Below are 67334 nucleotides of genomic sequence, written 5' to 3' on the forward strand. Positions count from 1 at the left end.
CACTCTGCACCGCCCTGCACGCACCCCGGGCCGTGGGACTCCCCCGCTCTGCACCTGCACCGCCCTGCATGCACCCCGGGCCGTGGGACCCCCCCACTCTGCACCTGCACCGCCCTGCATGCACCCCGGGCCGTGGCACCCCCCCACTCTGCACCGCCCTGCACGCACCCCGGGCCGTGGCACCCCCCACTCTGCACCTGCACCGCCCTGCATGCACCCCGGGCCGTGGGACCCCCCCACTCTGCACCCGCACCGCCCTGCATGCACCCCGGGCCGTGGGACCCCCCCACTCTGCACCGCCCTGCATGCACCCCGGGCCGTGGGACCCCCCGACTCTGCACCTGCACCGCCCTGCATGCACCCCGGGCCGTGGGACCCCCCCACTCTGCACCTGCACCGCCCTGCATGCACCCCGGGCCGTTGGACCCCCCCCACTCTGCACCTGCACCGCCCTGCATGCACCCCGGGCCGTGGGACTCCCCCGCTCTGCACCTGCACCGCCCTGCATGCACCCCGGGCCGTGGCACCCCCCCACTCTGCACCGCCCTGCATGCACCCCGGGGCCGTGGGACTCCCCCGCTCTGCACCTGCACCGCCCTGCATGCACCCCGGGCCGTGGTACCCCCCCACTCTGCACCTGCACCGCCCTGCACGCACCCCGGGCCGTGGCACCCCCCCACTCTGCACCGCCCTGCATGCACCCCGGGCCGTGGGACCCCCCCACTCTGCACCTGCACGCACCCAAGGGCTACAGGAGCAACATGGAGGGCACAAAGCCTCCCCTACAGGGTGCACGTGTACCCCTGCATCACCATTTACAAAGTCCCTCAATTTTTATTTACTCTTTTTTTTTTTTTCTGCCTGGAGCTGAAGCTGTAACACAACAGACCAAAGAGTTACAACTCCTCTTAGTTGAGATCCAGGCTTCAGTGCCCAAAAGAAAGGGCCTAATTAAGAATTAATCATCACCCAGACTTCTGGGGCTGTTTGGTCACAACGCTGCGTGGGTGCTTCCCTGCGAGTTTGTCCCAGGTCCCCTTGTCTCCTAAGGGAAAAACAAAATCCACCCACAAATGTTATTAACCTTGCTAGATCTGCTGCACATCCCCCAGTGCTGGGGAATTACGGATGAGAGGTTTATCACCAGCAATGAGCTAATTAGTGCTGCCATCCTGGCAGGGCTTTTACTGGAGTCTCCCTGGCTGGGAAATGGCCCCACAGTACAGGGGATATTCGGGGGGGGGGGTTATAACCAAATAACCCTAAGCTTCCCAAATAAAAGGAAAAACGACCCTTCGAGAACCAGAGCACAAGAAGAAAATCTCCAGGCGCTGCCAATTTGAGAAGCAGGAACCAAAATCTGGCCTGAAACAGAAAACTTGTTTAGAGTGAATTCAATTTTTATAAGCCAGGAAGACTTGCTGGTCTTGTAGCGTGGCTCAAGGTGACGTGGAAGCAGCAGAAAGCCTGTGGTTAAAAATCCCTGCTGTGGGCTGAAAATCATCTGAAAAGGCTGAAAAAGACCCTCTATATCATTTTTAATTTTGCCTGCAGTGCCTGGCCCTGTTTTGGTGCCTCCTGAAATTTTATCAAATCTGAGAGATGTTTTCCCTCACTCAGTTATCATTCATGCCATTGATCCATTAATAAATCCATCTCTCAGGACCAGAAGAAGACAGGAAGGCTCACAGTATCCCTAAGAGTCAGCAAACATCAGCCCTGGGGAGCACCCAGGAGAGGATCAGATGTTAAGAGCATCTTTCTGCTGGCCCTTTTAAATAAGCCCTGGTTTATTTGCGCAACCAAAGATGGAGCAAAAACCACTCTGTCCAACTTTAATGGTGTCAGAAGTCCATCTGTGTCTTATCCTGCAAAGACTGTCCATCCCTGGGGATTTTGGAGCTAGCCGTTGCCCTCAGACCATGTTCACTGCTGTCCTGAGCGCTCATGAAAGAGCAAAGAGAGAGGAATATTTTCAAAATTAATTTTCAAGATGAAGTCATGAATGGAAACAAAGTCTTGCAGGAGGTGACTGATATTTAACCTGATATAAAGTATCTGAGAAACGCATTACGTACTGCAGCTGGAACAGCAGCCACAAGCCTGTGGCCTCTGGTTCTGCCACGTTCACTCCTTACCTATATGGTAGTTCCACCAGGCAAAGCAGAGAGCACAAACTCATCTAAATGAAAGGCTTGAAAAACATGTAGGAATGAAACATGGCCCATACCTCATCACAGACAACCTCTGCCCTCCAGCACCACATCCTGCTGACTCTTCCCAGATGATTTTTGGATTAAAACCCTGCCCCATCGAGCCAAAAACCCATAAAGGCAACGGCTCGGTAGAGGCTGAGCTGAACAGTTGAGATCATGAACCTGGAGGGACTCAAGGAGTCCTCCACTGAGCACCATCTCCTTGGTCCTCTGGAAGCTCATCCTCGCTGCAAGTGTTGCAGGAGGCTTCAGCTCATCTTTCTGCCACCAGCTCCATCCTTGCCAGCTTTTCAGAGGATGGATTGCTCGGCTCCACAGCAGCACCTCCCAGTATTTCTGATGTTGCCTCAGCTCTTTGGGTTTAATTAGATCAAAAACAAGCCAAGATGGCAACACTAGGCGTGCTGTCTCAGAGGAACCAGACAGCATTTGGGGGGAATGGTTCCCCTCTTCCAGCATCACCTCCCTGGTCCACAGCAGGACCATTTGGCAGCCGCAACCCCACTTCCCGCCGTGCAGAGAGCACTGAGCACGAGCCCACCATCTCCATGCCTTGCCTCTTGGTACCTTCTATATATTTCCACACAAAGCTACTGCCATAGTGGTTTTGCTCCTTTGGGGCAAATACAAGAAAAAACTTGACAGCACCCAGAGGAACTGCAGGACACTGGGGAATTAAGGGATACGGAGGGTAAGGGATGTCTGCTGGAGATGTAGGAAAGCACGCATGAAATCCCCACAAAGGCCAGTGCATGAAATCACAAGCTACGGAGGTCTGCAAACATCACCCCGATCCCCTTGTGCATGTCATTGTACATATTTTAATGATGGGAAACAGAAATAAAACTGGGGCAGGAATCCTCTCCTCCCAGAGGAGCATAAATCAACACATGTGAAGATCTCTGATGTTGCTGTAATTAGCACCATGGCAAAGCCCGTGCAGTAATTAACTTTCTACCAAGTTAAGATTTAATAACATGCAGTACAATAAGACCTGGGGCAATGAAACAAGCAGGGAAAACCCCATCAATTTAGACACTTGTGACTCGATAAGGAATTAACTATACCCTCACCTAATGATAATAATAATACATTGCTTGTATTGTTCTTGTACTCCAAGTGAGGGAGGGTCAGATGGGTAAAGGTGCTTGAAATGTCCCATACTGACTCCAAGGACCAGGTTTCTGCCAACCAGAGGCTCAGCCACACTAGGATGGAGCTGAGTTACTGCATCTGGCAGAGCTGGGAGAAGAAAATCTAGAACACAAAAAATCCTGGGCTGCCAGGAAGCTGTCTCAACCTCCCATCCCTCTGCGATCCTTGCAGGGAACAGCTCTTCCCATGGGGAAGGCCAGCAGCCTCGAGCATCTCTCAAGGCAACTCCCAGGGTGTGCCAGGGGAGTGGGGATGAGGAGAGGGAGACTGGAGGCTGGAGGAGAGGCTGTGCCCTGCCAAAGGGGTATAAACTTCAGTCATGGCAAGATCCAGTGATGGTGCTGATCCCCAAGGGTCTCAGGGATGCAGAGGTCCTCCCTCCCCTGGGCAGAGTCGCTGCAGCACCTAACCTGAAGCAGTAGGTTCAGAGAGAGATGGAGAGGCATGAGTCAAGGGGACCTGGGAGAACGCGATGCTGAAGCCACCTCCTCTGCTGAATTCTGGTGGGGCACCCAAACCCCTCCCAGCTGCAGATGAGGGCCAGGAGGAGAAGAACACTCTGGGGACTTGCTGTAAGATGACCAAATCAATGTTAGAAAGAGAACAAGGAAGTTTAGAGGAATTAGAGGTTATTTTGAGAGCGTATGCATGAACTGATCCAAGCCTGATGCACAGACTTAGCCCCAAATTGTTTCAGGGATCAGCCAGCAGAGCTGAAGGCAGCAGTGTCTTCCTCTGCAGTGGGTAAGGAGATGGGGCAATGTCTGGGAAGGTCACTTGGAGCTGAGTGGCTGCCTGGAATGTGCAAGCTCCCGGGAAGCGAGTGCTGCACCCAAGACCATGCCATGGGGAAGAGAGGACACAGCTTTTCCACCAGCACCTCAGAAGTCAGGAGACCCCAACCGCAAATGCAGGTGGAGGTGGTGCTTCTTGGTGGAGCCTAACCACAAGTACACCTCCACCCTTGGTGGGCCCAGACCCTGGAGTCACAATTCCCCTTCCACAGGTGGTCCTCAACCCTCACACATCACCAGCGGAGGAGGTGGATAAGGCCAGTGTGCATATACAGTGCCCTGAGCAGCATGGAGGGTCACCACCTTGTCATCTCAGGGAGGTGAACAAGTCATGGGAAGATCCAACCAGATCTGACGTGGCATAGCAGGATCCGACCTGGACATCTCCTTCTCCATCAGTGCATTCCCACCTCGGCTCCTCACAGAGGAGCAAGCAAGCTCCTGGAGGAGCCCTGTGCAGCTGGGCAGAGGGAGGACATCTCCTCAGCAGCTCTGACCTTTGCCTCTCCCCAGTTCTTGGTGGAAAAAGAGGCTGGAGATGTCCTACGAGCCCCACATGCCACCGAGTCTCCCTGGTAAAGCCAAAGGGATGCTTGCCACACAGACAGGACAGGGGGCTTGTCCCAGAGGTACGTTTGAGATCAAGATTGATTTATTTGATTTCTTCCACTGCTCTGGCACAGAGGCATTCAGTGTCCCTGCACATTCCTGTCTCACCCTGGCAACTCATTTGTTCAAATCCAAGGGGAACACATGAGGACTGTGAAACACCCACTTTCTGAAGAGCACTCGAAGCCTGCATGGTAATTTTGAGGATGCTCTTCCCAGAGAAGAGAGCTCCAGGTCACCTCGTGTGCCAAACTTAGGGGTTCAGACCAGCTGGGACAGAGACCAACAGACCCTTCTGCGCAGGGTTTCGACTGCTCTTCCCAGGCCACAGAGCTTCCTAAATACGTGCATTTTAACAAGGGGCAAAACTCAGTCCTGAAATCATTACCTGCCACAGGTAGTCACAGTGAGGTACACCAGAGCTGGACAGGTAGGACATATTTTATAGTATTATCACATCTGCCCCAAGCATTTTTGCTTTTTGCCCCAAGCCCTATTGGAATTGACTCAGCCTGATAATATCTGCCTCTTGCTACAGCTTGGCATAAATCAATGAAATAAATTACTCAATTACTAGAAAATCCAGTAAGACTGAATGCAGAATTATACTCATTAAAGCACAGAGCAAGTACTGGTGCCATCAGCATTTTTGCTTCTTGGTCTCTTTCCTTGCCCTGCCTTTGGCAGCATGCAGGCACTGCTTGTCTTCACGCAGGGACTCTGCTCAGGGGATCCCATATGGTCACTTGTGTCACTTGGTCAGGCCGTGGAAGTTGGGCTCCGTACACAGGGGCAGCGCTGCCTGCTGGCTCAGCAGCTTCTCCAGGATGTTTATTTCAGCATCTCGCCTCTCAATGTCCTCAAACGGGGTCCAGGACATGTCATACTGGAGCTTATAGGCACCAAGAAATTCATGGGGACTGGTCCCCCATTCCTGGAGGAGAAAGGAGAAATTCACATCACTGCTCAGTTCTGCTTGGAGCTGGGCTGTCCCTTAGCCCAACCTCTGCCCGTGCCAGATGGCCCCAACACCTTTGATGTAGTCACAGCTACGTGACCATCCCATTTTCTAACCCCAAAATAGGCTCAACTACCCTGAATCTAAGACCAGGTCGAGCTACAGTGCTGCTGACGCAGGGAGGCTCGGGGATATAAGATCTCCCTGACCTACACAGAGCTCCTCCACATGCTCGGTGCTTTGCTCTGAAGCCTTCACCCTGCACTTAAGAAAACAGGTGGCCTGGAAGGAGGATACCTCCAAGACCACCCATACCAAGCTGCAGACAAACTCACTCCCTGGGTTGAAGGTCCTGAGAAAACCATACTGCCAGACAGCTACACTGGACAGGGAAGGCCCAGGGCATGTTTGCAGCTCTTTAATTCCAGAGAAAGAACTGCAGGGATCAAAGAGCAGAATTAAGGTCCACGCCCCAAAGGTCTTCTTGCCCACCATCCACCAAAATCCAAGAGAACTCCATAATATGGCTCTTACACCAGCAGAGTAACTCAGACTAAGGACAAACACCAACTGAGCAAGGGCCGATAAATGCCCCCAGCAAGTTGGTGCTTTTGCCTGAGCTCCAGAAGTGTCCAAGCACCAGAAATGGGGTGTTTTCCCCTACCTGCTTCCTCAGGGGCTGTAACCACCCACCTTAGGAGACAGGATGGAGAAGTATCGCTGGCCACTTTCCCGTCTGTACATGTAATAAACATTTCCTGGCTTTTTCACAAGGTTGCAGGCCACGTGGTGCAGATCAGCGTCTCTGTTAGCTTCATCCAAGACCTAAAAAAAAAAATTTAAAATTTCCACACTTGAAATAAAACAACAACACACTATTGCCTCTCAGCCAGAGCCTGAGATACATCACTCGACACACCACTCACAAGGCCTTGTCCTCCCCAGCGCGCATCTGGCTTCACACAGCACATTTTTACTTGTCCCAGGAAGGAGATGCTTTCCGAAGAGATAAAGTTTTCCCCTGTCAGCTGGACCTCAGAGCTCCCCTTCATGAAGGTGGAAGTACCTCCAAGCATCAAGGACCTCTTTACCACAGCCTCTGTGCCTGACCCCACCATGTGCCGGACTCGTTCCTTGTCTCTGTACACTGCTGCCGGGCCCTGTAGGCTTCCCTGCTGCAGTCCCTGAGGGAAGGGACAGCAAACAAAGGGGAATTCATCTCCCCAGCTCCACCAGCTGACTGCTCCACAGCTCCAGCTCCACCAGTTAACGATTACATGACATAGTGGCCTTGATGGCAGCAGGCCAGTCGCAGTGACTAGCAGATCCTTTCCCACTCAGGCTCCAAAATTTCACCCCCAAGGGTGAAGTCTGAATTGATGAGGACAGCCGAGCCCTGCTGGGCTTGCTGCCGCCGCCACCTGCTCCAGCAAATGAGCTGGGACAAACTGAAAAAGCCAAAACCATCGTCAGGTAACAGCTCATCTCTCCCAGGGGCTCAGATCCAGCCAGAGCCACACTGCACGCCGCTGTGCCAAGTCCTCCTGGGAACACAGCACACACACTACGGTGACAGGAGTCATCTGTCCCAAAACCAGTGATCTCTCTGTCCTTCCTGACACCCAAGCTGCTTGTGACTAGCTGCCCTTGCTCCTTCACCTCAAAAGAAGTCATCCTTGATGTGCAGAGGACTTGGGGAAAGCACCAAAACCAACTCTCCCCAGCTGATACCAGACAATAAACCCTCCTCATTTTCCTACTGAATCTTCTCTACTTGGCTCCTGACCATGATTCACATGCAGGCCACAGCTCTGCCCAAAAGTCTGGCAGTTAGGACATATCCTAACCTCCCTCCCCGTGCAATCACAAGGCAACAAGCCTTCTGACCAGCTTGCAGGCACATCCTTACCTTCCGAGCCTGCTCCTGCAAGCACCGGATCTGCTCAGCGATGACAGTCAATTTATTGCAGGCATTTGCTCGGATGAAGTCATCTGCCTGTGAGGAAGAAGGAGGCTCGGTCAGGACGGGGAAGAGCTGCGGCCCTTCGGACCTTGCCACGCTGGGTGTGCGCTGGAGGAGCGGCGGTCACAGCCTCGCTCGAGGCTTTAACGGGGCCGTGGGGGATGCGGGAGCTGCCCCGTGTGCGGCCGTGGAGACCCCGGGCAGTGAGGTGACAGCTGTGGAGGAAGGCCAGGCACTGGGAGCTGCCCGGACATGCTGGGCAGGAGTGGAAGGGAGCAGTAGGGCATACTGGGAGGCGATGGGATGGACTGACAGAAGTGGGATGCACTGGGAGGAGACAGTAGACTTACAGGGAAGCATTTAAGTGGATTGAGTGGGCTGAGAAGCTCTGGGGGACATACACAACTAGGATGTATTACTGGAAGGCACTAGGATGTACTAGGAGGCACTGGGAGGACAGTAAAACATACTGGGAGTCACTGGGATGTACTGGGAGGGGCAGTAGGGCATATCAGGAGGAACTGGGGTGGACTAGCAGGCATTGGGATGGACTGGGAGTCACTGAAGGGGGAACAGAATGAATCAGGAGGCACTGGGATGGACCGGGAGCGTGGGTGGCAGCACACACCTGGGCGTACTGGGGCAGACTAAAGGCAGCGGGTCATACTGGGAAGCACTAGAGCATACCGGGGTGGACTGGGAGCTCGGTGGGATGTTCCGGGAGTCACCAGGGGCACGGCGGGAGGCACTGGGGTGCAACGGGAGGTATCGGAGCCCTAAACACCATGGCCCACGGGGAAACACGGGGAGGTACTGGGGCACACTGGGAGGGGACAGCGGGAGGCACCGCGAGCGACGGGACACACTGGGAGGCCGCCCGGCACCCCGGAGAGCAGCGGGACGGCGGGGAGCCCCCGGGGGACGGGCGGGAGGGAGCGGGACGGCGGGGAGCCCCCGGGGGACGGGCGGGAGGGAGGGGGACGTGCTGGGAGCCCCCGGGGGACGGGCGGGAGGGAGGGAGCGGCCGCGGGCCCGGCCCTCACCTGCTGCACCTCCCGGGCCAGGGCCACCAGGTCCCCGCGGTCCCCGGCGCGGCCGGCGCTGCCCTCCACCAAAGCGACCGACTCCGGCCCCGCGCCGCCCGCCGCCATCACCGGCCTACCCCTTCCGCCCGGGCGGGCGGAGCTTCCGCCGCGGGGCGTGGCTAGCGACGTCAGCGGGGCGGGGCTCCCGTGCCCGGTGCGGCGGCGGGCGCGGGCGCGGGGCTCGGCCATGGCGCTGCCGGTGCTGCTGGCGCTGCTGGCCACGGCGCCGGTACCGGGGCTGGGGTCGGGACCGGCTGACCTCCCGCTGCCGGCCCAGCCCCCGGACGCTCTGTTCGCCGCCGGCGCCGAGGCGTACGCTCGGGGAGACTGGCCCGCCGTGGTGCTGCAGATGGAGCGGGCGCTGCGGGCCCGGGCGGCCGTGCGCTCCCGTTTGGTGCGGTGCCGCCTGCGCTGCGCCAACGCCACGGCCGGCCCGGCAGAAGGGGCCGAGCCCCAGCCCGAACCGGTGCTCCGCGACCTGCTTTTCTTCCGGGGGCTGCTGCGCCGCGCCGCCTGCCTGCGGGGCTGCGGGCCCGCCGAGCCCTCCCGGTACCGACTGGGCGACGAGCTGGACCGCGAGTTCAGCAAGCGCAGCCCCTACAACTACCTCCAGGTCGCCTATTTCAAAGTACGAGACCGGCAGCGGGGACCGGGGAAGGGCGAGAGCGGGCGAGTCCCGGGGCGGCGGGACCGGCAGCGACCCCCGGAAGGGAAGAGAGGGGGTCCCGGTGCGAGGGGATCCAGGATGGGTGGGATGCCCGGAGGGATCCTGGAACCGGGAGGTGGTGGGATGGGACCGAGAGAACCGGGCGGGAGGGATCCTGCGCGGGGGGGGGATGGGGGGGGGGCGGTGTCCCGGGACCCGGGAGGGGTCCGGCTGTGCACCCCGGCGGGGCAGGGGGTATCGGACGGTGGTCCCGGGCCCTGCCCGCCCCTCCCCTGCCCTTCCCGCCCCCCCCCCCCCCCCCCCCCCCCCCGCAGTGCCACGTCGGAGCTCGCTGGAGCCGCCCCCTGTCACCGCCCTCAGCCCCGGCTGCGGGACCCCCCCCGGGCCGCCGTGCTGCCCCGGGGATGGGGGTCCTCTCCGCACCCACGGTGGGGGGTCCGCACCGTGGGGGCAGCCGCTGTCTCACCCCATCCCATCCCACCCAGATGAACCGGCCGGCGCAGGCGGCGGCGGCGGCACACACCTTCTTTGTGGCCAACCCTGGACACCAAGAGATGAGGCAGAACCTGGAGTACTACCAAGCCATGGCCGGTGTCCGCGAGGATGACTTCACTGATCTGGAGGCCAAACCCCACCTGGTGAGGCCCCCCCACACCTTGGACAACCCCTCCCAAAACACCCATCTGCTGCTGGACCTGGGGAGATTGCTTGAGACTGTTTTCTCAGCAAGCTCAAGAGATGCCACCTTGGTGCAGTGAGGTCTGGGACAAGATGCCCCAGGTGCTCTGTCACAGTGAACGAGGTGTTGAGCTCCCTCCATCATTTCTCATCTCCCCTCAGAGCGAGTTTCGGCTGGGTGTCCGGTTTTACACAGAGGAGCAGCCGGCCGCCGCCATCCTGCACCTGGAGAAGGCACTGGAAGAGTATTTTGTGGCGGACACCGAGTGCCGTGTGCTCTGCGAGGGACCCTACGACTATGAGGGCTACAACTACCTGGAGTACAACGCAGACCTTTTCCAGGCCATCACAGGTAGGAGCTGTGCGTGCTGCGTCTCATCTCAAGAGCTGGGGACAGTCCTTGGGGTGGGGGGAGAGGGTGGGGTGGTCCCCAAAGACCAAAGCGGGGGTGGGGGGATCATCCCAAAGAAGGAAAATCCCATCCTAGATTTCATGAGGAGGGGTGTGGCCACTACGTGGGAGGAGGTGTTTGCCTGCACTCAGATCTGGGGGTGATACCCAGGAATCCCCCAAATTCCAGAGGGATACAGAAAAACAAGAGAGGGGCCAGCAGAAGGTCACCAGGACACAAGGGTGGGAAGCTGAGGATGGCCACTCTGTCTCTAGAGAGCGGTACAGCCCCACCATCGATCACGCAGAGGTGGGCAACCACCATCCTTGAGGGTTTCCACTACCAAAAAGCTGGCAACAGCCCTACTGTGAGCAGGAGGTTGGAGTGGAGACCCCTTAAGGTCCTGTCTACCAGCCCTTGGCTGACCACAAACACGTTTTTTTTTTTCTACCAGATCACTACATGCAGGTGCTAAGCTGCAAGCAGGGCTGTGTTACGGAGTTGGCCTCCCAGCCCGGCCGGGAGAAACCCTTGGAGGATTTCCTGCCCTCACACTTCAACTACCTGCAGTTTGCCTACTATAACAGTAAGCAGCTTGTTGCCCCATCCTCTGTTGGCCATCAGCACTGGCCATGGTGTGGGTTGGGAAGGGACCTTCAGAGGTCATGTAGTCCAACCCAAAATGCAGGGACCTCTTGCACAAATCAGGTTGCTCAAAGCTCTGTCCAACTTGACCCTGAACACTTCCAATGATGGGGCATCCACAGCTTCTCTGGGCAACTGTTCCAGTGTTTCACCACCCTCATCACAAAAAATTTCCTCCTTGTGGCCAACCTAAGCCTATGCTCTTTCAGTTTAAAACCATTTCCCCTTGTCCTGTCACTACAAGCCTTGGTAAAATATTGGTCTCCATCTTTCTTGTAAGACCCCCTTTATATATGGAAAGGTTGCAAGATGGTCTCCCTGGAGCCTTCTGACTCCAGGCTCAATAATCCCAACTCTCTCAGCCTTTCTTCATAGAGATGTTCCACCCCTCTGACCATTTTTGTGGCTTCCTCTGGACCTGCTCTAGTAGGTCCATGTCCTTCTTGTGCTGGGGACCTCAGAGCTGGATGCAGCACTCCAGGTGGGGTCTCACAAGAGCAGAGCAGAGCAGAGCAGGAGCATCACCTCCTTGGTCCTGCTGGCCACGCTTCATCTGATGCAGCCCAGTATATGGTTGGCTTTCTGGGCTGCAAATACACATGGCAGGCTCATGTCCACTTTTTCGTCCACCAGTATCTCCAAGTCCTTCTCCACAGGGCTGCTCTAAACCCATGCATTCCCCAGTCTTTACTGATACTGGTGAAGGACGTTCCACTTGACCTTGTTGAACTTCACACGGTTTACACTAGCATGCTTTCCAATCTGAAATGTTCCTCAGTAGATCTGGATCTCGTTGTGCCCGGCTGCAGTAACCCTCCACATCATTGTAGATGCTCAATTCCTGGGCAGCTTTGCTTTCCAAGTGAAATAACAGCCTAGAGAGGTTTTGTTTTGGGTTTGTTTTTTTTTTTTTTGGGGGGGGGGTGTGTGTGTTGGGTTTTTTTTGTTTTGTTTTTTTTTTTCCCCCTGCCTCTTTTTTTATCAACCTCTTGCTCCAAACCACAGAGGCATCTTCCCCCTCTAGAGCAGTTAGTTATAAACCAGGCAAATATACCCAATTTTATTTTTTTTTATTTACATCCTTAAAAAAATCTAAACTGTTTCTGTACTATGTTTTCTAAAAGGAGGGGGGAAAAAAAGAAGTCATCCAAGAAGATTGAAAGGCTGCAATCCTGTAGATGAAAGGATTAAAGTGTGTTAGGGTGCTTAAGTGGCTGAAAATTGCAGGTTAGCCTGGAAATGGTTGGGTCTTGCTGCCTGAAAATAGGCTTCAGGATGTTTTCCAAGCAAGAAAACTACCCAAGTAATGGCCCTGATTTCTGGAGGCAAGAAAGTGCCTCAGACTCTTAATTTTGGCTTTGTGGCAGGAGTAATCTTTGCTACAGGGTATCTACCCTCTTTGGGAATCCCTTTGGGAAACAAGGACTTTCTCTCTCCTTTCTTCTCCATATCAGTGTTTGCTCTGTCTCTGATGCTCTTGGATGTGCTGTTAACAGCCCCATTTCTCTTTGCAGATGGGAATTATGAAAAAGCCATTGAATGCACCAAAACCTATTTGCTCTTCTTCCCAAACGATGAGGTGATGAACCAGAACTTGGCCTATTACACGGCCGTCCTGGGAGAAAACCTGGCAGGACCCATCCAGCCCCGAGAGGTGAGCAACCGGCTGGGATGAGGGACATCATCTCCCCACCTTGGGGACCTTAGCAGAGGTTTGAGGGTCTCCTCTGGTCCAGCCACCCTTCAGTGGCAAGGTGGAGAGGAATGGGTGGATGCAAGATCTGACAAACTAGAAAATAGCTGAGAGACTGAAAAACATCACTGGCAAAATCTCTTTGGCCAAGTGAAGGCTTGATGGCTTGCACAAACAGACCAGCTCTTGTGGGAGAGGTCTGTGAGAGGCAGATGGACAGACTTTTTAGGAGGATCTGAGCCCACCTCTGCTACACACTTCCACAGCTGAAGTTAAATTGCTTAAAAAGGAGAGGGTTTGGCTTCAAAATAGCTGAATTCAGATGCTCGGCTGCTGTCTGGAAGGTGGTAGGCAGGGATGAAGGTCTCTGCCCCACATCAGCTGGAGCAGGGAAGGGAATCTGCTTCTAAAGAGCTTCCTGCAGGAGGGACACGTGTGTCTGTCTGCCCCCCATCCTCTCCCCAGGGCTTGTCCACACAGGACAGGGAAGTTCATGCGGGATGGGGGAAGCCACTTGCTTCCCGGCTGCCGGAGAGACTGGGAAACCAGGGCTGCGGGTCTGGAGCAAGGACCACGGGAATGATATAAACCCTGCACGCTCCTGCCCTCGCTTGGGATCTTTCCAGAGCCCTCATGCTGTGCCCTCACCCCTTCTTTCTGCCCCTCACCGCAGGAGATCCAGGCGTACCGCCAGCGAAGCCTGATGGAGAAGGAGCTGCTCTTCTTCAGTTACGACGTCTTTGGCATCCCCTTTGTGGACCCAGTGAGTGCTGCTGGACCAGGCTGGACACAGTGGCCAGATGGAAAGGGGATGAGAGGTCTGTGTTCCAGCCAGATGCTTGTCCAACTCCTGATGTTGTTGTTCTTCTGGCTGCAGGACACATGGACACCTGAAGAGGTGATACCAAAAAGGCTGCGAGAGAAACAAAAGTGAGTGCTCTCCCAAGCTGCTGGCCAAGCCTACCCAAGAGGGGGACCGATGGGATGTACCCCTCTTCCTCCACGGGGTTTGGGCCAAAGGCCATGGCTGTGGAGCTGCTGTCAGGGAGGTTTTTTCATGTTGGGGCTGGGAGATGTTGCTGGAGAGCAGAACTTTGCTCTCCATCAGCCCTTGGGGTGATGGCAATGTTTAGGTCATCCCAAGCAGCTCGGGGTGAGGGATGCATTGAGATGACCCTCTCCAGCCTTGGGCTTTGCCACCATCCCCTGGAGATAACTTGTCCTGCCCTTGTCCTGGTGCCCCTCATTCCCAACGTGGGGACAGTGGGGCAGTGAAGCTGATGGCTGATGCATGCCCAGGGTGGAGCGGGAGACGGCAGCACGCATCTCAGAGGAGATCGGCAACCTTATGAAGGAGATCGAGACGTTGGTGGAGGAGAAGGCCAAGGAGTCTGCTGATATGACCAAGTTCATCCGAGAAGGTGTGGAGGGCCAGGAGGGGAGGTGGGATGGGGACTTCCACGTCCCCCGCTGCTAGCTCGCTGTCCCTCCACATGGCTGGTGGCAGGACCACAGCTTCCCCCAGGGTTGGTGGCACCCACCTCTGTGTCCTCCTGCTCCTGTTTGTGCCACAGGTGGCCCCTTGGTGTACGAAGGAGCCAGTGTCACCATGAACTCCAAGGCCCTGAACGGCTCCCAGCGCGTCGTGGTGGACGGAGTCCTTTCTGCCGAGGAGTGCCGGGAGCTGCAGAGACTCACCAATGTGAGCGTGGGGACGAGAGGAGAGGGCAGGGATGGGGCAGGGGATGCTGAAGGGTCCCAGCCTGCGGCTCAGAAGTCAGACCGGTAACGCTGATTGTGTTTTGCAGGCAGCTGCCTCGGCCGGGGATGGCTACCGTGGGAAGACATCTCCACACACTCCCAGTGAGACCTTCTATGGCGTGACTGTTCTCAAGGCCCTCAAGGTTATGCTGGCTGCGGGGAGGGGGGGAGAAACAGGCTGTGGAGACCAGGGAGGGAGGGTTTGAAGGCAGGCAGCTGCCCACGCTGCCTGGGGCTGAGCCCATGTCCTCTCCATCCCCTGCAGCTGGGCCAGGAGGGCAAGGTGCCCCTGCAGAGCGCCTACCTCTACTACAATGTGACGGAGAAGGTGCGACACATGATGGAGTCCTACTTCCGCCTGGAGGTCCCGCTCCACTTCTCCTACTCCCACCTGGTGTGCCGCACGGCCATTGATGGTGAGCGTGGCCTCGGAGGAGCACAATCCAGGGAGAAGCAAGTCTCCTTCAGCCTCTTGTCCTGTCTGGGTCCCCTCCAACAGCTAGGGTGGGCTGGTCTTGGACCCTTCCTTGAAGACCTCTTTGCTGTTCCCTAACCTGCTCGTTTTCCCAAAAGGAAGGTGTGAGGGAGCTTGTCCCTAAGCCTGGTTTGGGAAGATGCCCAGCTCTGTCGGTTGCCTCCGACAGGGCAGGTGGCTTCATGCCACGCAGGATTTCAGCACTCGGAGGCATTTGGGATCGGGCGCTGGGAGAGGCTGTGTCTGGAGGGCCATGGAGGTGTCGTGGGACAAGTCAATGGTGGCTTGAGCCACCCGAATGGCCTTTCATGGTCCACACTCCAGCAAGTGGAAGGGCTTTAGGCTACAGGTGACTTTCTTGTCACCTCCAAGCCTGTGACATATGGGGACAGACCTTGGTCCTGCAAGGTTAAAGGGGTCCTGACATGCCAGGTCTCATTCCACCCTAGAGAAGCAAGAAGGCCGGAGGGACAACAGTCACGAGGTGCATGTAGACAACTGCATCCTCAATGCGGAGGCCCTGGTGTGTGTGAAGGAACCTCCAGCCTACACCTTTCGGGACTACAGGTACTGGTGGTGTCTGTCAGCCAGAGCTTCCCCACCTGAGGGCACCATGGCTTGGTGGCACCTGGGTTGGGAGGAACAGGGTGGGAGGACAACCCAATCTGGGCTCTGCTGCCTCTGGATCTTGCCATGGTGTTGGGAGAGCTTCAAACTCCCCTTTTTGCTGGAGCTGTGGTGATGGTTGTCACCTCTGTTTGTCCCCTGCTTCCTTTAGTGCCATCCTCTACCTCAACGGAGACTTTGAAGGAGGAGCTTTCTACTTCACCGAGCTGGATGCCAAGACCGAGACCGTAAGTAGCTCAGCACCGTGAGCACCATGTGCAGCACCAAACCCAGCTCCTGCCTGTCGACCCCAACCCCTGTGCCACGGCATGGGATGAGGTTGGGATGGGGGGGACAAGCTCATCCCCTCACTCACCGGGTGCATCCTGACCGGGGTCTCCCATCCGTTGCAGGCAGAGGTTCAGCCACAGTGCGGCCGTGCCGTGGGCTTCTCCTCCGGTTCGGAGAACCCCCACGGGGTGAAAGCGGTTACCAAGGGCCAGCGCTGCGCCATCGCCCTCTGGTTCACCCTGGACCCTCGTCACAGCGAGCGGGTAAGCTCCCGCCCCAGCATCGAGTGGGTTTTTTGAGGGGGGACAGTGGCCACGCTTATCCCCGTGGGTCTGCCCCGCAGGAGCGCGTGCAGGCCGACGACCTGGTGAAGATGCTTTTCGGCGCGGAAGAGAGGGATTTGCTGCAGGAGACAGAGGTGGAGCAGGAACCACCAGCTGCTGTCGTGGTGGGGAAGGATGAGCTGTGACGTCCCCCGGTGACCAGGACATCCCTGCCAGGACCAGTCACACCAGCATTGCGGCTTCAGGCTGCTCAGCCGAGGGGCTGCCAGACAGGACCCCCCCTTTCTGCCCCAACTGCCATGGGCTGGGGAACTGGAGGGTGCCCTGCACCACCCCTGTGGCATCCAGCATCCCCCTCTGCCGAGCTGACCTGGGGGTACCACAGAGACTCTGGGGGGTAGCAGAGGGGGCAAGGGAGGGATGCTTTTATAGGGGTGAGGACCCGGTGCCACAGTAGCAGACGTGTGCCTTTCTGCTCAGCTGAACCTGCAGCTATTTAAGTGCCTTCTGCAGAAAATGGGTGAATAAAGGCAATTTTTTTTTTTTTTTTTTTTTTTTTCTCCAAAGATGTTGCTTGCTGAGCGGAGGGCTGGAGGCTGCCACCTCCCCCCCCAACCTTGACTGTCATCCTGTGTTGGGACGCATCCTTCTCTCCTTGCGAACATTTACCCTGAGGGTTTTGCAGCCCTGTAAGCCTAGGAAGGTGTTCTTTGGGGACAAGGGGGACTTTTGGGGGGGCAAGCATGTCCTTTGGGCCCTGCAACCTCTGCATAAGCCCCATAGCCTCCCCTGGACTCCGCTCCTGCAGCGTGGGAAGGGACCCACAATTTCAGGGAGGAGGGAACCGTCCTTGAACAAGAAGGACATTGAACACCGTGACACCCCCCGAACAGGGCATCGAATTGTTCCCGCGTGTGTCTGGCCCCAGCTATTACCATAACCATCTGGGGAATGTGAGTAAATAAATCCTGCCCCACGCCGCCGGAGCTGGGCACCCCCATAATATTTGGAGAGGGCGTAGGGCAGGTCCCCGTTCAGCGTCGGGGCGGGAGAAGGGGGGTCCCGGGGGCTGGTTTCTCCAGGATGGATGGATGGATGGTCCTGCTGGTGGTTGCCCACCATCCCGGTGTCCGGCCCCGGCCGGCCAAGCGCGTGAGCAGACTGCTGATGAGGCCAGGGCGGTTAACGATTGCCAGGTCCTGGGGCTGCTACTTGCTTGGTGTCACCAGGGCGGTGGCACATGTCCCCTCCCCACCCTGTGTCCCCTTCCTGGGGGGGGGGGGACGGGACACACGCCACCGACAATGGTGCCTCTTGTTGATGCCGCGGGGGTGTGCCTGGATTCCCCCCGGGGAGAGGCAAGGGTCAGGCCCAGCAGTGGGGGGGGCACGACCCCCTTCCCTGCTCCTGTGCCAAATTCCTGGAGCCACCCCCCCCCAAGGCCTCTGTGGCTGGAGGGGGTGTCCTGGCCCCTAGCAGGGTTGCAAGGGGTCATGGATGGGGTGGGGGCTCACCTGCCCCAGCTCCCTCTTTTCCCCCCATTTTCCCCAGTTCCCTGCACTGTCAGCCAAGGGGTCCCCATCTCCCCCAAGACCAAAATCTCCCCATTAGCACCCAAACACTTCAAATCTTTCCCCCCCCCGCCCCCAATACCCACTTCTTCCTGCCAAATCTTCCCCCCCCAGCCCCAAATCTACCCCATCCAGGACACATATCTTCCCCCATCCATCCCAAATCTTCCCTCCTTAGACCCAAATCTTGCCTGGATCCCAAATATTTCCCCCCTCCTCCCAAGTAGCCAAATTACACACACACATACACACCCCCCAGGACACAAATACTCACCCCAACCCGAATCTCGCCCCAAATGTCCCCCCACTCGGACCCTAATCTCCCCCCTCCCCGATCCAAACCCCCCCCCCCCCCATCCCCGACTTCTCCACAGCTCCTTTCCCTCCCCTCCCCCCCCAAGCCGTCGCGTGCCGTGCCCCCCAGGGGCGTGGCCGGGGGGGGGCGTGGCGTGGCGTGGCGTGGCCGTGGCGGGGCAGCGCGGCGCGGCCGGGCGTGAGGCGGCGGGGATGGGCGGCGGGGCGCGGGAGCTGGCCGGGTACCTGGCGGCGCTGGGCGGGTGGGTGGCGGCGCTGGCGGCGGCCGCGCTGCCGCAGTGGAGGCAGAGCTCGTACGCGGGGGACGCCATCATCACGGCCGTGGGGCTTCACGAGGGGCTGTGGATGAGCTGCGCCGCGCAGAGCACCGGGCAGGTCCAGTGCCGCCTCCACGACTCGCTCCTCTCCCTCGACGGTGAGTACGAGGGGGGGGGGGGGGGCCCTGCTTCCTCCCGTGGGACGGAACCCCCCCCACCTCCCCTCCGTGGCTCTGAGCTCCCCTGTGTAGCTGAGCCCCTCCGTGGATTTGAACCCCCCTGCGCTCTGGGTGCGAGCCCCTCTCAGTGGGTTTGACCCCCCCCCATATGGGTCTGAGCCCCTCTGCGGGTCGGGGTCAGCCTCCCGTGGGGCTGAGCCCCTCGATGGGTTTGAAGCAGACCCCCAACAGTCCGCACCCTCTGTGCCCAAATCCCCCTGTGGCTCTGAGCCCCCCCGGCCCCTCCGGTGGTCTCACACCTCCTCAGCCGTGGCTCTGAGCCCCTCTAATGTGCCTGAGCCCCCCTCAAAAGGGTCTGAGACTCCTTTTCCCCTCCACTGATCTTAACCGCAATGTGGGTCCGAGCCTCCCCCCTCCACCCCATGGCTCTGAGCCTCTCTTGGCCTCCCCCTTTCCCTCCCTGAGCCCCTCTTGTTCCCATGAGTTTGTGTCCCTTTGTGTGGCTGAGACACACACACCCCCCCAGCCCCTGTGGGTTTGAGCTTTAGGGTGGGCATCATGTTTGGGGACTGACAGTGCCTCATGGGGACGTCACAGCCCCCAGGGCTGTGCATCACCCTTGTGGCATTTGGGGACTGTGGCGTTGCTGGGGACAAGGTGTTTCCCAGCCTGGGAAATCGCAGCGAGGATGAATGTGGCAGGGAGGAAGGTCAAGAAAGGCCCCGGGAGCGGTGCCCTGAGTGGAGCTGAGGTCTCCCCATCAGCCGTGCAGGGAAGGGGTGACACGGGAGCCACACAGCAAAGACAGGGTTAAGGACAGGTTCATCCTCAGCGTGGGATGAGGTGACCTTGCTTTGCTTTTGGAGATCTGCTGGGGCTGAAAGCACACGCTGGCAAGCAGCTTTTCTTCCCCACCCCGCCCTGTTGCAGTTCACATCCAGACTTCCCGGGCTCTCATGGTGATTTCTCTCCTCCTGGGCTTCTTTGGCATCATTGTGAGCGTGGTGGGCATGAAATGCACCAAAGTTGGTGAAGAGGATCCCGTTACCAAGAGCCGCATCGCTGTTGCTGGAGGTGTCCTCTTTGTCCTCTCCGGTAAGGCAGCTCCAGCCTTTGCCCCTCTCTGGTGCAGAAGACCTCAAACACCTTTTAAAAGCTGTTTGATGGAGGAAGGGGAGAGATATGGTGATGGGCTGGGTGTTCGTCGTTTGATGTCTAGTTGAAATTGTCCCTGTCCCTGCTCGTTGCGGTGGGGTTGGACTACATGACCTTTAAAGGTCCCTTCCAACCCAAACTGTTCTATGATTCCATGTCCAGGTCTGTGCACGTTGGCTGCCGTGTCCTTGTACGCAACACAGGTGACTTACGAGTTCTTCAGAGAGAGCACCGTTCCCATCAACGCCAGGTAAGAGCCCGGTGTTGGGGATGCTCTTTATCTGAGCTCCATCTTGTCCCTGCACTTCCCATTAGGACCTTTCCTTGCTGGTTTTGGCAGCGCAGGGGGGGTTGTAGGCTGATGTGCCACACAGGGTGGGAGCTAAGCCACCCCACAGCTGCCACATTGCAGAAGATCTCATTGCTAAAGTTTTAGTACCACCACGCCAGCTTTGTGCTGAGACAGAATAAGAGCACCCGTGGAGTTTCAGCCCAAGGGAGGATTAAAGCTTGGGGAAACCGAGTAGCTGGATCCAGCCAACAGGGAAGATGGGGAGGGCCAAAGAGAAGAAAAACCAACATCTGCCTCGATGTCACCCATAGCGTCGTCAGGGCTTCGAGCGTCCTTGTGCCCATCTCTGCCTTTTCTGCCACCCCTCCCTGATGCTCCCCTCTGTTTATTGCCGCAGGTACGAATTCGGCTCGGCTCTCTTCATCGGCTGGGGGGCCGCCAGCCTCACTGTGCTGGGGGGCTCCCTCCTGTGCTGCTCCTGCCCCGCCAAGGAGCAGCGAGGACAGCAGTACTACCGGCAGTCGCAGCCTTCGACAGCTCGGGAGTACGTCTGACCCCTAACCCTGCCCTCCTGCCCAGCGCCTCCCTCCCCACCCAAAACCAGGCAAGACCCTGGCACTCCCACCCCACCTGGTCCCTGGATGCCCCATCAGACCTTTCTTCTCATCATCTCCCAGGTTTCAGCGCCATTTGCAGCGCCATCCTCTAAAATAGGAGGGGGGGGGGTTGGGGTCATAGCTCCCGTATCCATCAGTGCCAGGCTCCCCCCAGCCAGGCGGGTTGGCCCCCCCGGGGTGGTCAAGATTGTGGGTGGCTGGACCGTGTCCGTCTGTCATGCAGATGCTCCGGAGCAGCAGGATGATGCTGGGGGAACGATGCTGGTCCCACGGGGGTGTGCTGCACAGAAGCGCTTTGTGCTGTGACACCTCCCTCTCTGCATCCTGGTTTTGGGAACAAGTGGAGAGCGAAACCAGTGCTGGGTTTACCCGGGATGAAGCTGCTGCTCACTCACCTCCATCAGACCCAGCCCATCCCTGCGCCTCGCTTTTGGCAGAGGGATGCTTTCAGGGTGCAAGCATTCCTCTGCCTCATTGCTACCCAAAAGCAACAGTTTTTTTAAAGGACTATTAATTCTTGATTTGAGTCCAGTTGCTGGTGCTCCAGCTGAGCTCTGCCAGCTAAAATCTGCCCTGGGTTTATTTCTCACCAGGCACAAACATGTGGCCTTGTTAAGCAGAATAAATGGCATTAGGCAAATTAAAGCAGGCAAAATGGGGGCTTTGAACTCAAAGCAGAGGTTTGTTTTTATTTTTGGTGCCCAGCACAGCTATTTCGGGTAGCAGATGGTCAGACCCATGAATTTTGATGCTTCCTCCTGTGTCCAAATCCCTCTTCCCCCAACAGGATCCCCTGGAGCAGGCAGTGAAGTCTTCAAACGCAGACATGCTAATTGTCTCCACCTCCTTGTACCTCGTATCGACCGCTACTAACTGCTCTGCAAACACCGTAGCTCCAATTTCATACATAAATTCCCCAAAACCCACCGTACTTCCATCCCTCCATCCCTCCATCCCTCCATCCATCCATCCATCCATCTTGCATATGCTATGACACCTAATCTGCAGGAAAAAACAGTGGAAATGATCCAAAGAGCTTGATCATATATTTTTTATTATTGTTATGTGGTTTTTAATCCTGATTAGCTGAAGTAGCTGATTTTTTACATTTGATTTTGCTCTGTTTTATTTTTCTATATTTTATTTCATTTCTCTCTCACACAGGACTAACAGCCCTCTTTCTCTTTTAAATTGCAGACCCCCTGTAAAAATGTCTTCTTCACCCATCAGGGGAGAACAGTGCTTATAGTCTATCTTCATCCATCAGGTGCTTGGTTGGCTGAACCCAACTTATGGGGTTCCCTTCCAAAAATGCACACCAAAAACTACTGCAGTGAGGATTGAAAAGGAAACTTGTGCCTTAAAAAAAAAAAAAAAAAAAAAATCAATCAAAAAAGCATTTTTATATCAAGAGCACAGCACTGTGTAGAATAATGTTTTTATTCTTTTAATTGCATTAACTTTTCTATGGGATGCATGGCCGTGGGAATGGGACTGGTTGGGATTTTTAAATACATTTTTTTGCTGATTGTTTGTACTAAAAATTGTGACTCAGTGGTATTAAAATATTTCCAATCATGGGCATCTTTCTAAAATCGTTTCTTTGTTCTCCCTGCTTCCAAATCTGGGCCAGTCCCCTGCAAGTGACTCCTTTGCTGGGTTGAAGCAACTTCTGCAGCGTCGTCCAGGCAGGAGATTCTCCCCCGTGCTGAGTGGTTTTTGTGCTCCTGGGCAGGTGCTAGCTAAATATCTTGAGTCTTTTGTCATGTGTTGCCCTCGAAGGGGGCATGCGGCCTCAGAAATTGTTTAATTTAAGGCTAAACCTATGGAAAAGCCAAGATGTCCCATGCAGCAGGGTTGCACCCAGCACCTCATGCTTGTAGCCTCCACTTGGTCCCTCTGCAGGTTTCTTCACAAGACTGAAATGCCACCAGCATTCTCCTCTTATTGCCCCTCCTATGGACCCTCAGAGCTGGGCTCTCCTTTATTTTGCCCCATTTTCTGTGAATTCAGAGATGGGTTGTGTCTAATTGGGCACTTTGCTAATTTAAGCCGATTTTTGCTTTTCCCCATGGAGGGGCAGGACCCCCCACCCTGTGATGCTGTGCCTAGTTTTCCTTGGGGGATGATGCTTTCCAACAAGGTTTTTTCACAGCTACTGTCTTGTCTCGGCATCCTTGTCCTGCCCATGGCACCTGGTCCACAAGAATGTCTCGTTCTACCTCAAAAACCAGGGATTTGGGGTCCACAGTGGCTGCCGTGACATCTCCACGGGTCACCCGAGGGCTCCCTGGGGATGGATTCCTGGCTGGAAGCATATCAAAGAGGGGGTTGGGAAAATAGCTGAGCAGCAATAACGTGCTCAGGGGTATAAAGGCCCCCACTGTCCTCCAGACAATCCCTCGTGTGTTTTGTGCAGGGCAAAGCGGGATAAAATATGGGAACGGGATGCCAGGCTTGCTGCAATACGTGGGATCTGCCTCCATCCACATCGCATCCAGGCTAAAACTTGCTTTTTTCCCCCCTCAGCACACTTCTTCTACTTAGTGAAACCAGTATGTTGAACAATATTTAGGTTTCTGGTCATACCTCTTGCTTGCATCCAAAATCCTGTGAAATAATACTCATTTTTAAATAAGCAGAAATGAGTGAAAAGGGAAAACTACTCCCCAGATGCCAAGATCACAGAAAATCTCACTAAGCTGCCACAGCTCTGAAATTACACAAGAATAATAAAGTAAAAAAAAAAAAAAATCAACTTTTTCATTAAAAAATTATATATATATATTAAAATAATTTAAAAATCCTTTTGAGTGCCCCTTATTATATTTAGCATGAAGATGTTTCTCCGGCAGCCCTGCCCTTGGCCAGGGGCCCGCCGCTGGTCTGCACGCAGAGGGACTTTTCTCATGTCTCTGAGCTGTGACTGTTTTAATTCAGTGGCAGTTTTATTAATTTTTATTCATTTGTATTCGTTGGCCTGTCCCACCAGCATCTACAGAGTTCCCTCCACCTCTACGAGATGGTCCCATCAAAGAAAACCTCTTTAGTTCTTTTTGTTTTCCCTTCCAGCCATGGCAGGTTTCCCCTGCACAACATGTGCTAAAGCACAAAGATTTGGGTCTCCTGTCAGCATAATTTTTTTAACACATGGTTTTTACACACCTAGTGGGACACAAGATCCAATTTTCACCTTCATTAACCAGGGAAATTATCTTAATTATTCAACTACTGACAGAGCTGCCCCTCTGCCTGCATCTTTTGCACACCCCAAAAGGATTCAATTGATAATTGAAAAGGCAGATTAGTTTGATATATAATAAACTGTTTAGATAAGCAGAGAATAAAAATAAACCTATTTTATAGGTGTCACCAGGGCGTGCAGCTGCAGTTCTGTATTGCTTGGGGTCACATCAGGATTTCACATAGATGTTCAGGTACCATTAATTCCTGAGATGTACATGTTGGAAAACGAAGGTACACAAACCCTCCTGGACGTTTTCAGCACTAATTCATAGCTACATGCAGAAGAATTGGACCTGCCATGCGTCAAAATCCTGGGAAAACAGCATAACCCAAAATAAAGCCATAGCAATCACACATGTCAAGCACCTGGGTGCCTCTGCAGGGCTGAAGCTCAAGGATTTGCCAAGACCTTGGTGGGTTGCCAAAATCCCCACAGCTCAGTGCTGCAGAGGATTATCTAGAGGAAAAAAAAAAAAATCAAAAACAAACAACCCAAAAGGAACCTAAAAAACCTAAGTGTGTGTCTTAAATATAATCCACAAAATGGAAATATGGATGTGTTTTCCATGGGTCTAGGAGATGAGGGTGTAGTGATGTCTGAGAGCCATGAGGCACAGCTGATCCCAGGGGTGCTCAGAGGATGCTGCAACACAATGTTTTGCGAGAAAGCAAAAGTGATTTTTTTTTTTTCCCAAATAGTAAGGGATCAAGGAACAAACCCCAAATTTTTAGGGCAGCTCCAAGTGCCAGACAGCTGGAATACCACTTTCCAGGGTCACAAAATCCTCCTCAGGGGCTGACCAGACACATTATCTGAGCCATAACCACTACCATTGTTATCACTTGTTTATCACTTAATTGGGGGGGGGGGGGCAGGGGGGAAGGGTCTTAATTATTGGCTGCACACCTGGCCAAAGGTTTTTAATTATCCTTCTTGCATTTTAGCTTCTTTCTCCAGCTACCTCCACACCTCTGACTCTCTTGCACCCGTCCTGGGAACCCAACATATCTTAGGCCACTCACTCCTAGACATTAATTAAAAAGTCTAATTAAAAAATGTGGGATATTCGCCGAGGACACAGAGTTCCCCCACCTAGGGAGTGTTCTCAGCGGGTTCCCACAGATTTCCCCATGTGATATTTTTTGGGGAGGCTCCATTTCCAACTTAGTACCATTTAAACTGCAGGGATGCCCATCACACTGTGGAGCACAAAGCCCATCTGACGTGCCTTGGAAAAACCTTAAATAGCCCAGCACAGGCTCTGGCAGGCACTGCATTTCCCCGACTCCAGCAGGTGGGTCAGGATCAAGTCCCATTGGCACTTGAAAGCCTTCAAGACCCCCATCCTCAGCTCCAGTCATCGGTGACAAAGAGCTTTCGCCGTCATCCCACCCCAGCAAGGATGAGCCTGTGGTGAAGGTAACGCTCTCCCCCCAAGCCCTTTTTTATTGCTCACAGGGTTTAGAGCTGTTTTTTGCTGGGACTAAAGACTTTTTTTTTCTTGCTCATATAACTCAAATGGCTGAGCAGATTTTCTTCAAAGGCTCCAAAACAGCTAGGATCTAGTGGAAAAAAAAATAAGCTTATGGAAAGTTAGCTCAGAAGGGAGCCTGGGAAATTTTAAAAAATTTTAAAAAATATTGTAAATTGGGGTCTAAGAGCCTGACTGTTAATAAGATACGCTCTCGGAGTGAAGCTGGATGGAAACGCTCAAGGAGACAGGGTGAGTGGTACCTCTGCTCCCAGCGATGTCCTAAGGCAGGATGTGGTGGGAGGTGTTGCACACTGGGTGTGGGGACTGTGACCATCCTTCCCACCATCTGCCCCACAGGGAAGCCTGTGCCACGTCAGGGTGGGCAGTACCTGGCTGAAGGTCACAAACCTGGTGATGGTGAAGTCATCACCCTACAATAATTAACCCATACAGCTCAAGATACTCATCTGGTCTCGTTAATAATCCCACTCGTGGAAGCCCCTCTGCCCAAAAGGCTGTCACAGTGTTTGCAACTTCAGGTGCTAAAATATTCAGCATCTTGGGTTGCAAAACACGGCAAAGTAGGATTCCTGTCCAGGCTTTGGAGATACAATGTCCTCTGCTCCGTACCTTGGGCACAGCTCCCCTCCTCTGCAAAGTCCCTCCATCTCTGGCAAGGATGGAAAACAGATGATCCCATCCCTTAAGGTCTTTGGAAAGCCTTGGCAGCACTTAAGGTTACCCACATCAAGCCCCAGGAACCATCACCCACCTCTGTAATGGGAGATGCTTTCTTTGGGCTTGACACGTGAGGTTAGGACACCTCCACGGGACACTTGCTTGTGCTCCAACCAGGATGATTCAACACTTTGTTGCTTTTATTTGAGATTAAAAAAAAAAAAAAAAAAAAGCAAGAAAAGGCAGGTGATTTTCCCACCGAATCACATGGCTGAACAGATAGAGGCATCAAGAAAACCTCAGGAAAAGACTTGGGAGTATTAGTGGATGGAAAACTGCCCGTGAGGCAGCCCCGTGCGCTCGCAGCCCAGAACCCACCCGTGCCCTGGGCTGCAGCCAGAGCAGGGGGGGCAGCAGGGCCAGGGAGGGGATTCTCCCCCTCTGCTCTGCTCTGGGGAGACCCCCCTGCAGTGCTGGGGCCAGCTCGGGGGCCCCCAACAGCAGAAGGACCCGGAGCTGCTCGAGCGGGGCCAGAGGAGGCCACGGAGATGCTGGGGGGGCTGGAGCAGCTCCCCTGGGGGGCCGGGCTGAGAGAGTTGGGGGGGGGTCAGCCTGGAGAAGAGAAGGCTCCGGGGAGCCCTTCGAGCAGCCTCCCAGGGCTTAAAGGGGGGGCAGGAAAAGGGGGGAGGGACTCCTGATCAGGGTGTGTGGGGATAGGATGAGGGGTAACAGTTTTAAGCTGAAAGAGGGGAGATTTAGGTGAGCTCTAAGGCAGAAATCCTTCCCTGTGCGGGTGGTGAGGCGCTGGCCCAGGGTGCCCAGAGCAGCTGTGGGTGCCCCCTCCCTGGAAGGGTTCAAGGCCAGGTTGGACGGGGCTGGGAGCCCCCTGGGCTGGGGGAAGGGGGCCCTGCCCGGGGCAGGGGGGGGCACTGGGTGATCTTTAAGGTCCCTTCCAACCCAAACCAGTCTGTGATTCTATGATCAGGAGATCCATGCTCAGATCACAACTTTGACAACAGTAGTTGTTTGATAACAGTTTCCTGCAGCTCTTGATTCTCCAAGCGTGAGTACTAATGGTTGGCAACTTCAGATGATCTGTTTGGAAGTGAGGCCATCTAGATTGCAACCCAATGTGCGTTTGTCTTCACGGCAAAATTAATGCATCCCTGAAGGCCCTGCCTACATTCAAACCTGGTGGCCCAACCCCAGCTAAGGGTATCAGAGCATTTTTGGCAGCACTGATGACCATGAGATGGGGCTCAGATGATTCACAAGGGTCCAGAGGACGCCCTGGCCTAGGTAGCACTCTGTCTTTAGTGGATCAGGGACCTGGGAAGAGGCCAGAGCAGAGGTGGTGGATGTCTCTGTGCCCTTGCAGGTAACCCCATGAGCGCAGCCTTGCAGATGACGGCGTTCAGTCTTGCTCTTCTCTCAGCTCTCTTCCTGATTCTTGCCACATGCACTGACTGTTGGATGGTGAATGCTGATGACAGCTTGGAGGTGAGCAGAGCAACCATGCTCAAGGTTAGCAGCTGAGAGCAAGGTGGGTGCTTTGCCATCCCTGGGGCTGCACAATGACTCCGTGGGCTTCAAAAGGGGACTTGGTGGGACAAACTCACTGCTTTCTGCATGAGTTGGAGAATTCGATGATTAGAAAGATATAGAAATGCTGGAGCAGAAGGAGGAGTCAGAGAGCAAGGTATGGGTAGGGAGTCACTGGTACATGTCCAGCTGTGGTGATGAGAGCCTGAATATCTACTTGCTGGGCTGGGATCTCCCTGGGGAGATGGGGTGGTTTTGGTGCTTTTTGCTTGAGTGTTTTTCTCCCGCTTCCAGGTAAGTCACAAATGCCGGGGGCTTTGGAGGGAGTGTGTCACCAACATGCAGGACGGGGTCAGGACCTGTGACCAGTATGACTCCATTTTGGCTGACCATCCAGGTAAGCTGGCATGGCCTGGAGGCATTTTTAAAGTTCAAAGATGAGAGATTTTCCTCTTCCATTTTCAAGACGATCCTTGTTGCAAAGGGCTGACCTTCATCAGTTAGCAACGCAGGCCCATTCTTGGTCTCCTGCCCCATCAGCACAGCCTGGGCCCCAACCCATGGTTCAGCTAGATTTGCCATGGGGTCACGAAGCTGGACAGAGGCCATGAAGCTGTGCTACCTCACAATAAAAAGTGTTTTGGCACGTAGAGCCCAGGCACAACTCCTGCCGCCCATTGCACAGTGGGATTTGCAACCCCATTGCATGCAGGGGTGAGGACCATTCCCACTGGCCAAGGATTTGTGTTCTCAGCTCACAGACAGTCATCTTGTGGTATGGAGACGTCTCCTAGCCTGCACAGGGCACGTCAAGCCCTGCACGGGAGAGCCCTTGTCCTGTATAGGGCGATGACATGGGACAACACAGATTCAGGCAGTGGAGAAGGGAACAAGATGTCAGCATGGACTGAGGCTGCTGTGTTGCTCTGGGGAAAAAGCTTTTTAGGGAGAAGTCACATAGCACGCAGCTGGTGATGTGAGCCACACCAACTATCATATTTTTCACCACTATGTTGACATTTGCTGTTCAAAGCACCAGCTACACAACTTGGAGGAAAAGACAGACAGTCTGGACAGCAGCAGCATTTGTCCAAGTCTGTGCAAGAAGGTCTTGAGTATGTGACCACATTCCAGGTGCCGACTGGTGCACCTTAAGTTGTTTGGATTCTTGAGTTGTTCTAATAACAGGCTTATTAAGTTCTGTTGCAAAGTTTCAGGTGAGCCCGGTGAGCACCTTGCCTACAGCCCATGGCAGGCATGGGGTTGGTGGGTGCAAATGTAGATACGTCCTATGGCCGTGCCCACTGGTGAGCTGAGTGACTCTAACAGGGACACAGCAATCTGGAGAGGGGAAACCAGTTCCTCTGATCATTCCTCAGTCCTCTTTCTGTTCTTTTTTTTTCCCTTCCCTGTCCAGTGAAGATTGTGGTGACGCGGACCCTGCTGATCACAGCAGACCTCCTGGCTGGCCTGGCTCTGGCTACGTTGCTCCTTGGGCTCGACTGCATCAAGTTCCTCAAGGAAGATCCTCATGTCAAACTGAAGATGTGCTATGGGGCCGGTGTCATCCTTGGCATTGGGAGTGCGTGGGTGGGAGAGCTCAGGGGCAGATGGGCCTCATGTCCCAGGAGCAGCAGGGGGGGTACTGGGAGACAGGGGCACCTCAGAGGGGTCTTGGGGAACATTTCAGGGTTGTACGGCTCTTTCTTAACCAGTCCCATTCCTCCTAGGCATCCTGGGCCTTGTGGGCTCTGTGTGGTACGCAGTGGACGTCTACGTGGAGAGGGCCAAGTTGGTGTCGCACAATATATTCCTGGGAGTCCATTACGACTTCGGGTGGTCGTGCTGGCTGGGGATGGCTGGCTCCATGGGCTGCTTCGTGGCATCCATCCTGCTGACATGCTGCCTCTCTGCCTGCACAGGTCGGTCTGTCCTGCTCCACCCCATCCCATCTTAAGTAGCTTTTTGCCCTGCAGGGATGTCTGTGGGGTTAAGGGCCAGCTCAATAGGCGCAGGCACTTCTTGCAGGGTCCACCCAAATTAAGGTGAACCCCTTCATGTCTGGCCTGTGCACCTTGGTGGGGGAGGCTGGGTCACACCAGGCAGGACTGGGCTGAGTGAGGACCCCGTAAGCCCCGTAAGGGCACGGAGCAGGTACAGAAATACCCCTTCCACATCTGCGGGACCTCAAGGTCGTGGTGAAGATGTATTGACATCTACCCAAAGCAGTGGTCACGATGGAGCTCTACCACTGTGACCAGCCAAAGCCTGAGCCAGTGGCTGCAAGGATGTTCTGGTGGAAATCTGGCCATCCCACCACCAGGGACGTGGGGTAGGCGATGCCTCACCACACGTCATCTCCAGCCCTTATGCCCTCTGGGTGGAAGTTGACCCCACAGTGCTGGCTGTCTGGGTTCATTTCTCCTGCCATGTCCCCACGCTGTGACACCCCCTGAGCCTCTCTGCTGTTACCGGCCATGACACAACCCCAACTCTTTCCTGGCAGACCCTAACAGCCACTGGCAACCCCAGAGGTTTCCCCGGCCCCGGGGCCGAACAGCCACCAGCAAGATGTACACCATGGATTCACGTGTGTGATGGGCAGCAGCACCTCTCGCACCCGGCCCCGCTGTGGAACGCCCTCCCCGCCCCAGACTGACCCCATTAAAGCACCATCACCTACACTGGGACATCTCTGCGATCACTTTAAGGCTCTGATTGCAGGGTCCACGCGAGCTGTAGCATCAGCGGCTGCAAAAAAGCAAGGGGGCTGCAGAAGTCACCTGCAGCAGAGGTTTATTTTTTCCCACTTCCTGCCAGGTTTCATGAAAATAAGCCCCATAAAAGCATTGCTTTAAGGAAAGATGCCCCCCAAGTTCCCTGGGGAAGCTGTTAGGACACTGAGGGCAAAGGAGCTACTCCGACATTGCTCAGCCACTAGCTTTGGAGGAAGTTAGTGGAAAGCCTTTTCTGCACAGAGCAACACTGACTCCACATGGCTGGTGACCCTGATGGCTCACACACCAGCCCTGCTGGAAACCGCGCCTTCGCTCAGAAATCCAGCAGCACAAGGTTTGCATTTAAAACCTGGGTAAGGCTAACAGCCTGGAGCATTCATTAATGCTGTCGTGGGGGGATCAGTGGAGGAACGCCGTAGCCATATGGGTCAGGCACAAGGAGGCGAGTCAGTTTGAAGACTAATGGAGGTGCTCTACCTGCAAGGTTGAGTTTTTAAGTCCACAGAAAGAGGGAATTCTGTTTTCCAAGTAAATTATTATCCTTCTTCATTTGCAAACCATTATGAAAACAAACCAGAACCCCAAACCACTAACAACCTCGTTGCAATTGCTGACTGCTTAGCCTTTGTACTTATCCCTCACTTCCCACCCAAAGGTTAGCACACAGAAACCGTGTCAGGGCAGGGGGGCTGGGCAGAGCTCCCCACGATGGGCTTTGTGACCCCAAAAGGCAGCAGACCAAGCCTCTGGCCTGAGCAGATATTGCTGTGGGGCTGCAGACAGTCCCCGCAACGGCAAAGTGCAGAAGAGACTGGCAGGAGCACTTTTGTACCCTAGGCAGGCTGCAAAAGGCCTACACCCCCAAACCAGAGGAGTTGCAAGGGTCCTCCCAAGCCGTGTCCCCGGGGAAGATGGGGACATCGTTTCCAATCTCACACGAAGCTGGAAGGCAGCAAACCTGTTGCTTTATTGCAGCTCCCCGCTTCGGGTGGGACGCAGGAACACCGCTGGGCAGCTGTTGTGTCCTGCAGCATGGGAGCACGTCTGCCCATATCATTAGTATAGGTTAAAGCAATGCCCCAGGGACCTGAAAAATGAAGAAATCTGATCACTAAAGCTGTGTAACAAATACAGAGCATGACTGGCCCTTTGCTGTTAAACAGCAGGATGGCTGTGGCCCAAAGGACGGGCAGTCAGAAGCCTGGTAGAAGATATTTAGAGCAAAACTCAACAGCTCTGGGCGTTTCATGGCCGGCAATTGAGCACACAGGAAAACAATTAAAACCAGCAAGAATTTGCATGATGTGGGGGTAGAGCTCATTAGCGCATGGAAAGGGAAGCTCTCAGAAGCTGCCATCAGACAACCACACCCCACCCACTGGGTGCTCCTCGATGGCAGTCCCAGTTGTTACTGGTAATTTATGATGAGTATTGTAATGGGGCCAGGCGGCCCAGCCAGCAGCAGCAGCTCAGGTGCTGGTGGATAAGCCCTGGCACTCACCCAGCTCCCCCAGAGGCACAGGCAGAGCTGGGTTTGCTGGGGGTGCAGCCATCTCCCTGCCCCTCAGCCCCGGGGTCGGTCACCCCTGGGACACCAGAAGTGTCAGTACCTAAGCAGCCTTCCAGACAGCAGCGCTCTGCGCTTCCCCAGAGCCGAGCACGCAGGTGAACCAAACCCGCGAGACTCTGTGTCAAGAACCCAGAGTCAATGCCAAGAACCTGCATTTCCCCTGGTTTTCCCTCAATTCCCCTTCCCACGCACCAGGAGCAAGACACCAGCAAGTCTTGCAGCAACTCGCTTGTAAAGACATCACAGCTGTGTTGGAGGAAGTCAAGAGCAGCCGTGCTCCGCGCATCTCCAGTGACAAGTTTTGGGTGGGTTTTTGTTTGGTTGGTTTTTTTAAGCACCCTCACTTCACCTCAGTTTTGTGACAGCCATATGCCAGGGCAGACACAGTTGAGCCACTCCAGCAAAAAACTCTCAGGAATGCACCAGCCTGACACTAAGCACCTCCTCTCTTCACCCTCCAAGAGCCTTGCCACCCACTTGGAATAGGGCTTAATTACTTTTGATTTTTTTTTTTTTACTCTTTTTTTTTTTTTTCTGTATTTTGCACCTACATCCTGTATGCTGAAGAAATAAAGCAGTCATTTTTTTCCCCAAACCTTTTATGAACACTTAACTTAAACCCCTTCATACAGAAGTGGGTTTAAAATGACCAAGCACACAAGGTAATTCTTTAAGACCTTTATTAACAGATGCTTGCAGTTTGACTTGAAAAAATCAGGTGTATATTTCATACAAATTAAAAATGAGGTTCTTAAAAATCTCAACTTGACCAGATATGAAACAATTTAAAAACCTTTAAAGGTATATTGAGAAAAAACAGGCTTTTAAAAAACGTTGTTTATAGTTTCCAAAAGGAGACTTCTTTAGATAAAAATAATAAAAACCCCATGCTGCATAGATAATGCAGATAGTTCTAGTAATCTGGTCAACAGCAAAAAGCAAGCACTTAAGGTCTTCAGTTCCAATTCTTTTGTTCATTTCTTATTGCTGGAATTTCATTTTCTTTTCTTCTTCATTTCTTAAGTCTTTTCTTTGATGACTAAACTGAAAAAGAAAAAAAAAAAAAAAAAGATGATCAGGCAGGTGTAAAGAGGCTTACACAGGTGTTTGGTCTACCAAGATTCACCTGCAACTCAAATTCTGAACTACCTTTCACACACAGAAAAAAAAAACCCTTCCCAACTACAGCTCTTTGATTAGCTCAGACTCCCACCATCAGCCCACTTTCAGTGACCAAAACTGCCATCTTCCACAAAAAACAAATGCAAAGGAATGTGAAAACACTCTAAATACAAAGGAATCCTTGGCTACACCTCTCCCCTCCCCAGGCTCCCGGGGGAAGCTGCTCACATCGAGCTCTGCAGACACACTGGGCTGTGGGGCCAGTGCCAGGCATGGGGCTGTAAACGGCGGCCACCCCATGACGGCAGGAGGACAGCTGATGAGCAGATGGCTGAAGAGCAGATTCCCACCTGTGCCTAACGGAGGCAGCGTGGCTTCAGTAAGCCACTGCCCAGACCACAGAAACCACAATTTATATTCTCCAATACTATCAATAGACAGAAAAAGCAACCAAGTGTCATCACGGTGGTTCTTCGAAGCCCATGATATTAGGAATTCATCCAGCTTGTGTTAAGCATTAAGATGAACACCGGGATAAAACCAAGGTTCACATCGAGCGCACACAAAGCACTGCAAGGCTTGAAGGGGTATCAAGTAATCCACCTGCCTGATGAATCCAGCAGCGCCCGGAGTCCCTGAGCTCCCAGCTGGGAGAGGTCTGTGGCTGCTGCCCACACCAAGCTACTCTCCATGCCCAACTCCCACAGTCCCTGCTCAACCCATTAATGTGACCATTCGTTACCGCTTCCACCAGCCGAAATGCCTTCCTCCCTTTGCCTGACCTCCAGGCAACGAGTGAGACATGAGGAATAGGATATGAATGCTGGTTGAGAGGAAATACAGAGAAAGAGAGAAAAACAGACAAGGAAGGTGCCAGAAAAAAAAAGCAGAGCAAGTAGAAAGAGTCCTAGCAATGAGAATATTTCCAAATTAGCAAAACTGACTACCAGAATACAGCACCAAAAGAGGTGCCAAATCACAGCCAGTCTAACAAAACCAATGTTTTAACATTGACCTTTACACAATCCTTCCTAGCAGCAAGCCACACCAGTACCGCTGCACTTCAAACAGGCACCCTGGATGCTCCATAAAAAGGACTGTCTCCACCAGTTTCTCCAGCACTTTTTTCTTCAGACACTTAAAGAGCTGAGTAAATCCTGGTACCAGTTTCTCCTACCTACTATACCAGCACCACTGGAATTACTGTTTCTAGGTGGACAAAGACTGCTGTAAGCCTGAACTACTGAGCACAGCCAAGATTAAGATTAATCACACTCAAGGCAGTGACTCCATCAATGAAAACTAAAGCCTAATAACAGAGTTCTCCAAATTAATCAGCATCCGTACAGCAAAGTCTCAGAGTTCAGTTCTGCCAGCATGCTCCGAAGTGCAGCCAGTTGTTACAACATGCATAAGCAAAACCAGTGCAAGCCTTGTACAGCAAAAGTTAAAGGAACGCATCAAAATAAAAGTCAGTTATCAAATCGTATCCTCAAGAACACGCACCCGGATGATGGTAGAGATGGTAAGCCGGTATTTACTCAGCCCCGCCCTGCTCGGCCTCGGGAGCGGACGTGTTCTCAGCTGGTGGTTCGGCTGTCTTCGTCTCTTTGCCATCTTGTGGTTTAGGGTTCTCTGGGCGTCTGCGTCGGTAGTTGAAGTTACGACGGTACCGACGTTGAGGTGGCTGCTGACTTTGGGTCTCATCCCCTTGGTTCTCTTTATCTTCTTCGTTCCCATCCTCTCTAGGCTGTCTTTGACGAGGAGGACCCCTGAAAGTTAAGCTAGGCTTTAACAATGCAGCATCTGACCATCACCATGTTCTGCCTCGGTTGCCTAAAAGGCAAGCTTAAACAAAAAGTGGATCTGCAGCATACCTGCGAAATCGTGGTCTATAACCTCGATACATATTCTGCCTGACTGGTCTGCCTTGTTCTCCTGCACCCTGGTTGTCAGCACCCTGGAAGACATTAGGCAACCAACCATCTTAGCCACATGCAAAAGCCCATTGATGCCACAACTAGTCAAGCTGTGAGGAAGACGGCAGCAAGGGGACTGTCAGGTTAAGTCTGAGGAGGACAAGGTGGGCAGCAGTTCTAGGGCACAAGAGTACGCAGAGTGTAGAAGCTGTGTTTCTTACAGTTAACACAAATTCAAACACTCTGTTTTTTAAAAGCTGTAACATTAAGACCTTCAGCTTATTGACATCTGCTCCGATGTTTCTGGTAAGGTCTGGCAGCAAGATGAAACAACCCAAGTATCTAGGAAGTGGCAAAAAGCTGCACCCCATCACCCTGCTCCAAAGCAATCGAGCTGGTTTAGGCATCACACTTCAAGCAAACGTTACCTCCACTATCTCTCCCTGCACGGGAGGGTTGGAATATTGTGGTCGACGCCCGTAGGGCCTACGCATATAGTAAGGTGGGTACCGCCGCCTGCGATAGGGACGGCGTTGCTGGGCTTGACCTTCTGGTATGTTCTCTGCTCCTTCGTTCTTTTCCCCACTCTCACTGTTCTGGTAGTTTTGCTGGTAGTTGCGTGGAGGACCCCTACGACGTGGATATCGTCTGTAATGGTTACGGTCTGCTGCGTATTTACTGCCTTGCACTGGAACTCCACCAGGACCTGTAACATTAGCAGCCTCCGCACCCTGAAGAGCAGGGATAGCGGTAGGTAAACAGTCAGCACCAAATCAGTTATAGCATAATATAATTTAGTACTGAGCAACAATTTACATCCCCATTGTAAAGCAATGAAAAACCATTCGTCTCCCTGGATGTCATCAGGCATCGACTCAAACCACAGGCACCACACCAAAGCCTGCAGACCAAGTCTTCTGTGCATACTCTTAACACCCCAGAGACGTGCTTACCTTTTCTCCCTCAACCACATCAAACTCCACGGTCTCTCCATCTCCTACGCTGCGGAGGTACTTCCTGGGGTTATTCTTCTTTATGGCAGTCTAACAACATAACATTGCAGAATTACATTTACTGGCACAGCATGAGAATACTACTTGGCATATCTGAAGATTTATTTTTCTTTTTAAGATTAAGGAATTTGAGTATTCATAATCTTAGAAGGAAGACCTGTAACTCCTGAAAAAGCAATCAAACCACTGTGAAAATCCAGGAAGCCATAAAATGTACCTGTATTACTACAGTTCTGGCCTATTTGAAATGTGCAATGGCTTTACCATTTTCTGGAAACATCTGTTAACATGCTGTCTGCTAGCTGAAAAAGCAGTTTGAAAACAAACAAAAAACCAATCCCCACAATACACGCTGGCCATAGTACTCCTAACCAGAGTTTAGCATTAAACACCCACCCAGTATTTGTACATTCCTCTGAAGTATATACACCAATATATAAACCCTTCCAATCACACACTCAGATACCCACACCACCACAGTATGCAGTAGCCCACGTCTCAAGCTATGTAAATACATCAATGGCCAGAAACCAAGAGATTTCTTTCTCCAAGGCTTACAATACCATCACTTCAGCCACAGTATTTATCAACTAATCACAAATCTACTCCAGCTGTGTATTGTACACCAAGGATTAGCCCTTCCAAGGTGTCAGCACCAGACAAGCCTTTGTATCAGTATCTGCATGATAAATGACATTACTAGAAAACACTGAATTTTCTGTGCTGTTCAGCAGTGGATTAAATTTTGACAGATGAGTTAATACTCAATATGCACTGCACTCAGCCACATTCTGCTTATCAAACACTTTAACTGAGCAAGTTATACAAGTGTATAGCTGAGTCTAACAGCTCTTCACAAGACCAAAGCTTGATAATGGGGATGGGAAAAAGCATACACAGCTGTAACTCCTAAACCAAGCAGATTTATTTCAGAGTAGACCCCTAAAACTGTTTTATCATTACAATTATTACATTAAAACAAAAAACTGCCAAATTGAGCTTTTAGAAACACAGACAGCAGTTACAGGACAAGTCCTGAAATCTGACTTGTCAGTCAAGGTCACTTACAGGTTACCCTACTTGCAAGTTGAGTAACAGTCTGAAAGCTTTCCTTCAGGGTATATATTCCTGCCTCAGCACACAGAAACAGTAGAGCTGCTTGGCCTTTCTCCACTGGCCATTACAGAATAACCTTCTATAAACAAATGCCTCTACATTTTAATAGCAGGTAATTCAGACACAGCACAAGCAAGAAGCTGGGAGCTGGCAAATCAAACTCAAGTCAAAACACTTTCCAGGGGTTACTTTCTCCTCTTCTTTGTGTTTACAACATCAGCAGTATATCCCCAACTCAAAATAAAAGAACAATCCATGGACTCCTAAATGCCAGAAGTAAACCATACTCTGCTAAGAACTCTTTGTGGGCTGCTCCATAATAAGAGATCATAAGACAGAAACGGTAAATAGCAAAAAGTACCTATTAAAATGTTTGCAGACTTTCATTGAAAGCCTGGAGCAATACATTCTATAAAAGTTTTGCCAAAAAAAAAAAAAATCTTCACTGGCACTTCATCCCTATTACAGCCCAATTAATTTCTGTCCCTGCTGCAAGCTTTTCATTTAACTTTATTTCCATATGCATACTTAACTATATGAATCCACAAGCCAACTTAACTGGACTTCAAACAGTTATCCCCAAGACAGTGCAATTTTCATCACCATACAGTATCAGCCTGCTCAATCCCCTATGTCTCAGGTCCTCATGATGGGTGTACGTGGATATGCAAACCCCCAACTGCAAGCAGGCTCTACTTGCAATCCAATAGTGAGAAACAGTTCTTGGAACACATGAGGCTCTTTCGCAACTTCAATCCTACTTACATAGGTCATGAATAGCAAATTTCAGAGGTAACACCTTTCAGTTTCAAAGAAATCTCACCTGATGGACAAACACATCTTCCTTGGTGTCATTCCTGCAAGGCAACAGGAAATTTAAATTAATGTATGAAATGCACAGTAAATTAAAAATTCAATGTTTGGGCTGAGGACAAAACATGGATCTGTCATGACAACTAGCTTTCAGCATCAGCCTTGCTCCTCAACCTGCTCTCAACCAGTCCGCTACTAGCTTACCGCTTGAAGTAGAGAGGTTTTCAGGTAGCTAGTGCAAGGTTCAGAGCACATGGAAAGCATTCCTCCCCGCTCCTGTACACCCCTCTATCCTTCACATCCCACTGATGGAGATGTTTGAGAAGAACGAACACCTGATAGTGACCAATCATTTCCAGTAGTTCCCTGTGCAGGAAATCAGCTATCGCAATCTTTGAATCAGGCTACGTTATCACCACTCGAGCCTTGAGTGACCTCCTCTCAGCCTCCATGTCTTCATTAGAAGAGCAACAACACTAGCTGACCACTGAAGGCAGAAGAGTCAGTCAAGCTGCATTTGTGAGCACAGGGAGGGAAGAATTTGGGTTTCTCCCCTCACAAGAAACAGAAAACAGCTGAAGTTTGTACCTGCAAGGATCCAAAAGCATCTTTCAGCATGATACAGCTTCCACAATTATCATGCTGAGGCTGGACAACCACAACATGGTACCAACTTAAGTCAGAAAAGTTTCTGTTCTGCAATTAAGAGCTACAGCCTCTGCACTGGTTTGAGTACTGTACATGCAGTTTCCACCACTCATAACAAACTTACAGCCACACATCTAAGCTCACATCATACCAACTGAACCTCACTGCGGTGTTAGTTTCAGTAGTGTATGGAACAGTTTGAATCAATAGCAAAGTGGCTTTTATTTCCTCAAATGACTGGTTGAAGACATTACAAAGCAAGCTTGTATGAAAATGTGCTCAGATCTGGAGAGCTTACAGGTATGGGCAACAGAATAAAGAATTTTTTTTTTTTTTAAGATAAAGCCAGGTGCTCCTCACCACTGGCTTTAAAACATGAGGATTACAATTAAGACTCTTCCAAAAACTCAATACAAGCAAGCTATGGCTATTCTGTCAGACAGCACAAGTAGAAATAAGTCACCTTGTTTCCTCATGGAATCGATGCCTACAAGCCTCAAAGGTTACTGCAAAAAGGTAATCAAAAGGCAAGAAAGCAGATCCAGTCTGGTCATCATGAGGCAGCTCATCTCCAAGGCCCCATGATGCAGAACCCAGGGGCCCTTGCAAATCCTGAGCCTAAATACTTTCTTCTTTGCAATCTCTTACCAGATGCTCTTCAAATGCTGAAAAACTTCAGAAGAGCCCAGTAACAGGTTACCAGTAAAAATGCTTAGCACCTTCCTTCACTCTCAGCTGAAAAATGGTGGTAGGAAGTGCTCATTGTCTGTGCTCTGCAAGTACAGCTCTACGCTCTTGCCCAAGTTTGATTTGGGTAACCATACCAGATGCTTGTTTTCAAAGTCCTTTTGAAAATGCAGCTTCCATTTAAGAAGATGCTGGAGTTTTAAAAAAAAAAAACAAATGACTCAGCTACGCAGATTTAGCTCAAGGTGTATGCACAGCTAGTTGAAAAATATACTGGTCAGTTTTGAAGCCTGCCACACGATTCCTGACACTGTTTTCCAGCAAGCCCATCTGGAAGCAGCAAGCATACTGACACTCGGATGGTGTAACACTAATAGTGATCACTTTCTCAAAGAAAATGTGAAATAGTACAAGAGAAACCCCTACTCCAAAGTACTAACAAGCCATTTAGCTTATCTTTGTACTAAATGACTCTCCCCTCAACATTTTTAATCCCTAAAAATAAAAAGGAATCAGACAAGCAGACAGATTAAGAAAACACCCCTGTTAAGCCCAGCAGAGCACTAAATACAAAGCCAGATATCAATGTGCAGCTCCAATTATGGTAAGAGGACTAAGTCAGTGGCCTGCACATCAATTTATTATTTTGACAACTGTGAGAAACAATTGACAGATACTCAGAATTCATACTAGCATTTCAGAACAGAAATACACTTTTAACATTAAAAGAACACAGGAAATACTTGAAGTTAGTGTACTCCTACAACAAAAGTAAATTTTAGTTCCAAAGCTCATTTTAACTGCAAGCAGACCCAGCTGAAGCAAAGACAAGCAAGAGCAGGAGCTCCCACAAAGTTTCCCTTGCAGCAAGCCAGAGAGATGCCAGAGTTGAGGAAATGTCCTCCAGTTCAGTTCTCAGGCTGCATCTCTCATCTCGATAACACAAGATCATGCTGGGTTTCTCATTAAAAATGGCAACCTCAGGGATTAAACAGCTGCCAAATTAATGACATTCGGATGTCTTAACTAGCTGCTGTTACTTCCTTGCTTGACTCACATCACTGAGCATTTCCACTACTGAGGGAAGCAGGAAAAAAGCCTTCCCTAGAGGTAGTTTGCGGCCTGTGACTTTATACACATCTACAAAAGCCAAAGACACTAATGCTTACAGCACCGATGAGTACACAACATTTAACATTAAAACCTACATGAAGAATGCAAACTGGGCAGACCCAAAGCCAATTTTTTTAAAGTTGCAGATACAAAACCAATTAAGGATCTTGGCAGATACTTAAGACCAGCCTATAAGGTAGCAGTAAAAAAAAAAAAAAACAAAAAAAAAAACCCCAGTATTTAAAACAAACCTAAACAAAAGGCCCAATAAAAGCACCAGTATCTACATTTGCTTCCCTGAAGAGGGATTCCCAACTCTTCTGTCAAATGCTGAAACCATGGGTTTGAAGTATCAGGTATTTAAGGTAAGCAGTTCTTTGGAACATGGCCTCTGCAAAATAATCCACAGGGAGGCCCTCCAGAATGGACAAGTATGAGAATTGCCCATTTTTCCAGAACTGGTTTGCAGAGCAATTCCAGGACTCCTCTGCTACTGGACAGCTTCACTGATACGCCTATTTTAAGCGTTTACACAACTCTAAGTGTTCACATTTTTCTTTCAGCCAACTAGAGTCATAAAAATAATTTTCTAGGCACTTGTTTCTTAAGATCACCTTGCAATATGAAAGAAACCTGAATTTTGCTCATTTCCCCATACATTTTGGGGTTTCCTCAAGTGAGCATGCTTTTAACTACCAAGCACTCAAAGCAATTTTGGCTTGCATTGATGAGAGTGAACTTCAGGCAGGAGTTTAAACAAATATTTAGTGTATGCTAACAGCTAGCAGCAGGCTTTTATGGCCTTAAGAGCAAAACCCCGAATCACTGTAAAAAAAATCGTAATCTTAACGTAAGAAATATCACCGTGAAAACCAATTCCCTAGGAGAGCAAAGCTGTTGCTGATTGAAGCGCTAAGAAGCCAGCCGGCTACAAGCCGGCAGGGCAGGAGATCCTGGGATGGCGGCAGGCCCCTCAGCCTCCTCTGCCAAGTGTCACCGAGGGGGTGACAGCGGTGACAGCGGTGACCGAGGCGCTGCCGCCGCCCCCCCCCGCCGTCCCGCGCGCCCCCCCCGCACCCTCACCTGTTGATGAAGCCGTAACCGTTCCTCACGTTGAACCATTTCACTGTTCCCAAAACCTTCGTTGCTGAGGGAAGCGACGGGGGAGGAAGAGGAGGGAGAGAGGGAGAGAGAAGAGAGAGGCGGCGGCGTCAGGGCGGCACGTGGCGGGGCGGCGCACACAAAGGCCCCGCGTGGCGGACATTTTGAGGCGCCCCGCCCCCACCCGCCGACACGCGGGGCCCGGCGGCGCGCGCGGGAGGAGGAGGAGGAGGAGGGCGCCCAACGGCCGCCACGGGCGCGAGCGGGGGAGGAGGCGGCGGAGGCGCGCGCCGCCCCTCAGCGATGGGGGGGAGGGAGGAAGGGGGGGGGGGGCTCGCGCTGCCGCCGGGGCCACCCAACCGCCGCCCCCCCCCCCCCCCCCACCTCACCGATGACCTTCTTGTCCCCGCCGGCGGGAGGCGCCGCCGAGGCCAGGCCGCTCCCCCCGTTCCCGGTCCCGCCGTTAGGCTTGGAGTCGGCGGGGGCGGCGGGGGCCGCCGCGGGGACGGGGGCGGCGGGCGGCTGGGTCTCGGCCTCGCTGCTCATGGCGGCGGCTGTTCGGTGCGGACGGTGGTGGTGACTGGCTGTTTGCGCCGCCTCCCGCGGGGTGATGGTGACTGAGGCCGGCCGTGGGGGGGCTGCTCCCTGCTCCGGGCTCGCTGAGCTCCGCTCTCCGCTCCCGATACCGATCGAACTGGCCACAATGGCGGCCCGCACCGGCTAGCCACCCCGCGCGCCCCGCCCGCGCGCGGCGCTATTCGCCGCTCGGCCCGCCCGTTAAGCGCCGGGCGAGCCCGTTGGCTGGTCTCCTCTCGGCCACCGCCCCTCCCCGAACGCTTATTGGCGGCAGCGCCTGCCTTTCTTCAGGATCCCGTCCCCATTGGCCGTTCCGGCCGCGGCTGCTAGGCTCTCTTTTCTTACCGGCCTACCGCGAGTCCCCACCCCCGCCCCCTGATTGGCCGCCGCCGCCGCTCCCGCCCCCAGCGGCCGCGGCCGGGGAAGTGCGAGCGGCCATGTGGCGGGGGAGCGCCGCGGCCCCGCGGCTGCCCCGTCCACCCCGGCGCTCGGCCCCACGGGCGCGCTGCGGGCAGTTTCCCCTCGCTGGAAAGGCCCCGGGCGGAGGGATCGTGCGGGTGGCTCCCGCCGCCGGCCCCGTTACAAGGGCTGAGTGCAGCCCCGCGGCGAAAAATAATCGTCAAGGAGCCCGGAAGCGTTAATTAACGGTGGGAAATGACGGGTCTGGAGACGTGGCGGAGCTGCTTAAAATGTGTAATTACGTGCAATTAAAGCATTGTAGTCAGCCTCCTGAGTAACGGCGTGCTGGGGGAGGGCTGCGCTGGCGGGTGAGGGGTTGGCTGAGGTGCCGCAGTTGGTGCCTGAAGTGGGGTGGGGGCCCTGCTCTAACCCCCCCACCCCGGGGTGCAGGCAGCACCCAGAGGTCCTGAACCCCGTGCCTGGCCCCCGGGTGAGGAAGGGAAAGGGGCTGGGCTTTGCCTACCAAAACGTGGGACCAGCTGAGGTGCTCCTCTAGCCTCTCCGTGCTGCAGATGGGCAGCAGGGCTGTGGCTCTGCTTTGCCCGTGTCGGCAGTCCTTTGATTGCACCTGCCAGGCTAGTGACTCCAGATAAACGCCTCCTAATTGAGCCACTTAAGAGCCAGGCTGTAGCCCCGGGTCAGGGGTCTCTTTCAAAGTCTTTTCTTTAATTAACCTTTTCCCAAGCATCCCACGATTCCCCTCCCAGGGGAGCTTCTCTGCCAGAGAGATGTGGGGCAGCTCCCCTTACCCTGAGCCCTTCTCCCCACCTAGGAAGTCGGGAAAGCATCACTGCTGGATTCTTTATCTTGATGGAGCCCTTTTCTAACAACCACCTTTCACCTCCTCTTTGCTTCCATCCCCTGCAGAGAGATCCAAGATCTCTGCTGGATTCCCCAGAGCAAAGGTCCAGGGGAAACCCAGTGTTCTTGTCCACCAAGTTATTTTCCTTGGGCACTTGAAAAATGTGGATGTTGGCTGCAGATTCATAGCCCTGCCCTTGGCTATGTCATTCCCCCCACATAAGAGGAGGGAAAGGCCACCAGCAATCACCAAGAAGGTCTTTGGGAGCTGCCCCATCTCTCTACCATCTTTGCCACCAAGTTGTATCCCCTTGGGATCAGCTCTTAGAGCATCACTCACAAACCGCTGACAATTCCCCCATCCTAGGGTGAAAAGTAGAAGCCGGGGACCTGGTTTCCCACATTGCACCATGGTCAGGTGAGGGGCTGTGCTGGGTTTGTGTGGTGGGTTTTTTGGGGCTGGGGGCTACAGCGGCGGTGGCTCCTGTGAGAAGCTTCTCAAAGCTCCCCCAGCTCCAAGTCAGACCCGACTGTGGCCCGGGCTGAGCCAGTCAGCAACGGTGGCTGCGGGTCTGCGAGAACGTACTTATGAAAGGGGAACAGAGGGGTGGGGACTTGTGAGGAATTGCTGGGAGGAAGACACCTATGCGAACACTGAGGTCGGTGGGAGGAGGAAGGGGGGGAGCTACGCTGGAGCAGGGACACCCCACCCTGTATCCCATGGTGAGATGGCAGGGCCACCCTCCTGCCACCCATGGAGGTCCGTGGTGGAGCAGAGGCCAACCTGAAGCCTATGGAGGAGCCCACACCAGGACAGACGCTGCACTTAAAGGAGGCTGGGACTCTGAGGGAAGAAGCAGCCCCCACTGTTGTGGTTCGGCGCTGGGAGGACTGCAACACGCAGGGGTGACCAACACTGGAGCAGCTCGGGAGCAGCTACATCCCATGGGAATGACTCACGCCAGAAAAGGTTCATGGAGAACCGTCTCCAGTGAAAGGGGAGCCATGTGGAGCAGGGGAAGAATGCAAGGAGTGTGTCATGGCTGCCCCCCCCCCCCAACAAGGAAGAAGCGGCGAACTGACTGTAACCCCCCACCCCCTGAACCACTGTAGGTAGAGAGATCGGGAGCAGAGCTGAGCCTGGGAAGAAGAGGGTGGGGGGAGGTGTCTTGGGGATGTGGTGGCAGTTCTCATTGTCTGTTAAGTGTTGTTTTTGTTAGTGTTTGAATTAAAGTGACATTCTTCTTTTTTCTTCTGCTAACAAGTCTGTCTTTTGCCCATCACCCTAACTGGTGAGCCACCCCTCCCTTCCCTTCTCTCACTTCCCAAGCCTTTTGCTTCATTTTCTGCTTCCAGCTCTGGTGGGGGGAAGGAGTGAGTGAATCGCTGCATGGTGCTCAGTTGCCTTCTGGGCTCAAACCACAACAGGGCCTCAGATGGGGCCAAGGTCAACCCATCACAAGAACCAATGTGGGTTTACAGACATAGGTCTTTTCAAGCTCTCTTGGTATCTTTTCTATGAGAGCTCCAACTCAGATAATGAAGGAAAGGGCTTTAAAACAATAACATAATTCTGCAAGGGATCTGCATCAGGATCATGACCTTGAAACCAGAATGATGTCAAAGACAGATGATGCTCAGTAAGTCCACTAAAAAATGTCTTAAAATATAATGGCAAATCCACCATGCAAGAGATGCTGGAGGGAGAAAATTGGGGAGAAAACTTCAAATCTCAGTGATGAAGCCTGTGAGGATGTCAGGGCTATGTACCTGGAGAAGATGATGTGGGCCACCCAACAGCTAACAACATTTGGGAGGGGTAACACTGCAGGCCTCAGAGGTTAATCTGGTCCTCAGGTGAGTAGAGAGGCAATCAGAAATGCTGACTCTAGTTGCAGCATCCACAGTTGGAAGACGCTGGAGCTCAGGGAGAAAAGATCCATCATCTGCTCTACAGGAGGAGATTCCAGGACGTGCTACATACAACGTCACTGAAGAGGGACTTCATGAGGGAATTAAACACAAAAATGTAGTCTTTGAGAAAAATTTCAGCCAGCAGGTAAGGCAAGATACATAAGCTAGAAAGCTGAAACTGCACGTTCAGTGTCAAAGACACATAACAGGATATAATTAGCCATTGGGACAACTTTCAATGAGGTTGTAATGGATTTGCTACTGTCAATTAATTTGGGGAAGCTCCATGACCTCTGCTATGCGGGAAGTGTGACTAGCTCATTGCAGTGACATAAATACATCAGGCTGAGAAAATGCTGTTGAGCCAGAACTCAGAAATAAGCTGGTTTCTGTGGCAAAAAAAGTATGGTGAATTTGGGTATCCGCAGCCAGAACTGCAAACCTGAGCACTGCAGCTGGCAGGCAGAGCTCCCTCAAACTGCCTGGAGCCAAGCTCCTGCCTAGACCCCATAGGGAAGGGCCATCTGGACACATTTCCTGAGCAGGACCAGCAGCTGAGTTCCTATCTTCTTGGTCACCTCTAATCCCACAGCTGTCATCCAGCTCATTTTCTCCTCTGTATTGAGAATTTTCAACCCTCATTTCACAGGAGAAAGCCCTCTACAATGTCTTTTTGGGGCTGGAGAGGAAAGCATGGTGTGCTTTGTGTTTCTTTCATCACCTGATGTTCTGCAGGTTCGAAATGCCTCAGGCTGGAGAGAAGCAAGTACGAGTGTCCTCAGCAGCTGTGCAATCCCCGGAATGGAGACATGGAAATCCTGACAGCCAGAGCCTGCTTCAAGGACTTTAAACAGCCATGAGATAAAAGAGCACACCAAAGCATGCCTGCAGAATCTGTCCTCCAGTACATCAGCACTTGCTATCTAGCACTGCGTAACGCACAAGCTAATTGCACGGACCACGCCTCCCCAGGACAGCCCCACACAATACGCTCCTGATGCCCAAGGAGAGATGGGATGAAGCACCTGCATGTGACAGATCAGACTTTGTCCCAACTCCTTTAGATTTAATCTGCTGGATGAGAAAACTCATGCTGTAGCCCAGCCCCCATGATGGGTGCTTTCTTGTTCCCCCCAGCAGGTAGGTGAGCTTGCAATCCAATTCTGGGAAAAGAAAGTCAGTTTTTCCACCAACCTGCAGCCTCAGCTGTGCTCTTTGTAACCGTGCAGGATAAGGAGCTCCTATTTCTGCTGCTAAAGCATAATTCCCTGCTTCCCAGCACAAAGTCCTGCTCTAACACCCTTGCAGCACCCAAGTAAATTCCTGTAACACTCACGGCACATAACAGCCATATGGCCTAGTGCCACAATGTGCCAGCATTTACAAACGCTTGTTTACAACATAACTCACCTCAGAGCCCAGCAAACTCGTGGTGATGGAAATCTGTGCCATACCAATTTACTGAGCTTCAGTAAGGCTGCACGTAGAAAGGTTCTGGAGATTTTCCTCTCTGCCAGGCAGCCTTATTTACCTGCTGAGTAAAGGAGCTGGTGGAACACAGCACTGCCATGCTCCCTTCACCCCTTCTTTCCCATTTTGCAAATGCCCAGCAGCAATGTCCCTCCACACCATGCACAGTAAGTGTTCCATAGTGAACCAGCTAGAGATAATGCACGTTGCTGAAGATGCTATAGCCCTTCAGAAGAATCTATTCCCAAGCACATTAACTGATGTGCACTGCACACGTATTTAACAAAATTCTTTATTGACATTTCAAAATGTAAAAAAACAAACCAAAACAAAAACCAAAAAAACCCCCAAAACCATAGATGCCAATTATTAAATAATTTCAGGAGAATGTCAAAAGCACAGCTCTGGCCTGCGGAGAAGACTGGGGTGGCGAGGGAACTGTCTGGAGTTGGAACTGCATGGAGCCAGCACAGAACTGACCACCAGTGAAGGAACACTGAAACAAAGAAGAAACAGGTCCAAAATGCTGGACAGACATTCCCAACTCATCCTAAGACAGCAAGGCTATGCAGTGGCACTGGGTGCTGCAACAGCAATTTTCAAGTGAGCGCTACTTGCTGCATGTACCAGCTCACATCAACCCTGAGCTAGAGAACTCGGGAGTCCTCCTGAGTCTCCGTGCTGGGCATCTGCATCTACCTCTGAACTTTAAACCAACAGTGCCTGCTTCCCTGGAGGATTTTAAAGGATCTTGACAAATAATTGATTTAGCTGTCTGAAGGTGGGAAAGAAAAATGCCGTTCTTGTCTACAGGCAGCTAAGAGGCAGCAGGGTGCAGAAAGGCAGTTCGTAAGACCTGGCTGGAAAGTGAGCAAAGTGGCACTAGCCTCATACCTAGAAATTGAGGCTAGTGCCACTTGAGGCAGTTGAGTGAACTTGAGGCTTACAGTCTCAAGTTGGATGTTGGCTAAACAACATGTACTGCAAACAGAAATGATCAACAAGTCTGGACCTGAGGACAACCCTAAAGGGGCTATCAATGCCACCAGAATTACCAGGGAAATGAAAGACAACACTCCCTGTTGTCACTTCATCAAATAAGAGGAGCTCCCAAGATTCTGGAGCACTGCAGATCTGAAAGACTTTATTATGGAAGTGGGAACGTGTCTTCATGGGCAATTCCAGATGTCTTTGGAAATCATTTAATGGAAGGACAAAAATTGTTGGGATTTGCTTTTGTCGGTGCCTGCCTGCCTGCTGAAATTTGAAAAATCAGCAACCAAAAGGCTAATACAGCAGATTTTTGACAAGCTGCAGCCCGACACATTGAAATCTAGACAGATTTGTTTAAATGCTTGTGTTTTTTACAGTGAAGTGGGCAGACAAATGGAAACAGAATACTGTACGTTAGCCTGAGCTCTGTCTTGAGCCTATTGTTTTAACCAAAATGAAGCCTGAATAATAGTAAATGCTGGAAACATCTCCCTTCAGATAAGGACAGTAATTTCTTTGAGTTAAGGTAAGACTATGTAACATGATAACTCCTTGGCCCTTCAGTGGTGGCAATACCATGGCCATATTGAGCAAGGAGGCTCAAGTCATTTCTGTCTCCTCTTTTCTTGATCCCTGCCTTCCCTACACATGGATGCTCTGCTTTCCACAGCAATCAGAGTTCACCAACCTGCACGTCAAAATGAAGGCCCCTACCCCCTAGACTGGCTGGGTAATAACAGCTGGATTCCTGCTGCAGTTCCCTTTCATCCACTGGTTTCTAAAGCTGGGCTTTCAAGGCAGCCTAACCTCATCCAAGGCAGAGCTCCCACAACCCCTTCTTCCCCGTGATTGCAGCTGCAAAATCTTACCCCTCTAGTGCTGCCTTTGGTGTCTGTGTAGCTCAGAGGGAAGCCAGTTCAGGGAGTTTTGCTGGCAAAAAACTACTGCTGTTAAAGAAGCATTTTCTGGTGTTTCACTGAGCTGAGTCAGCGCTCTGCAGACTCAAATGAATGTGAAAATAAGTCAAGAGAAAAGCAAGGAGCACAGCAGCCCAGAGGAGTTCAATTGCACTGAGTGCCTGCGAAGACTGAGACTCACCACATTTCTGTTTCATTGCTTTACATTTCCCCACACTGAGAGATCACAACTGGCAGCTTGGGTTTGTTATTTGGACCTGTAGGCACATTCTGGGGACAAACAAATATATAACATTAAACCTTACAAAAGCACAGCAAATCCAGTGAGTGACAGGTACTTGAAGACTGGCTAAGAGATGTCTGTACAACATGAGGAAAGGGGAAATCTAGACACAGCTCTGAGTAACCTATAAGCACCATTACGCATTTTGGCAACGGGTCTGGCCATAAGCCGGTGAACTCTCTCTCTGTGCACAGAGGTTTGGGATACAGACCAGACCCCGATCCTTTGGATGGGAGGGAAAGAACAGAGAAAAAACTGGAGAGCTCCTCATGAGATACAGCAGGCATCATGTCACTTGAAGCCGCTCTGGCTTAAATCTTTAAAGTTACTATTACAGCTGCAACACACAATGCAAACTTGTATTTGTACAGAAGGGCAAATTCAAATAAGAGAGAGTCACAAAGCAGCCCTCATTCTGAACCTCTCATTCTGCTGGACCTAACTGCTCTTTCATGAGTCTCCTTACTTCCTTTCATTTGCCCCTCGCTGCAGCAATGCACAAAGCAGGCACATCACAACCCTTCCGTCAGTGCTTCTGCCGAAGAGGGCTAGCAACACATAGATTATATCATGCTATACATTTTTTTTTGCATGTGACCTTTTCTCAAGGCCTAACAGTTGTTAGCTCTGTGTTCACCCCACTTTTTAGGTGTAGATCAGAGGCCCCTGTGCACATTATCTCATGCATGTGCCATGAATTTAATGTCAGCTGCCTTGAAGAAGTCACTGCTATTTGTCAAACTTACTCATTATCCTGCCATGACACTCAGTCACATTTGTAGCAACCACCACCCCTGAGCATATTCATCTTCAGCTTCTCGAAGCCCATCAGAAGATTAGTTTAATTTTTCTTATTAAACATGCTGATTATGGATCAGCAGAACTGATGATTTTGCATCCACTGAATAATCCCATGCAGTGGCACAGAAGTGATCTGCTTTACACTCTTGTCTGAGTTGCTGATGGAACAGCTTTTCAATTCAGCTTCCTGAACAAATGCAAAGCATTGCAAATAAAGCCACAAGAACACAATCCCTGCTCAAAGACTAACCAGCAACCACGACAGCATAGCGTTTCTAAAGTCAATTTATATGACAGCCTTTGCCTCAACAGATTTCCTGCTAATTTATAATGATGACAACCAATAATACCAGTCATCAACACTGGTATTCCCTGGTATCCTGTGAGCAGACAGTAAGAGAGAACAAAACAACCCTTGATAATCCTTTACATGACTTTCCAATATGAGCATTCACAGAGAAATAGGCAAATTCAACTTACTTCAATTTTTCTCATGACCAACAGCCCATCGACAATTTTACCTAGAATAAGAAAATGTATCCACTTCAATATGGCCAGTTTTACCTTTGCTCCCCACCCCTCACCACAGGAACATGTGTTTTAGTTCCTCCTGAAGAGTCTTGTGCAGTGTACAGCTACTGGGCACTTCAGGGTTTGTTACCAATCTCTAAACTGATACAGGAAACAATCCCTCTTAAAACATTTTCCACATTCAAAACAGCTTAAGTGCATTTTCCTACTGAAAGGATGGTATGTGTAGAAATCTAAGTTTTGAGATTCCAGCTGTGCTAAAATACAGCATCACCTACCTCTCTATCAACACCACCTTTGTAACAATGCAAAACCAGCAATGAACGATACCAGTGTTACTCAAGAACTAGAAGTAGTAAGTAGGACACCAGGTTAAAGGCTGGCCTTGAAATCCTACAGCTTGAGTGGCGGTACATGAGCTGTTAGCAGAAGTGGTTTCATAGAATTACTATCTAAAAACTCAGCTGAAAGCTCAGTCCTTTCTGACACTGGAGAGGAAAGGTATCCCTTCACTCATCTGTCCCTTCTGCACCGCCACAAGGACTTAGGTAGTAACACAATACATCAATTAAGGAACTGATCTGGATTAAAGCTAACCTGGGAAAAATATGTTTCATTTCACCAGTGATCCATCTCAGTACCTGGCTGCACAGCTACCTCCACTAGCACAAGTGAGGGGGGAAGAACAAGCAGTCCACAGCTGTTTATTTTAGCAGCTGCCGCCACAGGGAGCATCTGTGAGCTGGTACGCCAGGCCTCCACTGCAGGTACTCACCAAACACAACGTGTTTTCCATCCAACCAGTCACACTTGGAGCATGTGATGAAAAACTGACAGCCGTTGGTACTTGGACCACTGTTTGCCTGGGGGTTGAGAATGACATAATCCAAAAAGCGTACAATTTAAGATTTCCCAAAACTGAAGGCAGATGCATCTCACACAGGAAAGAGCTGTTGCTCTAGATCTAGACTAGCTTATTTGTAGCTTATTGCTACACAAACCAAAGGAAGCAAGATACACACCTGGAGGAGAGTACCCTGTCCTGGGACCTGGCAAGCCACCAAGTCTGGTCATGCCAGTGTGCACACGAGCCACAGCACCAACTTTTTATTATATTTCTATGAAAGCATGTTCAGCACAAGACTGTGCTGACATTTGGGATTTAGAGCATGCTCTTGAAAAAAGGCTGAACTTTTTGGTGATAAGTACTTCTGGCTGCAGTATTGTCCTGGGAAAAATGAAAAGCCAGGAACCAGGGCAGAATAAAAAATGCAGGTGATTTCAGCTGTTTGGAAGGTATCCTCAGAATAATAATAAAAAAGCAAAACAAAAAAAGAAAACCAAAACAAAACAAAAAAGAAACAGTCTGTTGTGAGGATCAGGATGAGAAAGGTAATGATCATATTGGCACAGGGCTCACAAGAACAGTGTGATGCAGACGTGAAATTCCATCCATGACTGAGTGCAACACCCAGAACATTTGTGCTCTGCTAAGAAAACATCTCTGCCACACTTAAGTCCGTTTCAATTTTTCAGAGCTCCATTGACAACCAATACTAAATGATACTAAAGCATGTTTCTGTGCCGACAAGTGAATTGGGCAAGTTTTGCAGCTGCACGACTGTACAGGACACGGTCACATTGGATTTTTACTTATCGTTAGCCAGAGCCAGCTCTGGGGGGGATCCAGCTGGGATGGACCATGGTCTGGCCCAGCAGAACGACTCCAGAGCCACGCCACTTTAGCACAAAGCTGGCAATACCAGTGTGGATCCCTTCTCCCACACCACGGTACACTGGTTGCTTCACTGTGTCGCGACACCTGGGTTTGGACCATGTTTTGAACAGGGTGAATAACTAATCCGCGTGGTAAATGCTCTTAGCCAGTGGTTTTAAGGGCAGGGCAGCTGAAAGAGCTGGGTAAGAAGCAGCTGTGGATAGGAACACTGAATCACTGGCCTCACTTGCTTTCTATTGCAAAAGACAGTGTATTGTTCTTACCAGCCAACATGCAATGGTTGCAGTTTTTCCTACAATGCTGAACAGGAAGCATATGTTATAAAAGATACCATGGTAACACTGCTATGGCTTTGAAACTCCCAAATCTCTTTGTTTCATCCTTGCTGAGGTCAGTGTTTGATAACAGTATCAGGGAAGAAAACACCACCACTCACCACCATGCGAAAACTGTAAGAATCGAGCTATTTGAAAGCTGATCAAAGCCTGCCCCAGCACTTCGACAGGTAAAAAAGAAAGGATGCTGCAGGATCAGGACTTCTGTGTTACTCAACACATTAACCCATGACTAGCGTTCTGACTAGTAGTTATAAAACAAGTGTTTCAGACCTCGTATCCAATGGTGGTGATTTCTGTTGTCTGGCAAATAACCGATACACTTCAGAAATGGGCACAGAGAATGTACCAAAAGCTTTTTAGTCTTATAAAGTCATTATTTTACACTCACCATAGAGAGCAACCCAGGAGCAGAGTGTTTCAGCTTGAAGTTTTCATCTGCAAAAGGACCCCTATATATACTGGCTACTCCAGTGCCGTCTCCCTGCGCAAGAGAGGTGCCCAGTCAGCCACAGCATTTGCTACAGAACAACTCCATTTAAAAATGAAATTTAAAATCCCCAAGCAAAAGGACAGGGTTAACTCAGCCCAGAATGGATGCTACACTGCCATTTGTATACACCAGCAGTGAACACACTCAGTGTTTAATTTCCGAAGAGGATCAGCAACTGGTTTCTAACTACAGTATATCATTTGCCATCTATATATTGACAGAAACCCATGGAGATGCTAAGCATTAAGTCCAAGCCTCCCAGAGTCAGATGGAGTCTATCGATTGCTTGGTATGGACCCACCTGGACTTGGCAGGGAAAAGGGAGGGGTCACCCAAATATGGGCTGGTGTGACAAGGATAGCAGAAGTGGTGGTGTGGAAAAAGTCGGCTGATGGTATGCTTACTTATCTCACCTTATTTTCTGTGACTTTACTGGAAACAGGGAAAGCAAGGACAGTTTTTAAAATACAGAGCTTCTAATTTCTGCTGTACTTTCTACCAAGTCAAGACATCTTGTAATTAACTACAAGCCCTAGCACTCAGATCTCAAGACACTTCTAAATTAAAGCAGCATGGCCCGTAAGAGCTGCAGATTGCAAGCTTTGCTCACAAATTTATAACTTTGCAGAAGCCTGACACATGGTTCAGGTAAGGCATGTAACCCGTGGGACTGCTGAAGGGCTACCCTGCCCTTTGGTCCAGCATTGCAGAGACACCCCCGTATGATGCCAAAAGGACTGAGCAGGGACCCTTCAAGAGAATGGCCTTACAGATGCTGCAGTGAGGAACCCTTCAGGGAAGGCTGCAGAAGCAACACAAACAGGTATCCCTGGCAGAGTCAGTTAAATTTACCATTCTGACAGTAATTTCCCTGTGTTGATTTCTCATTTCTATGTCCCTTCAGCCACATTTCTTCTGCCTTGTTGCAACCTGTCTCCCTTCACTGCCTTTCTACTTAACATATATGTTCTTTATTAGGCCAAACTTAGCAAGAAAATAAGATGCCAATAATGTACCCTGTGCAGCTCCACATCTTTTGCTCTGCTTGCCTGGCCCTTGCTTCTCTTCCTCCTATTCTCTGTGGTTTACTTAAACTGTCAGCTCTGAAGCAGGAATATATACCCCATCTTAGTAGTGGTCAGTGTGACGGTTCTTGCACCCCAAGTGGCTTGTAGTAAGCGTAATTTATAAGTTACAAATACTGGTGCTAACTGTAAAGCTTGTTGAGCTTCAGTGGAAGTAATAAACCCACTGGAACATTTGAGCAGCATCACCGTTGGCAACTACCTAAAAGTCTGGTGTGGCTGAGCCACTGCTCTGTGGTCAGTTCCCTCAGTGACTTTCATACAATTAAGTTGTATACATTTTGTATTAAAGAAGATTTATCACCTCCTTCATAGTTTTAAACACTTCCAGAAATTAAATAATTTCACTGAGTCCTAGGACAGTGAAGAGACCCTGTGGTCCTCCAGGCTTCCTCATATACTCTGCTTATCCCCAAGTCAGAGCACGACCACCACTGTGGACACAAAGTCTTTTCTATTTTAAGACAATTCACTAACAAACAGTTAGTTTTTATTTAAACTATCCCTTGCACTAGATACTTGGTTCTGTACCTAGGGTCTCTCTCCACAAGGCTAATAGAAATTCACAGGGTTTCTTGTCTGGGGGGACAGAAGTGGGAAGGACAACAGGGTAAAAATAAAAATGAATCTGCAAGTTTGAAACGCCTCTAGCTGTACTGCTGTTCTTTTTTTAAGAGAGGAAATATTTCAAGAAGGAGAAGGCATATTCAGCCAAAACTCCAGATTTGGTTTCAAGTACATTACAGTCTGTTGCAGTAAGATGGCAGCAATGCTAGCAGGAAACCTTCAGTTACTACTGGGTACCTCAAAAGAGAGCCAACAGATCCCACAAATCAGCACAGACCCTTGGGAACAGTTGCATAATACATCATGTAGGAAAAATACAAAAGGAATACAGAAGTACATACGTTTACGAAGTCACCTCCTTGGATCATGAAATCCTTTATTACCCTAAAGAAGTAAAACAGTATTTAGTTCTCAGCAGACAAATGCCTCATGAAGCTTAGCACGTGGCAAAAAGGAGTTCTGCCTCACTACACAATCATTATCAAGGTATGTGAATGCTACGGCCTAAAATCTACAACAAATATTAACTACTGGTTGCTATCAGGTAATTTGGGACCCATTGCTGTTTGACCAGGAAAAGGGATTAGGTGACAGATGCCAGAAAATGATCTCCAACCTGGCACACCATGAATGGGGGATCCTTCCCAGTGACCTCAGTGTACACATCTGAGAGCACCCCCAAATCCCCCAAGTCTACAGAAGGACGATATTAGCCATGACCTACAGATGCCTCCCAAACCAATGCTGCCTTGAGGCAGGTCTCAAAACCACATCTGGATCAGACGGCTATTTCAGCGCCTAAACAAAAGCAGATGAAATACCTGTGGAAAGTGCTTCCTTTATAACCTATAGGGACACCATCCTTCCTGCACGGAAATAAAAAGGAAAATCATTGCAACTTAATGGATATCCCACACAAAACCCTTCCAGGAATTCAGAGTCCCAACGGGTTGCCCTATACTTTAGTAGTACAACGAAGTGCTGCAGCCTGGCTCTCAGCTGGTGCCATCAGAGGCAAAGGAAAAGCTTGAGTGGGATCTGCACATTAAATGACAGGGTTCCCTACAACACCCAAACCTTCATCTTTAAGGGATCCCACTGCAATTTGCAGAATAAGCAGGTGGGGTTTGCAGACAGACAGGGCTTTTCACAGCAACTCAAGCACGAACAAAGCCATGCCCAAAAGGGAAAGTCTGCCATCTCTGTGACCGAGCCCGTCACAATTTCATCAGAACAGTTTCCTGTAACTCTTTCATTTTGTACTGGTATAGTAAGAAAATCTTCCAAGTAAGAAATAGTAAGAAATTCATCCTGCTCACCCAGCCCCGTTTCTCTGAGTAGGCTACTTAAAAGGACCCTGTAACCCACTTACCTGAATTCACCTGTACAAAACTGCCTGGAAGACAAAAAAATAGAGCAGAGCGTGAGGCACATCTGGACTCTGAGGATACAGAGGGCTGCATTCAGTGAACATACACCGACTGTTGCGCAGGACTTGCATTGCTGCATTGGGGATGTCCCCAGTGAAATGGGAACTGGCAGTTACTTCTCCCCATTTCCATTTCAGAACAGACTTTTGCGCTTTCTGCAGTTGAGGAGGTCAGATACTTAACACTGGGGTAGTAAGGAATGGTGAACGTGGAGCAGGCACCGTGTTTCACAGAGAACAAGGTATATCTATCTCTCCTGTGGAAGGGGGATGTCCAATTGTACATCCTTCAGTCAGTGACCAGAGAACTGGGTGGTAAGACGACTTCCACCATGCCATTAAGGTACGACCTTTTATGAATGCGCCGAGCATCTAAAAAGCTCCACAGAAAGAGCAGAGCAGGGGACTGGTGGGCTTCCCCAAGGAATCAGGATGCTGCACCGCCACATCTCTCTGGGAAGAGAGAGGAGCAAAGGAGATGCGCTGGATCTGGGGGGCAAACAGAGACACTCCTGCACCCAAAAGCCCTCGCAGCCCCAGTCCAGGCTGAGCTCAGGAACGCCAGCGGCTCCTTACCTGAAGTTCTCTGCTGTTTTGGGTACAACATCAGCGAACAGCTCGATCTTCATGCGGCCGACCTCCTGGGGAGACAGGGGCCCGATGAGCCCTCTGGGCCCCACTCCCACCCACCCGTCTCCCCACCCGGGGAGCTCCCACACCCCCAACCTCCTGCCGCCCCCCCCAAGCCCTGCGAGCCCCCTCCCCACACAACCCTGCACCTCTGCACCCCCGCAGCGAACCCCTCAGCCCCGCTCCCGCTGCACCCCCCCCCCCCCCCGCGCTCCTACACCCACCTGCCCGCCGATAGTGACATCGAAAAAGACCACGGGATTGTTGGGGTTGGACGCGAGCACCGCCATTGCGGCCGCCTCTCCCGGAAGCGGAAGCGGCGGCGGGCCCGGGGCGGGGCCCGGGCCGGAAGCGCTTTGGCTGCGGGCCCAGCCGTGCCCAGAGCCGGCCCTGCGGCCCTCACCGGCCTGTGGCGCCGGGGGGGGTCAGGAGACACCTCCGAGGGGCTTACGAGAGCGGCGTTACCCTGCTTGTGCGGGGGTGTCCTGCACCCCCCATGGACAGCCCCAAACTCCTGCTGCGGCAGCTTCCACATAACGAATACAAACAACACTGGGTTTTGTATGCAAGTAATCGACACTCCGCAAGCGTGCAGAGAGAGGGTTCCAATGTCCGTGAGAGGAGAACAATCACCACACGGACTTCTGGGGTTCAACAACGGCCCCAGACCCTAAACAGGGCTTAAGGACAACCCGGAACGCTCAGTCCCTCCCCTAATGACAGGTCAGGGCTCTCAACCTCGAGGAACGCCTTCGGGCAGCGTCCCAAGCCGCGGGAACCCCACGGAGTTTCCGTGGGCCGTGTCCCGACCCAAGGGGAGAGCCCTTCCCTGCAGCACGCTGCTGCGGGCAGGACGAGCCCCAAATGGCTCCCCCAGGGACTCCATTTAAACCTATTTGGCTCCAGCTGCACTTCCAAAACCTTTTTTTCCCATCTGAGACTCTCTTTTGTGTCTTTGCTGAAATTCAACATTAGATGCTTGATTGGAGTTTGTCTTCTCGGTCTCCCCTCAGGCTGCGCTTTACAAAACTCACCTCCAAACAATTCCAAATAACCTTTCCCCAGGGCACGCGGTCCCCTGCAGCTAGTGGTTCTCTGCTTGTGTGCCTTTTGAGCAAAAACTCCTGAAATTTCAAGTATCTTTGAGGTTTTTTTGTTTCCGGCTTGACTTTTTTTCACCCTGCAAGTCTCCTGACCTGGGTTCTGTGGCAAGAAAGGCACCGTGTTTGTGTCTGCTCGGGTGAGGTTCAGCCTTGGTTGTGCACGACTCTCTGGGTCTCCCTTTGGAGAGGGCAGTGGGTGGATGGGGGCAGCCCCCCAGATATCCTCTGTGACACGGGCCATGGTCATCTAGAGAAGAGAAGGGGCCGCAGAGACCTTACTACAGCCTTTTGATACTTAAAGGGGGCTCCTAAGAAAGATGGAGACAAACTTTTTAGCAGCAAGGCCTGTAGCAATGGGACACGGGCCTGTAGCTTTAAACTAAGGGAAGGTAGATTCAGACTAGATGTCAAGAAGAAATGTTCTGCAACACGCATGGTGCGAGCCTGGCACAGGTTGCCCAGAGAGGTGGTGGATCCCCCCTGCCTGGAAAGATTCCAGGTCAGGCTGGAGGGGGCTCTGGGCAACCTGATCCCAGCTGTAGGTGTCCCAGCTCCTTGCAGGGGGTTGGACTCGATGGCCTGTAAAGGTCCCTTCCCACCCAAGCAGTTCTGGGATTCCAGGATGTCCCCAGAGCCCCCAGAAGGCCTTGAGGGGCACAGACAGACACATCCAGGGGAGTGTGGGTGCACCAGAAGGAACACTGAGCGGCCCGGGCTGTCCCGAACGACACATCGTGGTGACTGGGATGCCCCTAAAAGTGCACGGAGAAATCCAGGGTGCCCTGCAAAGAAGACAGTGGGGATAGGCAAGGACACGGTAAGGCTCACCTGTGGTGAATTCTCGTGCCCGTGCGCAGCTTGGTCTCATGTCAGTGACGGAGCCAGTATCAGACGCCAATATGGTGTGCAGAAAGTGCTCGTTTATTAAGCCTCAGTGATACATATTTATCTTATTCTGTGTTCCGTACACGCGCCGAGCATGCATACTAAATTATAATTATAGGCTACTAATTACGTATGTTAGTTTGTGATTGGTGGTGCAGGCCGATCACTTGCTGTTCACGCGCCTTAGCAGATTGGCTGCTCTTTTTCCCGAGTCCGTTGCCAGCTTCTTCTCTAAATGTTGAACCATCACTTTTTGTTTCCAAATATTGAACCATCACTTTGTTTCCTTGTGTCCTTGGTTGCCTTGGTGACTCTTATCATAGCTCCTGATATGGCCGCTGGGCCACATAAACCCCCACACTTCCCCCTTTCCCTATAATTGAAAAGATACGATTTATACAACGAAAGAGGCAACTAAACATGAGAAGGGCACGTAAGAGAAAAAGGAACAAACGGAGGCCTTCTTTGATTAGCTGGCTAAGCCAGGGTCCAAGACCCCAGCCCATGAAGAAGCTGTCAAATGGTGAGGCGCCTTCTTGAATGTGGTTGATATTTTCCTTTAGCTGAGCTAGCTGCTTGTGGATACTTACATGATAAGTTCATGCAGCACATGCCTTCGAACTCCTGGCATCCATGTCCCTGAGCTAATAGGAGGAAATCAATAGCAGCTCTGTTCTGCAAGACTGCATGGTTAATAGAGGTGACATCGTTTAAGAGCTGTTCAAGCACAGCTGAGGTGATGTTGCTTTGCTTTACAGACCAGCAGGCTAGGTGTCTTAACTGATTTAAAGCATGTCCCGCTGCAGCACCTGGGATAAGTATAGCTAAGGCTGCATCGACAGCTTTTGAATTTAGTTTAACATCATCATCACAGTTGGAAGCAAAAGCGTGTAAAGAGCGTTTGACTTGAGTCACGTTAAGCAAAAGAAATTCTTGAAAATGTGGAGCAAACATGGTCAATTGTCCCAGATAACATGGTCCTCCAATAATGCCTGCTGGGATACCCTGCCAAGCATGACTGCCACATGTAAGAAATATATCAGGGGGTAGTACTTTTGCATCACGAGGGGATGGTACCAGACTGTGAATATTGCACTTTGGCCAATCTGTGTGTGTAGCATTAATTTGAGAAGTTCCATTCGGACCTATGTAACGTATTTACTTGAGACCGTTGTTGATGTGTCCCCATTCTCCGAACTTTATATAGCCAGAATGGTTAAAGCATTGGGCACTGGGGCTAATGGTAGTGCATATGGCATTGGGATTGGATGATTGATTCCCAATGTGTGACACATTAGTAGGAGCACCAGGTGCGAAGCTACTCATGATATCTAAAGCAGGAATAGCAATTGGGCTTGTTATGTTAAGTGCTTGAATTAGGGCGGCCTGAATGGAGGACCCTGATATGACCGGCCAATAGTCTGAACAATTGAGAAGATTTTGCCAATGACTAGAGTTATAACAGATGTTGCCTATATATCCTGCAAAATCAGTGTAATTAGCAATGAGCCACTTTGCTAAAGTGTCATTGTCTTCCCAAGTGGTCGGAACGCCAATCAAACAGGTCCTGAAAGGATCACCTACAGTTTGCAAGCTTAGGCAGAAATCCATATTCCCTGTTTGGTTTGCCCATGTTACCCAGACATTTTTTCGAGGATCTATGCGCGTGATTATTGCTAAAGCAACTGTTACACATGACAAGAGTATTAGTAACAAGGATTTGGATGCCATTGCCAGTGTTGCAAAGCCTGCTCCCAATTATTGGCTTCGATATTCTGAAAATGTGGCAGTCCTAGGTGTTTCCCGCACCAGACTCCCAATACTTACTGTTGCAAAAGAATTTGGTTTAAAATTATCTGATTGGTTTCAAAGAATTTACAATGTATTGTGGCACATGGCGTCAAATCTCCTATTAATCCTGAAATTTCTGTCTCAATTACCAGCCTTTCTAACTCAGTACAGGGTAGGCCTAATGCTGTGGCTTCAACTTGACAGGTGAGGTCGAAGTCTGCTTCTACCCAGCCTTATTCCTGGTGTAGTCTTCGCCATCTGATTCTTGGCTCTTCTGGGTAGTCTCTGGAACGGGTGCTGTAATAGGATCATTGCATGAAGTATGAATGTCAGGTTTCATCCATTTAGAGGGTATCCACTGTGGTTCTTTCCCCTGTGTTGAAACACAAGCATATCCTCGACCATATGTTAATAGCAAATATCCTGATTCCCACAGTTGTGTTTTGGGGTTCCATACTTTTACCTGAGGAGGTTTATTTGGTGTGGGTTCTGTGAGTGCATGTCTTTGTGCTGCAGGGGTATCATCGCGCGCCAAGAGCCAGTCGAGCACAAATAGAGTTTTATTCAGAAGTTCTTGGGGCAACAGGTCCTTTTCCCCCTCTTTCAGTAATGTAAGATACCGTTTTAATGTGGCGTGTTTTCGTTCCACAATGCTCTGGCTTGTGGAATTATAAGGGATGCCTAGTGTGTGTAGGATGGACCGTGTCATACAGAACTGTGATACTTTATTAGAGAGGTAAGCTGGGCCATTGTCTGTACGGGTGGTAGCCGGCTTACCCATGGCTGCAATAGCAGCTTGCCAATGGGCTAGAACATGCTTGGCTGATGCCGTGCTGTGTGCCGTGGCCCATGTGAAACCCGAATCGGTGTCTACCGAAACATGGATATATTTATAGCGACCGAAAGGGGAGTATTCTGTGACATCTGTTTGCCAGAGGGCGTTTGGCTGTAAACCTCTAGGGTTTACCCCCTCACCCAAAGCAGGAATTCTGGTGCACCCAGGACACATGGCGATTATATCACGAGCTACCTGTAGGGGAATATGGAATTGTTTGACAAGCGATTTAGCAGGCTGGTGAAAAAATTTATGTGATGTCTCAGCTTGAGCCCTGAGGTTTACCTGAGCAGAAGAGACCAATTTATCTGCCTCCGCCTTGCCATGTGTCAGATATCTGGGGGTGTTAGTGTGGCTTTGAATATGCATGATATAGAAAGGTGATGATCGAGCATTAATCAAATTCCACAGAGTGAACAATTCCTGAAATAAAATTTTGTTATCAATATATTTTAGAACTGCACGGTGTAAACGAAGAACCAGTAATGCTACGTATTTGGAATCTGTGACAATGTTAATAGGTTGAGAGTGTAATTGTAGTGCTACTCTGACTGCCTGTAATTCCAATACTTGCACTGAACCTTGACCACATTCACGATGCGTCTTTTGCTGTTGAGTTGTTGGATCCGTCCACCAGATGCCTCCCTGACCTGAACGACTGCTGGCATCTGTGAAAACTGTGAGGGCTTGTAATGGTCTGGAAGAGACAATAGGGGTAGGCTCAAAGAGCACTTGTGAAGTGAACAGGTCATAAGGAGGGTAGTGGGAACTGAGTTGAGAGGCACTGTAGGTAACAGCTAGCGCTAGGGTAGAATCAGTCTGTAAGGCTAGCTGTAATACGTCTTCTGACATAGGGATGTAAATGGTGTGGAAGTAATCACCAGACAGGGTAAGGAGCCTCTGGGTGGCTCTACTAATGCATTCTCCTATCAAAGTGAACCGGGTAGTGATTGTTGTTTTACAGGTATGGGGTAAAAAGACCCACTCAATTATTTGGGGAGTTTTCTGGCCTTCATTAGTTTGAAAAATAATACCATATACCTCCTGGTGAATACTGATAATGGCAAGGTGAACTGGTCGCTCAAGCAGTACACGAGATGCGAACTTTTGTGCTATGTCATTTCCCAGCTGCTGTAGGTCCTCTCGATGGAGGTACCTTCCTTGTGTTGCAGCAGTGCACAGAGAGGCTCTAGCTGAGTGTTGGAGATGCCTATTAATGGTCGCACCCATTGGAGTGATCCAACTAATTGTTGAACTTCATGGAGGGTGGTAAATGTTGCAGGTATTTTTACGGGCAAAGGTCGGATTTGAGACTCAGAGACTGCCATGCCCAAATACTTCCATGGCATAGTTTTTTGGATTTTTTCAGGGGCTACTGTCAGTCCCCATTGGCTTAATGTTTCTGCTAATAAGGGAACAAATACTGAAACATCAATGGAATTATGTGCTATCACAATGTCATCCATGTAGTGATAAATAATATAATTGGGATACTGCAGTCGTATCGGGCGTAATGCTTGATCAACATACCATTGACAAATAGTGGGAGAGTTTTTCATTCCTTGCGGCAGGACAGTCCAGTGGTACCTCTTGTAAGGTTGTTCACGATTTATCGGTGGTACAGAGAATGCAAATTTTTCCCAATCGTCTGGATGCAGTGGGATACTGAAAAAGCAATCCTTCAGATCAATGATCAATAATTGCCAATTTTCTGATAACATGGTCGGCATAGGTAATCCAGGTTGTAGAGCACCCATGCTTTCCATAACATTGTTTATGGCACGTAAATCATGTAGTAATCGCCATTTTCCTGATTTTTTCTGGACAGTAAAAATAGGGGTGTTCCATGGACTAGTGGACTCTTTTATCTGGCCCAGTGCCAATTGTTCATTTACCAGATCTTGAATCGCAGCCAATTTGTCTTTTGAAAGGGGCCGCTGATCCACCCACACTGGTTGGGTAGTCTTCCACACTAATTTAAGCATGGGTCGCTGCCGATCAGTGGCCCTGATCAAAAAGGCTGCAATCTTATACCCCACTGACTCAGACAGTCCCACCCCAACAATATGATCTCACAATTAACAACATATGGTCTGACTTTTGCGACTAACCCCTCTTCCTGATCCCGTATTTCAACAAAGCTTTGACTAATTTGTGTAGGTTGATTTCCCCCTATGCCCTGGATGGCAGTGAATGCCGCTGGAACTGGCCATTGTTTTGGCCGTACGCCTTGTGGGATGATTGTAACATCTGCTCCTGTGTCAATAGGGCAAGTCAAGCTCAGGACAATGTCCTTAGGCCCAGAGATCTCCACTGTCCTCATGGGCCGCTGCAGGCCTATTTGCTGAACAAAGGCAATTTGGGGATCTGTGGAACCTAATCCTCCCGGACCCCTTTTCTTAGGACAGGTGTTTTGAACCTGGGCTTGGAATGGAATTAATTGAGCGATCGGAGTCCCAGCTGTGATTGTTAGTGGTGGTGCTGTGGTCCTGATCATGATGCATATGGTCCCTGTGAAGTCCGCGTCGATAACTCCGGGGAGAACAATCAGTCCTTGCTTTGTAGCGGATGAGCGTCCAAGCAATAGAGCGCTCATTCCGTGACCGATAGGGCCTTGTTCTGTTGATGGAATTACTTGTATTTGAGAATTTGTGAGCGTCACATCCGTCGCGATCTTCACCTCCAGTCCGGCACTCCCAGCAGTGGCTGCTCGGAGGCGGGCGGGAACGGTGTCACCGGCAGTGCTTGTATCATCGCGCCCTGCCAGGCGCTCGCATTCCGGTTTCCCGGCAGCAGTTGACCGGTCTTGTGGAATTTAGAATAGCAATCCTTTTGCTTGTGGCCAAATTTGCCACAGCGTCCACATGTACCGGCAAATCCCGACGCCTCAGCACGCGAAGTATTGACAGGTGATGAATAAGTGGTTGCTGCATTCTGTTTTGGGCGCTGTCGCTTAAAGTGACCTGGCTTCCCACAATTGAAACAAGTGGCTGCTGGCATTCTTCTCGTAACTCCTATTCCTCCCACTGCTCTCGAGCCTCTGTCCCCCCTTCCCCGTTGTAAGAAAGGGCGTAGTGCGGCTGTCATTGCTGAAGCCTGAACTTGGGCGGCTTGTTGCAAGTGAATCTGAGCGCAACACTCGATCATTTCCACCAGTGTGGCATGTGGTGACATGGATTGTATGGCTCTTTTCAGTCACTCAAGCAGTTTGGCATGGCTAGATCCCTAGTGACGGCTGCTTTTGCTTCTTGTGACAAATTTGGGGCAGCCTCGATAGCCTGACGGAGACGAGATACAAAGGAGGCGAATGATTCTTCAGGGCCCTGTGTTATTTTTCCATACTCTGGCTGTGGGGAGAAAACCTGTGGCATCATTTGCATGGCCTTTAAAGCCAGATTTTGTGATTGTTGAATAACCTCAGGCCGCACGGCTGCTTGTCTCTGCGGGTCTAAGAATCGTCCAATACCCAGGAGTGATGGAGCCGTTACCCCCTGCAAAGGGTGTCCATCCCCTAATTCGAAATTTTCCAGCTCGGCTTGTTCTGCGGGGCGTTGCCATTTCTCCTGGAAGATGAGTGCTTGCATCGGAGGGAATATTAGTTCAGCCAAAGTGCGGGTGTCATGTGGCAGTGGTAGTTTGATATAAATGTCGGATGGATGCCATAGCTTGGGAATTATCCACCCCATATTGCATGATCATTCTTTGTATTTCTTTCACAATTCTCCAATCAAGTGGTTGCCATTCTGCATGTTGTTTTCGCCTGATAATAGGGAACGCCTGCGGGGTGGTTTTTATAGTCCCTTCTAGGATTCCGTTTGTAATTACGGCTTGCCACTTGTGTGAGCCATTATAGGTTGGGTCTGACGGGGGCAGTGTGGGCTTATTTTTTGGCACTGTTGTCCTGTCCAGCTTTTCAGGGGACCGCTGTTCCATTAGTCATCTTACTTTTCACGGATGCTTTCCCCTTTTTCTGTCATCCTCATTTTCCTGTAGCCAATTTATATGTAGAGGGTGTCGGTCCAATCCCCTCTCTATTACTTCTTTTTTATACTTCTCTAGGAAGACTGGCTTAGGTTCCCATTCTAATGAATTCTGCCACCATTTGAGCCATTTAACAGCGTATTCTGGTGTGCGCTTTGGTGGGATCCCTGAGGGGGTCAGTCCCATTCCCGACTTATTATCATCATTTAACTCAATTAAGTCAGGCATATTAGTGTCTTCATCCTCAGAGCTATAAACAGGCACCGATTTTTTAGCCTTGTTTCTTGACGGGTTAGGACGTGCTCTGGGGTCTTGTTCATCGTCACTAGGTGGTAATGGGATATCTTGTGGCTGTAACTTAGGTTGCAGCAGTCTTAGCATATGCAGGAGCTGCTCATTTTGCTTTTTAAGTGCCTGATTGATGTCACAGTCCTTCCCTAAGTTACTCGTTTCGTCTACCTCCATTTTTTCAGTATCAATAATCAGGGGAGCTGTTGGGATAACCGGATCTAGGCTCCAAGGGATGAATCTTGTCCCCCTGTGAACTGGAAAAGCCATCCTTAGCGGCCCTCTCAGAGCACTGTCAGGAATGCATGGGGAATGTACAGGCAACATTATAGCCTCTCGCATGGTTCTTTGGCTTGGGTACAGAGAGTTTTCATCCGGCCTTAGATTTTGAGCCTCTGTTTTAGCCATGCCTTTAGGTCCGCGGCCATCGGTAATCGGCTCATCATGTATACCTTCCTCATTTCTATCAGAATTTTCTCCAATTTCGTCCTCTGTGTCCGAGTCAGGGTTATTTTTGGTAGTTAACGTGTGTAAAGCATGCCTAGTGTCTTGATCGACAGCCAATTGTTCAAGGGTATTTCTACAAGTTTTCCATGTTTGTGCTAATCATCCTGCCTGTTTGCTCCCAGCCGAATAGCTTTCCCAAATGTCCTGGCCTAGTTTGTCCCAGACACTGAGAGCAAAAGCCAGATCTGTATTTTGCAAAATGTTCTTGTGCTGACCCCATTGCAAAAGTTCTGCTAACGTTCTTTTATTTACTGGGGTTTTTGCGCGTTTGGTGACTTCCTTTAAATCAGAGAAAACAGCCTTCTCCTGAGCTGATGCAGCTACTCCCATGGTTGCCTCCTTTTTATATTCTCCTGGGCCCAGTATTTCACACGCAACCATATCATCCCACTGACTTTTTTTTTGCACAGGGCTTACCTGGTTCAGTGGCTTGAGATCCCGGACGAGCCCCCAAATGCTGTGAATTCTCATGCCCATGCGCAGCCTGGCCTCAAGTCGGTGACAAAGCCAGTCTCAGATGCCAATAGGGTGTGCAGAAAGCGCTTGTTTATTAAGCCTCAGTGATACATATTTATCTTATTTTGTGGGGGGTGCCCCCAAAATCATGCCAAGAGCCCAGGAAGCAGAAGAGGGACCTGGGGGGGTCCAGCCGCCACCTCTTGTGCTTCCAGGGAGCCCTGCTGGCTTCCAGAGAGCCTGCTCTGCCCAGCCCGTCCGTCTGTCCGGTGGCAATTGGTTGGACTGTGCAGCCATCCTTGAGGCAATCTGGTATATGGTAAAGGTACACTGTTGTCCCTGCCAGGTGAAGGCAAATTGGTCCCAATGCTCCTCTGCAATTGGGATAGTGGAAAAGCCGTTAGCTAAATCTGTTATAGCAGACCAAGTCCCTGGATGCTTTTGAACCTTTTCTATTAAAGTAACAGTGTCTGGTACAGCTGCTGTAAGCGGTGGGGTGTGTTTATTTAATTCCCTGCTGTTTAATTCCCTGCTGTTTAATTCCCTGTTCACTACCCAGGTGGCTTTTGCTCAATGTGTATTCCAACATGTGAAGGTTTCACCCTTCCGTTGCTCTCAGTGTAGTTTTTAGCAGTCTGTTGTATGGTCCGACTTTCCCAGAGGCTGGTGCATGATGTGGGATGCAGTATACCCATTCAATGCCATGCTCTTTGGCCCAGGTGTCTGTGAGGTAGTTTCAGAAACAAGTCCCGTTGTCTCAATTCTTTCTGGGTGCCATGTTGCCACAAGACTTGTCTTTCAAGGCCCAGGATAGTGTTTTGGGCGGTGGCGTGGGGCACGGGATATGTCTCCAGCCACACGGTACTTGCTTCCACCATTGTAAGCACACGGCACGTGCCACTGCAAGTGTGTGGGGGTGTGATACAGTCAATCTGCCAGGCCTCCCCATGTTCATATTCCAGCCATCGTCCTCCATACCCCAGAGGCTTGAACCACTTGGCTTGCTCAAGTGCAGCACATGTTTGGCA

At 51.1% G+C, this 67334-nt stretch overlaps 6 protein-coding genes across 10 annotated transcripts; 3 read left to right on the forward strand and 3 right to left on the reverse strand.

The window, feature by feature from the left end:
• Positions 1 to 4795: 4795 nt before the first annotated feature.
• On the reverse strand, positions 4796 to 8867 carry CUNH1orf50 (chromosome unknown C1orf50 homolog). Its single transcript, XM_042794795.1, has 4 exons — positions 8739 to 8867; positions 7642 to 7728; positions 6426 to 6557; positions 4796 to 5708 (listed from the first exon to the last, which is right to left on the reverse strand). Exons 1-4 carry the CDS (start codon positions 8844 to 8846, stop codon positions 5526 to 5528), a joined length of 510 nt encoding a protein of 169 aa, XP_042650729.1. The 5' UTR covers positions 8847 to 8867; the 3' UTR covers positions 4796 to 5525.
• Positions 8868 to 8918: 51 nt separating this feature from the next.
• Positions 8919 to 16821, forward strand: P3H1 (prolyl 3-hydroxylase 1). Its single transcript, XM_042794794.1, has 15 exons — positions 8919 to 9408; positions 9933 to 10085; positions 10288 to 10477; positions 10971 to 11102; positions 12676 to 12815; positions 13528 to 13617; positions 13732 to 13784; positions 14154 to 14275; positions 14429 to 14556; positions 14663 to 14758; positions 14881 to 15031; positions 15540 to 15657; positions 15869 to 15944; positions 16110 to 16250; positions 16331 to 16821. Exons 1-15 carry the CDS (start codon positions 8968 to 8970, stop codon positions 16454 to 16456), a joined length of 2157 nt encoding a protein of 718 aa, XP_042650728.1. The 5' UTR covers positions 8919 to 8967; the 3' UTR covers positions 16457 to 16821.
• Positions 16822 to 18348: 1527 nt separating this feature from the next.
• Positions 18349 to 22239, forward strand: CLDN19 (claudin 19). 2 transcript variants are annotated; one of them, XM_042795125.1, is made up of 5 exons: positions 18349 to 18572; positions 19524 to 19688; positions 19911 to 19998; positions 20438 to 20584; positions 20881 to 22239. In XM_042795125.1, the coding sequence occupies exons 1-5, from the start codon at positions 18350 to 18352 to the stop codon at positions 20900 to 20902; spliced, it is 645 nt and encodes a 214-aa protein (XP_042651059.1). In that variant the 5' UTR covers position 18349; the 3' UTR covers positions 20903 to 22239. The 2 variants fall into 2 exon arrangements, with proteins under 2 accessions (XP_042651059.1, XP_042651058.1); XM_042795124.1 differs by having other exon boundaries at positions 21855 to 22239.
• Positions 22240 to 25191: 2952 nt separating this feature from the next.
• LOC104359607 (claudin-16) lies at positions 25192 to 32388 on the forward strand. Of its 2 annotated transcripts, none has more exons than XM_032997263.2 (6): positions 25192 to 25323; positions 27435 to 27556; positions 27893 to 27995; positions 29016 to 29180; positions 29329 to 29520; positions 30105 to 32388. In XM_032997263.2, exons 2-6 carry the CDS (start codon positions 27443 to 27445, stop codon positions 30194 to 30196), a joined length of 666 nt encoding a protein of 221 aa, XP_032853154.1. In that variant the 5' UTR covers positions 25192 to 25323; positions 27435 to 27442; the 3' UTR covers positions 30197 to 32388. The 2 variants fall into 2 exon arrangements, with proteins under 2 accessions (XP_032853154.1, XP_032853153.1); XM_032997262.2 differs by lacking the exon at positions 25192 to 25323 and adding an exon at positions 27208 to 27355.
• A 2146-nt stretch (positions 32389 to 34534) lies between these two features.
• Positions 34535 to 42160, reverse strand: YBX1 (Y-box binding protein 1). 2 transcript variants are annotated; one of them, XM_042794297.1, is made up of 7 exons: positions 41828 to 42160; positions 41421 to 41484; positions 37900 to 37933; positions 35901 to 35990; positions 35376 to 35678; positions 34906 to 34988; positions 34535 to 34800 (listed from the first exon to the last, which is right to left on the reverse strand). In XM_042794297.1, the coding sequence occupies exons 1-7, from the start codon at positions 41982 to 41984 to the stop codon at positions 34566 to 34568; spliced, it is 966 nt and encodes a 321-aa protein (XP_042650231.1). In that variant the 5' UTR covers positions 41985 to 42160; the 3' UTR covers positions 34535 to 34565. The 2 variants fall into 2 exon arrangements, with proteins under 2 accessions (XP_042650231.1, XP_042650230.1); XM_042794296.1 differs by having other exon boundaries at positions 34535 to 34812.
• Positions 42161 to 46934: 4774 nt separating this feature from the next.
• On the reverse strand, positions 46935 to 58486 carry PPIH (peptidylprolyl isomerase H). 2 transcript variants are annotated; one of them, XM_032997284.2, is made up of 10 exons: positions 58392 to 58486; positions 56407 to 56471; positions 55774 to 55797; positions 55223 to 55267; positions 54743 to 54785; positions 52648 to 52740; positions 50959 to 51046; positions 50133 to 50173; positions 48750 to 48838; positions 46935 to 47154 (listed from the first exon to the last, which is right to left on the reverse strand). In XM_032997284.2, the coding sequence occupies exons 2-9, from the start codon at positions 56457 to 56459 to the stop codon at positions 48770 to 48772; spliced, it is 456 nt and encodes a 151-aa protein (XP_032853175.1). In that variant the 5' UTR covers positions 56460 to 56471; positions 58392 to 58486; the 3' UTR covers positions 46935 to 47154; positions 48750 to 48769. The 2 variants fall into 2 exon arrangements, with proteins under 2 accessions (XP_032853175.1, XP_042650697.1); XM_042794763.1 differs by lacking the exon at positions 58392 to 58486 and adding an exon at positions 56685 to 57359.
• Between the last annotated feature and the right edge of the window lie 8848 nt (positions 58487 to 67334).

Source organism: Tyto alba, unplaced genomic scaffold, assembly GCF_018691265.1.
Source record: "Tyto alba isolate M040663 unplaced genomic scaffold, T.alba_DEE_v4.0 Super-Scaffold_20000042, whole genome shotgun sequence".
NCBI classification, from domain to species: Eukaryota; Metazoa; Chordata; class Aves; order Strigiformes; family Tytonidae; genus Tyto; species Tyto alba.

Coding starts and splice junctions, on each gene's coding strand:
- CUNH1orf50 (XM_042794795.1), bottom strand. CDS start 8,846: ATGGCGGCGGGCGGCGCGGGGCCGGAGTCGGTCGCTTTGGTGGAGGGC. Junction 7,729..8,738: donor TGGCCCGGGAGGTGCAGCAG/GTGAGGGCCGGG, acceptor TCTTCCTCACAG/GCAGATGACTTCATCCGAGC. Junction 6,558..7,641: donor TGCAGGAGCAGGCTCGGAAG/GTAAGGATGTGC, acceptor TTTTTTTTTTAG/GTCTTGGATGAAGCTAACAG.
- P3H1 (XM_042794794.1), top strand. CDS start 8,968: ATGGCGCTGCCGGTGCTGCTGGCGCTGCTGGCCACGGCGCCGGTACCG. Junction 12,816..13,527: donor GACCCATCCAGCCCCGAGAG/GTGAGCAACCGG, acceptor CCCTCACCGCAG/GAGATCCAGGCGTACCGCCA. Junction 16,251..16,330: donor ACCCTCGTCACAGCGAGCGG/GTAAGCTCCCGC, acceptor TCTGCCCCGCAG/GAGCGCGTGCAGGCCGACGA.
- CLDN19 (XM_042795124.1), top strand. CDS start 18,350: ATGGGCGGCGGGGCGCGGGAGCTGGCCGGGTACCTGGCGGCGCTGGGC. Junction 18,573..19,523: donor CTCGCTCCTCTCCCTCGACG/GTGAGTACGAGG, acceptor GCCCTGTTGCAG/TTCACATCCAGACTTCCCGG. Junction 19,689..19,910: donor TGTCCTCTTTGTCCTCTCCG/GTAAGGCAGCTC, acceptor TTCCATGTCCAG/GTCTGTGCACGTTGGCTGCC.
- LOC104359607 (XM_032997262.2), top strand. CDS start 27,298: ATGACCATGAGATGGGGCTCAGATGATTCACAAGGGTCCAGAGGACGC. Junction 27,996..29,015: donor CATTTTGGCTGACCATCCAG/GTAAGCTGGCAT, acceptor TTCCCTGTCCAG/TGAAGATTGTGGTGACGCGG. Junction 29,521..30,104: donor CTGCCTCTCTGCCTGCACAG/GTCGGTCTGTCC, acceptor CTTTCCTGGCAG/ACCCTAACAGCCACTGGCAA.
- YBX1 (XM_042794296.1), bottom strand. CDS start 41,984: ATGAGCAGCGAGGCCGAGACCCAGCCGCCCGCCGCCCCCGTCCCCGCG. Junction 37,934..41,420: donor GGTTACGGCTTCATCAACAG/GTGAGGGTGCGG, acceptor GTTGCCTTGCAG/GAATGACACCAAGGAAGATG. Junction 35,991..37,899: donor AAGATGTGTTTGTCCATCAG/GTGAGATTTCTT, acceptor TTATGTTGTTAG/ACTGCCATAAAGAAGAATAA.
- PPIH (XM_042794763.1), bottom strand. CDS start 56,750: ATGGCGGTGCTCGCGTCCAACCCCAACAATCCCGTGGTCTTTTTCGAT. Junction 52,741..54,742: donor AAGGAGGTGACTTCGTAAAC/GTATGTACTTCT, acceptor TCTCTTGCGCAG/GGAGACGGCACTGGAGTAGC. Junction 51,047..52,647: donor CTCCTGGGTTGCTCTCTATG/GTGAGTGTAAAA, acceptor CTCAACCCCCAG/GCAAACAGTGGTCCAAGTAC.